This window comes from Ailuropoda melanoleuca, chromosome 13 (assembly GCF_002007445.2).
Source record: "Ailuropoda melanoleuca isolate Jingjing chromosome 13, ASM200744v2, whole genome shotgun sequence".
Lineage (NCBI taxonomy): Eukaryota > Metazoa > Chordata > Mammalia > Carnivora > Ursidae > Ailuropoda > Ailuropoda melanoleuca.
Window position 1 is genome coordinate 28,652,074 of NC_048230.1, and position 72,089 is coordinate 28,724,162.

Sequence of the window (72,089 nt, forward strand, 5' to 3'; positions counted from 1 at the left end):
AACCACCGAATTTTTTTAAATTAGGGGAAAAAATCAAGGCAATAAAAAGGCAAACACAGTAAAACTGGCAATTAAGAATGTCTCTTTAGGGGTGCCTCGGTGGCTCGGTCGGTTAAGCATCTGCCTTCAGCTCGGGTTATGATCTCAGGGTCCTGGGATTGAGCCCCGAATTGGGCTCCCTGCTCAGCAGGGAGCCTGCTTCTCCTTCTCCCTCTATCCCTCCCTACTGCTCGTGCATGCAAGTGCTCTCTCTCTATGTCTCTCTCTCAAAAAAATGAATAAAATCTTAAAAAAAAAAAAAAAAGAGTGTATCTTTAGGGGCACCTGGGTGGTTCAGTCAGTTAAGCATTCAACTCTTGATCTCAGCTCAGGTCAGGATATCAGGGTTGTGAGATAAAGCCACTGTGTGAGGCTCCGCACTGGGCATGGAGCCTACTTAAGATTCTCTCTCTCCTTCTCCCTCTACCCCAACCCCTTTAAGAAAGAAAAGAATGTATCTTTAAGTTCCTTATATAAATACCTAGACATTTTTCTTCCATATGAATCAATACAGTTCCAGGATGATGCTTGCTTTAAATGAATTGATTTTTCTAGGACTTTCAAGAATGGAAGAGAATAAATTAGCATCTGAGTTACCTGAGGTAAGCTGAATGCAATGCTCCCTGGAACCACGGATGGATGGGTCCTCAATGTAAATGTGTACCTGTGGTTGGGAGAGGTCCTCACGATCACATGCCTTAAAGACAGAAACATAGTTAATGCTCCATGTCAAAGGAAATAAAAAACATCAATTCCACTGCATGTGTTCATTTCCAACAACTGATGCTTGATGAGTACCAGGTGGAAACATGGCAGAGAGTTTGACAGTCCTGAAGGAACAGAACCACAAATTTCATTTCTTAAAATGGTCAAGAATGCAAAATGTTTTCCAGGCATAACCTTCGGCCAAGCACACACCAAGGAGACTCAGGATCAAGTTCAAAAGAGTACATACCAGTCAAAATATCAACACTATTATATTTCCAGTTTACATAAAACTGAAGACAATGATTTAGAGTTCTTGATATTAAGTAAAAATTAGATAAATTTCCTCTCCTGGGAATTATTTCATACCCTCAACAGAATAAAGGGAGGAGAACCAAAGACAGAAGGACCAGGATATAACAGTCCAAAAAAAGTTAGTTTTAGGACTAGTCATTAAATCTCTGTAGGCTCTCACAATAGTTGAAACAGTTGCAACCTACAAAATTAAAAAGATGGTAAAAATAAAAAATTGTCACAAAATATATCAGCTTTCATATAGATATCAGTATTTATTATTTCAAAGCATTTTGTGCTAATTCATTCTGCTCAGAAGTTACCCATATATAGATAAAATATAGTCACCTCATGATAACCTCCTACAACGAGAAATTGCCAAGGACTGTGTGTGTGATGAAACCTTCAAACTCTATTTTGCAACAGCACTATCTGTTTTAAAATCATCTTTTAGAGGGGTGCCTGGAGGGCTCAGTCAGTTAAGCATCTTCCTTCAGCTCAGATCATGATCCTGGGGTCCTGGGAGCAAGTGCCAAGTTGGGCTGCCTGCTCAGCGGGCAGGCTTCTCCCTCTCCCTCTGCTCCTCCCCCCCACTAATGCTCTCTCTCTCACTAGCTCACTCTCTCAAATAAATAAAATCTTTTTAAAAATATCATCTTTTAAAATGTTACGACTTTTGAAATATTAACGGTTGATGTTTCTATACACATCATTCTGCCACTAGAACACAAGTTCCTTACATCTGCTATATTTCAAGTAACTCCATCATGAGTACAGTGAATATCTGACAAATACAAGAATTCCATAAACAAATTCTCACACTGATTATCTATACCCCAGTTTATAAACAGAAAGTTCTGTGTTCAACTTAGCATCAAAGAGTTTTTAGGATAAGAAACAATATTACTGCAATCATGTAGTGCAGCCCCTTACTCTGAAGCTGAAAGCTACAGATAGTTGGCGATTCTAACTTTGTAAAACTCCTGGATTTTACAGATAGCTTTTTTTTTTTTAAAGGCTCAGTTAAAATTCTGCCTTATTGTTCCTTATTTCCCTAGTCTGCCTTCTGGAGGGGCTCCTTTATCTCCTTACCTCTACCAGCCTCAGAAGCATATAGGTGGCACTGAACTTGGTAGTGGGGTTTTTAGAAATTTTGGCAGTGGGTGATGTGAATTGGTTAAAATAAATGACAACAAAAGAATACTTATAAATAAATACTTATACTTTGTTGTGCATCTTCCAATTTTCATGTCTCTTAGATTATCATAGTAATAATTATCAAAATAGCTAATATTTATTGAGGGCTTATTAATGTGCAAGGCACTGTTCTAAATGCTTTGTGTAAGTCAATCTGCCCAACTACCCTGAGGAAGATATTATCATCATCCCCATTTCACAGATTAGGACACAGAGGCACAGAGACGGTAGATAAAACTTATCCATGGTCATCCAGTTTGTAACTGGCAGAGCCAGAATCCAAACTCAGACAATCTGACTGCAGAGCCAAAATCCTAATGACTATGCTATATATGATTTATATAACCAGTATGTTTAGTTCTGCTAAGAAAGTTGATAAAAATAAAGATTATATATAAAAAGCTATATATGATTTTTAAAACATATTAATCAAAGTTTAATATAGTAAAAACTAAAATACATAACACTCCCACCTCTTCCATTTTCCAACTCAGCAAGAGTAATTAAAAAATTATTCTCAAGTTTCCTAAAAAATAAGGGCTCTCTAGAAGTTTCTAAAATACCACTTGGCAGGTTAGGAGAAAACAAAGTTAGATACTCACTGGCCAGGCTGGAAATCCTTTTCATTCACAACTGCACAGTTGGTTAAAGATAATTCATCTGTAGGACATCTTGCAGCTTGCATACTCTATAAAAATCAATGATTAAGAAAATAAAATTATGTCATCTCAAATATTTTTTAAAAATTTACTTATTCAAGAGAGAGAGAGCACAAGCAGGGGGAGCAGCAGGCAGAGGGAGAGGGAGAAGCAGGCACCCCACTGAGGAGGGAGCCAGACATGGGGCTCGATCCCAGGACCCTGAGACCATGACCTGAGCTGAAGGCAGACGCCCAACCAACAGAGCCACCCAGACGCCCCTAAGTCATCTTTCATAACCTTAAAGAATAGTTTATGCCTCCTGTTCCTCTATTCCTCATCACCTGTAGTAATTACCTATAGTTTTTGACTCCCTGCATTCCGTCCTCTGTGGTAACAGCAAACCCTTCCTTTGGGAAGCTGTTCCTTCCCCATTCCATATGCTTCCGTGGGCCTGCCAATCACAGCACATGTGCAACCACAGATTCTATTTCATCCGTGGAATTTTATACACGCATGTGCCAGGAGAAGGACACTTTCCCTGGCCTCACCACTGCTCTACAAGAGTGAGACTATCACAGAGAAAGCCAAGGTAACAGAGACACAGACAAACAGACACCTTGAAATATAGTTCTGACCAAGTTAACTAACCAAGTTAAAGCCCTTGAGATGAATACTGAACACTGGTTATGAACCAATAAATTCTTTTTTTCACTCAAGCTTATTTGGTTTTCCATCTTTTCTGAAGAAAAGAATTTTGACTGATTCAAATGCAATGAAGTAAATTCAGTAAGTTTAATAAAGTGTATCATGAACAAATAATTTTATAAGAGATCCCAAGTGGCATGAGCCACATCTCCTAAGGATTAAGAAAGACCACCGTCCAAATACCTCCCAACAAAGATAATTGGAGGGTATATTTTTTTTCAAAGCAGCAATTAATCTTTTTGATCAACAGCTACTAGCAAAACATTCCTTCATATAACATACTTAACCAATAACCCTTCTACCATTCTCTAGGGTTTCCTCATTAGTGAAATATGACCCTTGTAGTCATGACATGTAGTTTATGACTAAAGTACTCATTCTTTACATCTCAAGCCAAAGCTGATTCTTCTTAAATTTGCCTTCCAAATACAAATGTATAAAGCAAAATATATTACTATTTGCTTTGCTTTTAACTAAAAGGTTAGTTTCAATACAGTTATCCCAGTTGTTTAGAGCAATGGTCCCTAAAGTAGGCTATGTGCACCAGAAGGATTTGCAGATAATCCAAGCATCAAAATTAACTGCATTTAGAAAACAGACCTCTAAAAAGGTATAAAATATTAGGCCAAGATTTTAAAGAATAATGAAGTAGCACTTTGCTCATATTTTTTAATAAAACAGAGAATATGTTTTACATCTTTAGTTCCTTTTTAACTTTTTGTATATGTTTTACTATGTATATAAGCTACTAGTATGTCACTTATAAGTACATATGTATACATATTGGAGATACAGGACCAAAACATGTTTTACTTAGGGGATTCATAAAATGTTTGGAAATCACTTATTTAGAACATGAGATGAATAAAGTCTAGATCAAAAGTTTGCTTTATAAATGAGACGGGTTTTTTGCCCATGGTCAGTCTGACTAGCCATCTAACAAAAGTTTATCAAACTTTTTTAGTTTCCTACCCATCCTCAGGTCTCTCTCATCTATAAGCTGCTTCCTTGTACATTCTTCTCTCTCCACTAATGCTGAGCCTCTTGCCTAGCCAACTCCTACTCATTTCAACAATTCTCAGCTCAGACATTTCTTTTTCTAGAAGACATTTCTAGACCTTTCCCTCCCCACTAAACTGATATGATAAAGTTCAAATGAAAGCACCTATTTTTATTGTCTGTTTACATGTGTGCATGGCATAAAAGACAGTAAGCTTCTCAAGAACTCAGACTATATCTTGCTTACATGTGTGGTTCCCCAGGACTAGTACAGAGCTTGGTACACAGTGAATGCTCATCAAACATCTGCTGAATAAATGAACTTATGGATCAATATAAATCTAACTGCAGAATAAACTGTTCAAAGGACATGTACACAAAGGACATTTCAAGGTTACTTAGGAAGTGGTATGAAGTGACATAATTTATCTAATAGTTCAAAATTACACAGAACTGATATAGCCAAAGTAATGAAAAATTTACAAGATGCTAAATTAACCTTTTATTTTTCAAGATTTTATTTATTCATTTGAGACAGAGAGACGCAGAGAGAGAGAGAGAGAGCATGAGCAGGAGGAGAGGCAGAGGGAGAAGGAGAAGCAGACTCTCCTCTGAGCTGGAAGCCCCAACACAAAGTTCGATCTCAAGACCCAGAGATCATGACCTGAGCCAAAGGCAGACGCTTAACCACCTGAGCCACCCAGACACCCCTAAGTTAACCTTTTCATTTATAAACTTGTTTAGCTGTCAAAGAGGCAGTGTCCTCATATTTATTATCTTAGTTTCTGTTGCTCAGGAGCCTAGGCATGGCTCATCTGGGTTGTCTAAAATCTCCTAAGGCCATAATCAAGAAGTCTGCTGGACTGCACTCTCATCTGGAGGCTTGTTTCAATTATCACTGGGATTGTTGGCAGAATTTATTCCATTGCTATTGTGAGATTGAATGTCCAGGCTTCTTGCTGTAAAACATCCTCAGTTTCTGGAGAATATTCTCAATTCTTTGCTACATGGCATTCCTAATATAGTCACTTAGTTCATCAAGCCATCAAGGAGAGTCAGTACATTGAGTCCCCTAGCAAGCTGGAGTGTTATGTAACATGATGTAATTATGGAAATGACATTGCACTGCCTTTGCCATAATCTATTGGGTAGAAGCAAGCTGCTTGTCCCATATACTCAAGTATATGAGGGGATTACACAGAGGCACAAATAACTAGAGGCAGTGATGGGGGGGGTTGGCTTCCAGTCTGTCCGATACAGGATATTATTTATAATACTTTTCTACATCCATCAAAAAAAAAATTGCCAAAGAGGTAGTGTCCTTCAAAAAAAAGTAAAAAACTCTGTAGAAGTCATCTGGCTAGCCAACCAAAACAGATGCTATGAGCAAAAGGCCTTCCTAGTGGAATCTAGAAGCATCTGTGTTTTTATGATAAGCCAAGCAGGGTATCTCATTTTCTCATCAAAATATAAATTCCTATAAATAGTAGCTGTTTACCCACCACAGTAATGCCAAGGGAAAATTCCACAATTTTTCTAACATTGAACTTGCCTCTAGGAAACAATAATAAAAACTCAGCCACTACAGCCATGAAGCTAATATGAAATGAAAATACCACACTGATAGGCAATTTTATAAGTTCAGTTATCTGCGTTACTAGAACATTTAACCATCTAAAGTCTGTAAAATGTTTTCACTAATAACTTGAAATGTAAAAAATTATTAACTCATTGCTACTCAAAAGAACAAAAATCTCAACAAATCTTTAATGGAAACTTTAGTAGAGGCAATTATATCATTACTTGAAAGCCTTTATTAGGGGCACCTGGGTGGCTCAGTTGTTAAGCATCTTCCTGCAGCTCAGGGTGTGATCCCAGAGTCCTGGGATTGAGCCCCACATCAGGTTCCTCTGCTGGGAGCCTGCTTCTTCCTCTCCCACTCCCCCTGCTTATGTTCCCTCTCTTGCTGGCTGTCTCTCTGTCAAATAAATAAATAAAATCTTGGGGGAAAAAAGCCTTTATTAAAGTGCAGAAAGAGAATTTGCTTCTCTTCATCAAAAAAAAATTGGAAGGATTTAACCAGGTCTCCTCTGGGCAACATTATACAGTTTTTGAATTCAAATAGCATAATTCCATCCAAAGGTCCACTTTAAGAACTGGATTAATTAAATATATGCTTTGTCATTTACCAAAGAATTTAGTAGGGAAAAATAAATAGAAAAAAACAGAGTGCAGTACCTAACTAGAAGAGCTCCTTGCCAAATAACTGCCCCTACCCTAGCTAACTGCAACACTCATGAATCCTCTTGCTTTTCCTCTGCAGTGCTTGAGGCTTGGTTACATCTCTCTAGAGACACCCAAATCCCCCACAGGAAAGGGAAGTAGGACGGATAACATGAACTTGCCCAGAGCCAGCTCCGCTGACAAGTCTCACTCCATTATTTCTTGTCAGACGAGCTTTGCTGAAAAATAACATTTTAGAACTGCGTTGTTCAATAAAGTAACCACTAGACAGAGATGGCTATTAAAATTAAAATTAAAAATTCCATTCAGTTGCACTAGCCACCTTTCAAGTGCCACATGTGGCTAGTAGCTATCACTGTGGAAAGTTTCACTGGACAGGGCGAGTCTAGGATTATGTGAGAAAGCCCATCAGTGATATCTGTCTTCAGGCCTATGGGATCACTCCGTGCTATAAACTCCGGTGGTAATTTCTGTTAAAATTTGAAGTCACGTGAGCCTATAAGTGGTGGAGTAGAAATAAGTTAGTCTTAAAGTTATCTCTCAAAGAGCCTGTAGGGATACTTCTACCTTGTTCATTTCAGACCAATAACTATTCACATAAATGAACCTCCTGACGTCCCTTAAGGCCTTAAAATTCCTTTACAGATTTATCCTGAAAAAGAAAAAAAGCAAGTTCCCATTTTGGTCTTTTTTTGTGGGGAGGGACCCCGAAGAAAAATGTAAAAGGCTGACAACATTAAATACTGGCAAAGACATAATACAGTTTCTTATAAAGTTAATGTGACCCAGCAAGTCTGCCTAGCTTTTTATTCAAGAGAAATGAAAACATATAGCCACACTTGTACACAAATGTTCACAGAAGCTTTATTCATAAGAGCCAAAAATTGGAAAGACACACAAGTGCCTACCAACACATGAATGGAAAAACAAATTGTGGTACTGTCATACGATGGAATACTACCCAGCACTTAAAAAGAAACTATGGATACATGCAACAACATGAGTAAACTTCAAAAACATAATAATGAGTAAAAGAAGCCAAATGCAAATCACTGGATATTATGTAAATTTCATCTCATATTCAGATGAAGTTCTAGAAGAGGCAAAAGTAATCTACAGCAACAGCAACAAAAGATCAGGCAGTGCTTGCCTGAGTGAAAAGGACAGTAAAGAAGCATGAAGTAACTTTTTGAGATTACAGAAGTGTTTTATATGGTTCTTTAAGATTTTATTTACTCAGGGGCGCCTGGGTGGCTCAGTTGGTTAAGCATCTTCCTTCCACTCGGGTCATGATCTCAGGGTTCTAGGATCAAGCCCCACATCGGGCTCCCTGCTTGGTGGGGAGCCTGCTTCTCCCTCTTCCACTCCCCTGGCCCTGCTTGTGTGCTCGGTCTCTCGTTCCCTCTATCTCAAATGAATTTATTTATTTGAGAGACAGTGAGCAGGAGCACGGGGAAGGGACAGAGGGAGAAGGAAAAGCAAACTCCCCCACTGAGGAAGGAGCCCAATGCAGGGCTCAATCCCAGGACCCTGGGATCGTGACTCGAGCTAAAGGCAAACACGTAACCAACTCAGCCACCCAGGCGCCTGATAAGTGTTTTGCATCTTGATTGCCTTTTACTATATATAGGTTATACCTCAATAAAGTTGAAAGATTATGCTCTGATTTTTCAATGGCTGTACAGTCTAATAATTTCCATTGCAAAGATAGGATAAATGCTATAACTAGAAAACAGAGTTTCAGTACAAGTTCAAAATGGGGCCCTTATCTCTATATAACAAAGACCTAGACCTTGATACATCCACACTCCTACCTGGTAGACAGAGACAATTTGGTCTGCAGAACAGCCTCTGTTCACTCCCCAACCAGTCCTCATCCCAGATGCAGGAAACATACAGAACTAAAAGAATGGTCAGATCTACCTCTAAAAGGCCAGTCCAAGGGTACTGCCCATACTGGCCAGTCCTGGGCACAGGAAGTCAAAGTGGAAGGATAAAACCTACAACTCCTTCTGGCACAAATATCCCATACTGACAGTCAGATTGGTAATTCTTCCTCCTGAGAAGAATAAGTAAGGATTTTTTTCCCTGTAATAATTCTTCCCTTAAGAGGCAAGGAAGTTTGAGCTAAAGTTCTACCCTCCCTATAGGCAGGGATGGAAAAGTGAGAAAATAGTAGGAAGAAATGCGCACCCACCCACACATACACAACAATGAGAATTAAATGAGATAATCCTCATTTACTGATGCGGAGTAAATACTTAAGGAATCTTAGCTATTATTATAACTATCCTAAAGATACTCAGTAATAGCAAAAAAAAAAAAAAATCACAGACACCTAAACCTAAATAAATGCCATTAATAGGGGTGTGGCTAAAAGAATCCCAACTATGCAGCCATTTCAAGGTCAAGGTACCTCTGTGTGTTGCTGACAAGGGCAAATGTCCACGATAAAGTGCTAAATGTTTCTTAGGTTACAAAACAGTGTGTAGGGTAACCTGTTTTTTTAATAAACAAGATACACACTAAATTAGCAGTATTTACTTCTGAAGAGAAACAAGAAGGCATAAGGGAAACACTTTCACTTTTCACAATTCTAAAATTACTTTCACAATAAATAACCTTTGTCTTACGGAAATAATTTTTCTTTTTAAGTTTATTTATTTATTTTAAGTAATCTTTCCACCCAATATGGGGCTCAGACTCACAACCTCGAGATCAAGAGTCACTCCCTCTTCTGACTAAGCCAGCCAGGCACCCAGGGAAATAATTTTAAATATGGAAAACTTCTATGTATGAAATTGTTCTCTACAGCATTATTTTAACAGTGATGAATTAGAAGCAACCTAAAAATACTATTTCCAAGTAAAGGCTATGTAAACTACAACATATCCACTTAATTAAATATCATAATATATTGAGGGGTTTATATCACAGGAATATGAAAAAATACACGTAAGTTTTACTTTACAGTATGATTTTTTAAAATAGCAAATCAACTAAATGGAAACACACCAAAATGTAAAAAACAATTGTAACTGGATAATGGAACTACAGATGATTTTTTTCATCTTTTTTTGTGCATTTTCCAATTTTACCAAATTAAAATTTTGTTTTAAAGTTAATTGACGGTGGGGTGCCTGGGTGGCTCAGTCAGTTAAATATCCAACTCTTGATTTCGGCTTAGGTCATGGTCCCAGGTTCATGAGATTGAGCCCCATGTCAGGCTCCACTCTCAGCAGTGAGTCTACTTGAGATTCTCTCCCTCTCCCTCTGCCCCACCCCCTGCCCTCTCTCTCAAATAAATAAATAAATCTTTAAAGTTGATTGATGGCATTTCATTTTAGATCTCTGTCTGCTTCTGTATAGATAGTTATGACCACACCCATTAGGAAAGTAACTCAAAGGACATGCTTAATAAAGGTCATTGTCATTACTCATGACATACAAGACACGGACTCATCCTTTGTGTGTGTCTTTTCTTCATAATTAAATCATGTTGGTTAAATCTAATTTTCTTTTGATAATGGTGTGACAAGGATTTTTGTAAATAAAGAAAAAGCACGTCTAGCAAATTCAGTAAGAAGCTATAAAATATGGTCTGAGGGGCACCTGGGGGGCTCAGTCATTAAGCGTCTGCCTTAGGCTCAGGTCATGATCCCAGGGTCCTGGGATCAAGCCCCACGAAGGGCTCCCTGCTCTGCAGGGAGCCTCCTTCTCCCTTTTCCACTCCCCCTGCCTGTGTTCCCTCTCTCAGTCTATAAATAAAATCATTTAAATAAATAAATAAATAAAAATAAAATATGGTCTGAAACACAGAACCATTTGATAATCATACAAAGAGTTAAAGATTTATTTATATTGGGCAGCTTAACCAATGACAGTATAGCACTAAATCACAGTTAACTGAGTCCTTGGCACTGTAAATAATTTCCTCTCCAAGGCTGCATTAATCTGGGGAAGTTCGTCAGTGCCTTAAAATAAATTACTTAAGAATTTGGAGAAGTACCTGGAAGAATATCTAGCACATGATAGGGACTCAATAAGTGTTTGTTGAATTTTAAAATTTTTGGAGAAATATATCTACAAAGTTGAAGAAAATTAATGCCTATCTAAGCAGATAAATACATATAATCAAAAACTGCTAAAAGTAAGAAATAGACAACAGGTTCCAAGTACAACAGAAACAAAAAATGTTTAAAGTACTAGAAAAAAGTTTAGCAAAATGCATAAGACCCTCATAAAGAAAATCAATGGAAATACATAAGAGAATATCCATATAAATGTAGAGAAATATGATATTATTGTATGCAATGACTCAATATTGTAAGGGAATCATGAACTCCAAATTAACCTATAAATGTAATGTAATTATAAGCAGAATCCCAATGGGTCATTCATAAATTCAATCTAAACTGCAACTGCCAAGTAAAATACAGTAGAGGAAATGGGAGGGAATTTTCTTAATTTGTTAAAGTAGACAAGAAAACTTTTAGGAAGAATGAGGGAAACTGGCCCTACTAGACATCAAAACATGCTATATACAATAATTAAAACAAGATGGTACTGGTACAAAAACAAACGGTTCATGGAGTAGAACTACCAACAGAGAGGGGCGCCTGGGTGGCTCAAGTCGTTAAAACGTCTGCCTTCAGCTCATGGCATGATCCCAGAGTCCTGGGATCGAGCCCCGCATCAGGCTCCTCTGCTGGGAGCCTGCTTCTTCCTCTCCTACTCCCCCTGCTTGTGTTCCCTCTCTCGCTGTCAAATAAATAAATAAATAATAAAAAATAAAATCTTAAAAAAAAAAAGAACTACTAACAGAGAAATAGGATTAGATATACATGAGAACTTAATATACAAGATTGAGAATCAGTGGGGGAAACTATTCAATAATGGTGTTGAGACAACAGACTATCCATTTGGTGGTGGTGAGGGAGGAGTGTTAATAATAATAGCTAAGGGGCGCCTGCGTGGCTCAGTCGTTAAGTGTCTGCCTTTGGCTCAGGTCATGATCCCAGTGTACTGGGATCGAGCCCCGCATTGGGCTCCCTGCTCAGCGGGAAGCCTGCTTCTCCCTCTCCCACTCCTCTGCTTGTGTTGCCTCTCCCTCTGTCAAATAAATAAATAAAATCTTTAAAAAAAAAAAAAGCTAATGTGTTTGGGGAGCTTCATTATGAATCAGACACTGTTTTAAGAGCTTCACATACCTGCAAACATCCCAGCCCACAACTCTTTCTGATTACCAAAATCTAACATTACAGTTGACCCCTTGAACTACATGGGTTTGAACTCTACTTCTATGAAGCTTTTTTTTGATAAATACATTATAGTATTATAAATATATTTTCTCTTCTTTATGATTTTCTTTATATATATATAAATTTTTAAATCAAGTAAACTCTCTCTCTCTCTATATATATATATTTTAAATCAAGTAAACTCTATGCCCAACGTGGGGCTCAAACTCACAACCCCAAGATCTAGAGTCACACGTTCTACCAACTGAGCCAGCCAGGTGCCTCCCTTATGACTTTCTTAACATTTTTTTCTCTAGGTTAATTCACTATTAAGAATACAGTATATGACACATACAGCATACAAAATAAGTGTTATTCAACCATTTATCAGTAAGGCTTCTGGTAACAGACTATTAGTAGTTAAGATTTGGGGGAGTCAAAAATTCTAACTGGAATTTCCATTGTCAATGTCCCTAACCCCTGTGTTCTTCAAAGGTCAACTGTATCGCCTCACTCCAGCTCTAGGTGTGTTTCTCACAACACAAGAAAAGTACTTCTCTTTAAATGATTCTTTAATATGATTCATTCTGAATATTCATACTGAGAAAAAATTATTTTAAGGTGAATAACTGAAGATTGCATATTTTCATCCTATAGGCACCTTCAATATGATTTAAGCATATAATATAATTTCATTTCATCACCTTCAAGGATCACAACAGTCCACTGTTAACTTCAACCACCCTCATCTTGGACTTCTAGCCTCCACAACTGTGAGAAATAAATTTCTGCTATTTAAAGTTACCCAGTCTCTGGCATTTTATTATAGCAGCCCAAAAAGACTAAGACAATTTCATGTAACATACAATTCACCATTTTAAAGTGTACATTTCAGTGGTTTTTACAATATTCGCTATGTTGTGCAATCATCACCACTAGCGCTTCCAGAACATTTCCAGCAAACTTCAAAAAGAAACCCTGTACTTATTAGTAGTTAGTCCCAATTTTCCCCTCCCTTCACCCTCTGATAACCACTAGTTTAACTGTCTCTGTGGATTTGCCTAGTCTGGACATTTCATATGAACAGAATCATAAAATCTGTCATCTTTGTAGGACTGTCTTCTTTCACTTAGCATAACGTCTTCAAGATTTTCTATGTTGCAGTGTGTGACCAGATCATTCACACTGTATGAATAGGCCACATTTGTTTATCTAGTCATCAGCTGATAGACATTGGGTTATTTCCACTTTTTGGCTATTATGAATGCTATGAACATCCATCTAACAAGTTTATGTACAAACATGTACTTTCGTCTCACTTAATTATACACCTAGGAGTAGAACTGCTGAGTCATTCTGTTTAACTTTTTGAAGAACTGTCAAACTGTTCTCCACAATGACTACAGCATTTTACATTCTCACCAGCAGAGGATAACAGTTCCAATTTCCCTGCATGAGCACCCACACTTTTTCTTTTTTTAAACTATAACCAACCTAACGGGTGTGAAGTGGTACCTCATTGGTTTGTTTTGTTTTTCTTAAGGCTGGGCGTGGAGCCTAACGCAGGGCTTGAACTCACCATCCTGAGATCAACACCTGAGCTGAGATCAAGAGTTAGATGCTTAACCAACTGAGCCACCCAGGAACCCCTCATTGTGGCTTTAATTTGCATTTCCTTAATGACTATGATGTTGAACATCTCTTCACATGCTTACTGGTCATTTGCACATTTGTTTAGGAGAGATGTCTATTCAAATCCTTTACCGATTTTTATTTTTCCATTGCCTGTTTTTATGTTGAGTTGTCTTTTAATGTTGAGTTGCAAGAGTTCTTTATATATTCTGGATACTAGACCCTTATCAGATATATGACTTACAAATATTCTCTCCCATTCTGTGGGTTGTCATATTTTTGATAGTGGTCTTTGATGCATAAGTTTTAAATTTTGATGAAATTGAACTTACCTATTTTTTTGTGCTTTTGTCATTTCCAAAAGAAAATCACTGTTTAACCCCAAGTCACGCAGATTTTTACCAATGTTTCTTCCTAAGAATTACAGATTTAGATCTTTGATCCATTCTGAGTTAATTTTTTGTATGTGGTGTGAGGTCGGGGTCCAAATTCATTCTTTTGCATGAAGATATCCAGCTGTCCCAACATCATTTGCTAAAAAGACTGTTCTTTCCCCATTGAATGGTCTTGGCATGCTTGTTAAAAATCAATTGACCATGAATTTATGGGTTTACTTTTGGACTTTCAATTCTATTCCATTGGTCTACATGACTATCCTTATGCCACCATCACATCATCTTGATTATTATAGCTTTGTAGTTAAGTTTTGAAATCAGGTGTGTGTCCTGCAACTTTGTTCTACTTTTTTCCAATTATTGTGGATTCAATGGCTTTGCAACTCCATATGAATTTTAGGAGAAGCTTATCCATTTCTGGAAAAAAGGCAGTTGGAATTTTGATGAGGATCACACTGAATTTATAGATCAATTCAGGGAGTATTGCTACATTAATAATATTAAGTCTTCCAATCCATGAACACAAGATGTCTTTCCATTTCTTTAGATCTTTAATTTCTTTCAACATGTTTTGTAGTTTTTAGTGTACAAGCATTGTACTTCCTTGAATTTATTCATAAGTACTTTATTCTTTTTGATGTTATTGTAAATAGAATTGTTTTCTCAATTTCATTTTCAGATTGTTCATTGCTAGTGTATGGAAATGCAACTGATTTTTGTATATTGATCTTGTATCCTGCAACTTTGCTGGATTCATTTTTTGTAAATTCTTTAGGGTTTTCTATATATAAGATCATGTCATCTGCAAATTGAATTTTATTTCTTTCCAAACTTTTTTTTTCTTTACCTTACTTGTGAACTGCCTACCTAGAACCTCCAATATCTCATTGAATATAAGTAGCAAGAGCAGGCATCCTTATCTTGTTCCTGATCTTAAAATGGAAAGCTTTCAGTTTTCTCCAGTAAGTATAATGTTAGCTGTGGATTATTCTGTTGAATTTTGCTTGTTGAACTGAATGTACAGAGTGCCAACTCAAGGTTGCTCCGAGAATCTAACAAGAAAAGATCTGTGAAGGTGTTTTCAAAACTGTAAAATACCATTTAGTTTAAGATATCTTTATTCAGTAACTTAGTACTCTTACTCTAAAAAGTTATCTCTAAATGTTAAAGAAATGAAAACAATGTTTGTGAAGCTCTCTTTTTAATTCCCGACATCCTGATGGAAGTTTAGTACTTATGTTCTTTTGAAGGGTGAAGGGGAAGAGAAGAATCTTAGGAGAAGTAATCAGAACAAAAATAGAAGGCCTAGAGCCTCACCCCAGTTTAAAAAAAAAAGAACTACCATTTCTTTAAATCAACTTTTATTGAAGAAAAACATACCTCCAGAAAAGTACGTACATTAAAGTGTCTGGCTAAATGAATTTCTAAAAAGTGAACACACCGAGTTCAAGAAAGAACAATAGCAGCCTCCCATACTTCCCCCTCCTAGTTACTAGCCCTTTACCCCCAACTACAGATAACCAGTATCTTGTTTCTATCATCAGAAATAATCATAGTTTTGCCTATTTTTGAAACTTTATATAAATAGAATCATACAGTATGTGCAATTTTGTGTCTGACTTCTCTCCCTCAATGTCATCATGATTGTGAAACTCATCCACACTCTTGCATGCAGCACTGGTTCACTCATTTTCATTGCTTTTTATAGTATATAATTATATGAATATGCCACCATTATTTATCCATTTGAGTTGTCTCCAGTTTTTAATTATGAATACTGCTGCTACCAGCATGTTTGTACATGTCTTTTGAATAATATATGTATGCATTTCTATTGGATATACACCCCACACACACACAGCCTCCAGGAGAACTGCTGGGTCATAGCATATACATACATGTTTAGCTTCAGGGAATTTTGCCTAATGTGTACAATGTGGTGTTTTGATATAAGTATACTTTGTGGAATGATAACCACTATCAAGCTAATTAACATATCCAGCACCTCACATAGTTAACCATTTTCTCTGTGTGTGGCAAGAACACTAAGATCTACTCTCAGCAAATTTCAAGTATACAATATATCATTTTTAACTATAGTTACCATGCTATCTAGCATTTTAAATTGTTTCTATGGGAGGATCACTTAAAATACCAAATTCACTATACTGCAGGAAATAACTTTGCTTTCTTAAATGTTTGAAAATTGGATACAGTTCAAGGTATTAAAGGGAAGAAAAGGCAATAATCCTGAAATCTTGAAATAACAGGGTTGAACATACATTTGGAAAGAAATGGGAAAATTATCTTCAGCAATCTGGAGAGCACCATATACCAAGTCAATGGTTCTTAACTTTAGCATACATCAGAATCACTTGGATAATGTGTTAAAGGAGATTGCAGGGGCCCCACCACCAGAGTTTCTAATTTCATCAGCCTGGGGTAGGGCCTGAGAATTTGCATTTCTAACAAGTTCTCGGGTGATACTGATTAGCTGGTCTGCAGATTCCACTATGAGAATCACTGTATTAAGTAAGGAGAAATAATCTTCATAAAAACAGAAATACCTACAGGTTCCTTTCTTTCTACAATAGAAATGTGGGAAACAGGCTTCAATAATGCCCTTAGGGCATTTCATCATTTAACTTGAAAAATACAATTAAGTTTATTTTGATGCTTGGTAAGTAGTAAATTGATTGGGAGGCTTTTTATACAAAAAACAATAATCAGACTCAATATCGGCACATGGAGAAAAAAGACTAGCATGAAATCCAGCAGCTGTTTAAAGTTAGATCTATGCCACATTATTAATGATCTGAATAACAGAATAAACATCAGTACAGAATTCAACACATTGGCAGAGAATGTAGCGTTAAAATTCAAACTACATTGTCCAAAATGATGATTTATTAAGGTATTTAGAAATAAATGTTCATCCATTCACTCAACAATCATTCACTGAGTAATACATCCACACCAGGCTCTGTTCAAACAGTGAGAACCACGTCTTCTATCATCTCACAAAATGCTGTCAATATTATTCTCTAGGAGAAAAGTAACTAGGATAACTAAATTTTTTTAATTCCCCCACCTTGATGTTCTTTGGAAGACCCAGAATTAGCGATAATTGCTATTTTCATTGCTTGTCAACCAAGTAAGAACATGTTTGTTCATATGCACATAACACTAAAAACACTTTACAGTATTTAAAAATCCACTAGCAAAACCCTAAAATATTCTTTTATTATTTAGGGATTTTAAAAATAAGTGAATGTTGGATTTGAAAAATGACTACTTATTTCTTACTTTAATAATTTTCCCATTTTCTACATTACCAAAGATCTATATGGCTAGTGCAAAACACGTGAGAACTTTAGCACTTCATTCTGAATTTAGCAAAGGACCAAAATACCCTGCATTACTCACAAACAGCTGATGCTAATTCATTTGGTTTCAAATCTATAGAGCACAAAGTTGTGATAAATTATTAGTACTTTTTGGCTTAATGTCAAAAAAAAAAAAGAAAAGGAAGTAGGCTTTGTAGAATAAATTCAGCTGAATTTTATTGAAATTATCTTTTATCTGCTCTTGTAAAACATAAGGGGAAAATGTAGGTCAAAATCAATAGCAATAAAGATAATTTTTTTCTAAAGATTTTTTATTTTTAAGTAATGTTTACACTCAATATGGGGCTTGAACTCAGGACCCTGAGATTGAGTTGCACACTCTACTGACTAAGCTAGCCAGGCACCCCAATAAAGATAAATCTAAATTTAAAGATAAAGGCATTTTTGGGGGCGCCTGGGTGGCTCAATCGTTAAGCATCTGCCTTCAGCTCAGGTCATGATCCCAGGGTCCTGGGATCGAGCCCCACATCGGGCTCCCTGCTCAGCGGGAAGCCTGCTTCTCCCACTCCCCCTGCTTGTGTTCCCTCTCCCTGTGTCTCTGTCAAATAAATAAAATCTTAAAAAGAAAAAAAAAGATAAAGACATTTTTTAAAAGAGCAAAGATTACCTTCATATGGAAAAGGGTCAAGAAATGCCAAATAAAGAAAAATAAGGAGGGGGCAAGAATAATTTTAGCATATAACAAGAATAATTTTAAAGCTATCATACAATGTATATAACATCAAATAATACAATTATTATAAAATATATAATATATACATTTAATATAATATTAAAGCTATTTTAATTAAAACAGTGACACTGGTGCACGTATAGGCAAACAGAATATGAACAACAGAGTCCAGACTTAGGGTGGTTATAAAACACAGATAGCATTAAAATCAGTGGGAAAAAAGGATGGACTCAATAAATGATATTGGGACAACTGGCTATACATATGGAAAAGATAAAATTAGCTGCCCAATTCACACTAAACACAAAAATAAATTCCAGACGAATTCTTTCTTTTTTTTTTTCCCTTAAGATGTGTTTATTTATTTATTTGAGAGTGAGAGCTAGAGAGATCACATAGGGCAGAGGAAGAAGCAGACTCGCCACTGAGCATGGAGCCTGATGTGGGGCTTGATCCCAGAACCCTGGGATCATGACCTAAGCCAGAGGCAGACGATTAACCCTCTTAGCCACCCAGGCACCCCAAATTCCAGACGAATTAAACACCAAATTGTAAAACCCAAAATTTTAAACTTTTAAGATGAGTATCTTCCTGACTTGAAAGTAGGTAAAGATTTCTTTTAGGGCACCTGGGTGGCTCGGTTGGCTGGGCAGCCGACTCTTGGTTTTGGCTCAGGTCATGATCTCAGGGTCCTGGGATTGAGCCCCGCGTGGCCTCTGCGCTCAGTGGGAAGTCTGCTTCAGGATTCTCTCTCTCCCTCTCCGTCTGGCCCTCCCCTGCTCTCTCTCTCTCCCTCTAAAATAAATAAATAAATCTTTAAAAAAAAAAAGATTTCTCTGAAAGCACACAAACACAATAATCATAAGGTAACAAATAGGTAATTATAGCTATAATAAAATTTAAACCTAAAACTCTATAAACATGAAAATATCACCACTGTCTGGGAGAAGCTATTTACAACTAAATAAGAATGAGATTCCAAAGAATACCTTATTCCCCACAAAAGGAAAACTCTACAAATCAATTTTTTAAAAAAATACTAATAGCCAAAAGGTAAAAATAGGCAAAGGTTATACAAAGATGATTCAGAGAAGGAGATATTCCAATGACCAATATGAAAACTGCTCAATCTCACTAGTAATTAGGAAAAAAAATGCAAATTTATTTATTTTTAAAGGTTTTATTTATTTGAGAGAAAGTATGAGGTGGGGAGGGTCAGAGAGAGAAGGAGAAGCAGGCTCCCCACTGAGCCAGGAGCCTGATGTGGAGCTCTATCCCAGGACCCTGAGATCATGACCTGAGCCGAAGGCAGACACTTAACCGCCTGAGCCCTCCAGGCGCCCCCCAAAAATGCAAATTTAAACAGTAAGATTGTTTATACCTATCATATTGTAGAAACTATAATGTCGACAATGTTAAGTGCTGGAAAGGACATGAGTAACACACACTCATATACTGCTGGCAAGAGTGCAAACTGGTATAACGAGGTAAAGACAAAGGTTAACTCATCACCCAGCAATTCTATGTAGCAATTCTACATAAGATACATGTCTAAGTTTCTAGACATATATCTTAAAGAAACTCTTACATGTGTATGTAAGGAGACATATAGAAGACTGTATACTCCATAAAAAATAAAATTGGAAGCCACTTAAATTATCCTCAGATAAGAAAAGAGATTAATTGTGGTACAGTCACAAAATAGGATACTACACAGTAGTTAAACAGAATTAACCAGCTCTCCATATATCAACATGACTAAATTTCAAATGTCATTTTAAATTTAAAAAATGCAGTTTGCAGAAGGAAATATACAGTATGACATCATTATATATATTTTTAAAACACACAAAACAATTCATTACTTATGGGCACAAACATACATAAATGTGAACAGAAAGGATCTATACCAACTTTAGAATAGTGGTTAATTTGGGGAAAGGTTAGTGAAATCAAAAGGAGATACAAAAGAGATTCAATTGGATCTGTAATGTTTTATTTCTAAAAATTAAAGTTCTGAAACAAATATCACAATATGTTAACACTTAAATCTGGGTGGTGAGCATATGGATATATGCTATTTGCTGTACTTTTCAGCATGCTTGAAATCTTTTTTAAGATTTTTTTTTTTAAGTAATCTCTGTACCCAATGTGGGGCTCGAACTCACAACCCCAAGATCAAAAGTTGCATGTTCTTCTGAGTGAGCCAGCCAGGCGCCCCGCGCTTGAAATCTCTTAAAGTATATATAAATTATTCTTGTTTAAATGCACAGAACTTCTAGAAATACTTACAGTCAAGCAAGGAATAGTTTCCATCATAAAAAATAAGTCGGAAATTATGAGATTAAATCACCAGGAAACTGAAAGACAACATAGTGTAGGCCCCAGAGCCCACTCAGTGGTATTAATACGGAATTGTGAGAGAGGATCTCATTAAGACGTTCTTACTTAAGATACACAGCCAGAATATGGACCCTTAAGAACTGCACTATAGCAAAGTGTCCAGTATATTGGCAGTGCAGGTGTTTCCAAGGGCTCACTGTTCTGACAATTCAAGAATTTTCAAAAGTACAATAGTATAATTTTTTTTTTAAGATTTTATTTACTTGTCAGAGAGAGAGAGAGGGCACAAGCAGCAGACAGAGGCAGAAGCAGGGGGGGCTGAGAAGTAGCCCGATGCGGAACTCGATCCCAGGACTCTGGGATCATGACCTGAGCCAAAGGCAGATGCTTAACTGACTGAGCCACCCAGGCATTCCCAATAGTATCCTTTCACCTTATAACTCTGCACCTTGTTTTAAGTACTTGAAAAAATAATACATCCACTTTAAGCATAAATTCCTTTTGTTTCAAAAAGAAGCTATTTAATAGTGCTATAAATAGTTCAATTTTATTTTCTAAAACATATTGCATTTGAAGATACTTTTTAAAATCTCCACCAAAGTAACACACACAAACAATAACTACTGCACATAAGAGTGCAGAAAGTTGATGTGCAGCTCTGACTTTACGAAACAAGACTACAAAACATTCTGTATTGTTTGACTGGACGTGTGGTATTGCACATAAGCTATTCCCAATTCAGAACTTGTGTTCCAAAACTACGTGAAGGTCGATTATTTGGTAAAGATGTCATTTACCCACAAAATGTTATAAATGGCTAAGTTTCTTGGGGTGCATGGTGGCTCAGGCATTTGAGCATCAGACTCTTGGTTTCAGCTCAGGTCATGATCTCAGGGACGTGGGATAGAGCCCCACGTCCGGCTCTGCGCAGGAGGAATCTGCTTCAGATTCTCTCTCTCCCTCCCCCTCTTTCTCTCCCTCTGTCCCTCCCCACTCACACTCTCTAAAATAAACAAAATCTTTAAAAATAAATACATAAATACATAAATAAATAAATGGCTAGGTTTCTAGACTAGGCTACAAGTTTCATCAGTATACTGATACTAAATATAATAGCCTGCCCTCGAAAAACGTGAGATTAGGTAAATTTTACGTCTAACATCTTTCTTCTTAAAAAATTTTTAAAAGATTTTATTTATTTATTTGAGAGAGAGAGAGAATAAGCGGTGAGGAAGGGCAGAGGGAGAGAGAGAGAGAAGCAGACTCCCAGCTGAGTAGGAAGACCAATGCGGGGCTCAATCCCAGGACCCTGGGATCACGACGTGAGCTGAAGGCATACGCTTAACCAACTGAGCCACCCAGGTGCCCCTCTAACTTCTTTCTACACCTCATTCAACTCCTTAGATTCCTATTTAACATCATCTTATTCCTATTCCTTCACAACGATTACCTCAACAAGGTGTAAGAACTTATGAAGAAAGGGATCCATTGGCTTTATTGGCATTACTGTATGTGTATTTTCAGAAAGGCACTGCTGAATCTCCAGCAAGTGAAATTTCTGGCAATTTTAAAAGATTACAAAAAAGTTCAGGAAATGTGGAAAGCCTTTCTTCTCTTCAGTAACCAGGTGGTGGTGGTGGTGGTGGTGGTGGTGGTGGTGGTGGTGGTAGAAGGGGTCAAGAAAGCAACACCAAATAGAACAGCTTTACTCAGGAGCCTCTCCATACTTAGAGTCAGCTCTCCTAAACATTTAAGGCTGTATTTCAGATTCTTTCTTTCCTCCACTTCCGATTCTATGATTCCAGAGAAGCTGTAGCATAAGAGTTCTGATGGTGCATAAGAGGCCTGGGGCAGTGGAAGCCATCTGTATGAGGAGTTCATTTATAACTGAGAGTCTGTACTCAATGTAAGCAATAAGAATTAGAACTACAGAATCTGCTTTATTACCAGCAAAAATTTAAGACAGCCAAGAACATTAATTACCTAATTCAATCTTTTTGAAAGGCCAAAGGGAATCAAGTACGTTTAAATCAATTCATCATTTATTATAAAACGTATCCAACTTGGGGCGCCTGGGTGGCACAGCGGTTAAGCGCCTGCCTTCGGCTCAGGGCGTGATCCCCGCATTCTGGGATCGAGCCCCACATCAGGCTCCTCTGCTATGAGCCTGCTTCTTCCTCTCCCACTCCCCCTGCTTGTGTTCCCTCTCGCTGGCTGTCTCTATCTCTGTCAAATAAATAAATAAAATCTTTAAAAAAAAAAAAAAAAAGTATCCAACTTACAATTCCTTGTTTTTTCTCATATAGTAAATACACTAAAGAAGATAATGACAAGAATTATTTCTTTCAGGTTCTTTGCTTTTGAGATTAGGAGCTTCAGGATATTTTAGGGTCATCAGTTCTGATGACCTAAATGCTATTTACTGAATAATATCACACATTTTATTCTTCGGCCAATTTCCCAGATGAACTAAACATGATGCTCTCTTTTGCCCAGAAAAAGCAAAAGACAAGATATGCAGGTTACTAATGCTACCAGTGATATATGTGATATAATGATTCAGTGAAAAAAAAAAGCTTTTAATTATATAGTGAATATAAATACCATTTACAAGATGTCAGAATGAGAAAATTAAACTAACCAAAAGCAAAAATAATTCAAAATAGCTTTTCTCCCACAAAAAGGAAATTCAGAACTCATTTTAAAAGCCTTAACAAGGCTAACTCTATTTGTTAAACAACGATAAGTAGTTACTAGGAAATTATAGTTGTCAGAAGAAACAAGACAATCAGGGATGGGCCAAAGGTGTTCGGATTTTCCAAAAGATAGAAGGTAGTTTTTGAAAATTAAACTTTGGCAGCAACCTCCAAAAGTTCTAGGTAAGGTAAATCTACTCTTCTCTAGACCCTTGCAACAAAGTTGGTGAAGCAGGTAATAGTAGCAAACTGAGATGAATTCATATCCTGACCCTGCTTCTTGTTAGTTATGAACCTGGAAGATTAACGAGCCCCCATCTCTGAGAAAAACAATATTAATACTACCTAGCTTGCGGAGTGGTTTCGTCAGGATTAAATGAGATATTTTGTATTTAAGTAATGGTAGTCAAAGTATACTGATGTTTATCAGTCTAGAGGAAGGTCTCTAAGAGCACGCTCCAGGGCTATTTCTGACCCGTCTTATTCTCCTTTTTATCAATGACTTGAATGTAGACACAGACGTCATGATTTTAAGCCTATAGGTGAAAACAAAATCAGCAGACAGAGCTACTATGTTGCATAACATGAAAGAATCGAGAATCAAGAAGAGCGTGAACAAGTAGTAGATAGGTCCTGATGTAAAAAAAAAAAATTGTAAAGGGGATAAATGTAAGGTTTTATACTTAGATTCAATAAAACAATTGCACAATACATAGAATGGGGTGGGGGAGCCAATTTTAAAAGAATATGAGAGTTAACTGACTACAAGCTCATTATGAGCCAAGAGTGTGATTTACTACAGAAAAAAAGCAAATACAATTTTACCTGTATTAATAATGGTAGTGTCTAGCTCAAGAGAGTAAGCGTTCAGCACATTCTTCACTAATCACTGTGTTCCACTTGGGGCACATTTTAGAAGAAACATTGGCAAAACAGCATTTCCAAAGGAAGGTAATCTAAATGATGAAGGGTTTGGAATACAGAATATTTGAGGAATTGGGGATGTTTAACTTCCAAAAGAGAAAATCTGAGAGAATACGTAACCTGTCTTCAAATATATGAGGACCTATCATATGGAAAAGGAATTGTGTTTAGTTCTATGTAGCTGTAAAGAGCTAAAAATTACATGGAACGCCATATGAAAAAGACCTTTCTGACATGACACTAAAATGGGTTAGCTTTAATGGTGATGCACCCTCCACTGCTAGAGTATTCAAACAGAGATTAGATTAGTTTCATTTTAAACAAAAATGTATTGAGCACCAAGGTCACAGGCAGTGTGCAAAGTACAAGTGATGATAATGAATAAAAAACTAACACGGTCTCTTCTTTCATGGAAGATAAATGGTAAAGGCAAATAACTACACCAATAAATTTAAAATGACAAATAGATAAATCTCTAAGGAAAGGAATACAATTCTACAAGAGCACATAACAAAGGATCATGACTTGTGTGGGATCAGAACAGACTTCCCTTAAGTAGATGAGTGATCTATGAGTAGGAGGTAAATGGTTGGGAACAGAACATCACAAAGAAAGGAAACAGCACATGCAAAGACCTTGTGGTAAGAGACACTACTAAAGTTCAAGGAACTGAATGGTTTATATAACCTGAGCATAGACCGTAAGGCAGTGAGTAGAGAGAAGCAGGAGTAGAACCACAAAGGGCCTTACAGGCCCAATTTGGATTGATCTTCTCCCAAAAGTAACCTGATGCTATTGAGGTAGGGGTTTAAGTAGCAACAGGCATGGGAGGAAACAATCAATGTGGAAAATGCTGTAAAGAGACCTCTAGTGAGCTTCCTGAAGTAGTCCAAACCACAAATGATGGTAGTTTAGGGAAATGAGGTGGAAATAAGAATGCACAGAGGTGGACAGATTGAAGAGACTTTTAGGATATTAAAATGACAAAACCCACATGACCCGTAGTCCAGTGGGTTATTTAGGTATAGTTTAAAGCACCTGTGCCCAAGCCATATTCTTTGGACCTAATAATACCCTTTTAGGGAAGGGATGGGGTTGGGTGGAATAGAACTCAGTGATGAATTTTACTGGGGGGCACTGGTTTCCAGCCTATGGACGTTGATGCCATTCACTGAAACAGAAAACAGGAAAAGTACTAATTAGGTGGGCTAAGACCACGGGTTTAGATGCGAACAGTAGAGTTTGAGGTGCCTTGATTTTAAATAGGCAGTTTGACATACTGATCTGGAATTTAAAGGCTAGATCTGGACTGGGAGTAAAATACTGAGAATCACTGGCATATGGATGGTAGTTGAAGCTGTAGGCTTAGAAGAGATTGCCCGAAGAGAAAATGGAGAAGAGAGCCTTGAGGAATATCTGCATTGAATAACAGGGTAGAGGAGGGTGAGTCTGCAAAAGAGAGGTGTGAGTAAAAACAGGAGCAAGCTGCACAGAAGCCATAGGAAGAGCATTTTCCATGAAGGAGGCAATGGTCAACCATGTCAAATGCTATGGAGACATCAAGCCAGACAAAGAATGAAAAATGTCAATTAAGTTTAGCAACACTTTTTGGTGGACTGATAGGGACAGAAATCAGACCGCAGTGGGCTGAGGGGTGAGTAGGTGGTTAAGCAAATGGAAGACAATAAATGTACACAACTCTATCAAAATATCTGGCTGAAAAATGGGAAGAGAAAGGAGACAGCTGTGGGGGTTGAGGGAGGGCTTGTCTAAAGATGGGAGAAGCTTAAGTATGTTGAGAGGGAATAGGTGAATGCACAGGAGTGGGGTTTTTTGGGTGCAAAAAAAGAGAATCTGAAGCATGGGTAGAGGGAGTAGCCATAGATAAAAGGAGGCTATGGGGAAAAGGAAGAGAAAGAGGTCAAATTAAATGACCTTTAAGGTCTCTTCCCACTCCATAATCTCACCATTTACAATTTCTTTTATATAGGATATTTGCAGGAGAGCATAAATCTACGCAAACTTGTTCAAATAAATCAGTCAAGCACATCCTTATCCCCTAGTGACGCAGTTAATGTCCCCAGGTTTATGACCAGTGTAATCTCTGGGCAAGATCCATCCCTCAGAGAGCTTTAAGCTCAACGCACACTGCAGTACAGCACAGAACCAGCCCTATCTCCCCTTGCCAAACCCATACTACACCGCGATCTTAAGAGGCTAAAGGAGGAAGTAAAATTTAAAACCCTGAAACTACAACATATCCTACTGCATTCAGAGAGACTGTCATTCATAAAAACAAAACGCGACACCCCCAAATGCATCCCCACTCCAAGCTGGAGATATTCCTGCCTGTTCCGACAGTGACAGGTCCCCCAGATGGCTGGGGTTTAACACTCAAAGTCATTTGCACCTCCTCCTCCTTTCCCAAGACCTTTCACTCTAAAGAAACAGAAATGGGTTCCTAATGATCCTTCCCACAGCACTCGCCCCAACGCAGCAAACGGATTCCCCCGCAGTTATTCCAGCGGCTGCACCTAATAAGCACTAGCAAGAGGGTGCAGAGAAACCCCCAAAGCCCGTCCGACGGGGCTGGGACCGCCACAATCCTGCGGCTGGCTTGGGGGACGCGGGTAACAAGCCCCAAGGCATGGAAAGGGAGAATTAAAGGAGACCCAGGGTAGTGAGGGGGTCACCTCCCCTCGAGCTTCCTTAGGGGAATGGAGTTTCTGAGGAAGGGTAATCCCCTGCCACAGCTCCCCCTTCTCACCCTCAAGCCCTTCTCTGGCTTGCCGCCCCCTCCAACCCCCCATCTGGNCGCAGGCTCAGCGGCTGCCGAGGGGCGGGCGGGGCGGCGGCGCCATTTTGAGCGGGAGCTGCGGGTGTTATGACTCTGATTTCTGCAGAGTGCCTGTCCGCCAGCGACTTTCCCAAGGGTTTCTTTTGCGAGTCTTGTCACAGCTGACCGTTTGCGCCGGACTTTGTAGCAAGGCCTATGATGTTTTAATCCCTTAGCTCAGCTTCTCTTTGCCCGCTGCTGCTTGCCCAGTAATGGCCTCTCATCCTTTTAACTTTCTGCTTCCAGACCCACTGAAATGTGAAAATGTGCCTAAGAGCACTCTGCGCGGGTACGGGCCTGCCCGAAGTTGATTCTGAATTCAAGTTCTGCGTGAATTCAAGCGTTTTTCTGTAGGCGAGCTTGTTTACCTAGCTCCTGGAAATTAATCAACTTTGGCGTTTGTATTTAGCTTATGTGTAGCCTGGAAAACAGTATTTTCTAAAAATTTAAAAGTGAATTGTGATTTTTGCTATACCTTTATTTTCTATATTTTTTATTTCATTATTAGGTATATCCATTTATAAAGGTAATGTTTTTAACAATCTTTAAAATTCCCCAGTATTGTTTCATTTTACACAATACGGTGGAATTTGAATGAACTATGCCCAAAATTCGTCCTTTTTTTTTTTTTTTTTTTTTACCTTGATGTTTCTACTATACCATTTCCTCACTGGAGTCTCAGAATAGGGGATAATAATTATTAGAATAAATAATTATAACAACAGCAGCAGCAGCACCCTGCAAGAAGAGAGATTCTGCCTAGCAGATTCCCTGATGCTTTTATTGCCCCTGCCCCTGATAGCTTATATTCTATAAGCTATCAGCTCTTAAGACAAGGAGAAACAACAGGATTTGTTATCTTTCATTACTCACAGTTGATTAGGAAAAAATAGTTTTTCCAACATGAGCAAAGGAAAAAATTAGAAGAGCTGGGCATACTTAGCGGTTTAAAATTGGGAATAAAAATCAATAAGTGGCCTGAAGGCGGACCAGACGCAAGAAACAAAATCACGCCAGTTTTATGAACTCTCACGCAGTGCCTGAGAACCACATTGCTTTATTGGACAAATCAGATGTTAACTAAATCAGTGATCGGAGTTTGTCAGGAAAGACAGAACTAGTTGAACTCTGATCTATTAACTTGCAAAAGCTACAAAAACAATGAGAATGGTTTGGTGAGCTTGGAGGTGTAGGTTCTTGTCGCTTTCCTTGCTTTGCCAACTCACTTGCCATATCTCTTAACCTCTCTGAGCCTGTTTCCTTATCTGCAAAGTGAGATATAATTAGATGAGCTTAATGGTTGTGTCTTACATTTGTTGATGCTTTGAATTTGAATCTGTAAATCAAAGAGAGTTACCAAACAGATCCAGAATATGATATTGGTTCTCAGGCCAATGACCTTGACATTATTTTCAAGGCCAGAGAATAATGCAAATATATTTACACCACTGGTTTGGTACTAGGTAAAATAGATTGCAAGGAAAAATGTCTTTAATCTCTCCAACAGGGAGGAATACTTACCACCTAGGAAAGATAGGCTCGCTGGAGAGGTTCCAATGTGTCTGTTTAGAGCGAGTATTCCCCTGATAAGCCACCCTTTGTAGCATCTCCAAAGTGGTATAAATTCAATAGCATCGTGTACACTGTCCTACAGGTCCACCTATCAAAGAAACTAGGTAGACATGAGCTCTTGCCTTTTAGGTGCTTAGTATCCAGCTGGAGCAGAAGGAATCTGAGATACTGGTCCAGGCTGTCACAGTGCCTGTACTTCCCATCTGTGCCTTGCTCTGATCTTCAAGGTTATCTTAGAAATAGTGGAGCTGATTCTGCATCACCTTTGAGCAATTCTTACAGTGATAGTCGATAACGAATAAATATTTTGCTGCCCCACATCCACGACCCCTTTTTCTGGCCACAGTTCCTCCAGCTCATGCAGCTTGGAAACTGTCAGACAAGGTGCCCTGCCATCCCCTGGCCCAGGAGGGAGCACAGAACCTAAGCTCAATCAATCAGATGCTTCTCTCCCAAGCAACTGCAACCTTTTCTATCCTGAGGAAGATAGAAAACAGTGAGAGCTGATTATTGCAGTGGTGACACCTTGAAAAGACCATTCATGAATTATCTAGACCCCTGGAGTTTATCTGGTTTCTGTCTTCTGCAAAATCTGACTGTCCCTCTTTGTCTTCATTTGTTTGTCACTTTCTTTTTCCTTCTCTTCCTCAAAAAAATACCTCCCTCAGCTCTTCATTGATCCTGAAATCCTTTTAATATGTTTTTCATTTACAATGAGAAAGTAGGTAAGACAGCTAACAATGATTTAGATTTATCCTTTTTTTTTTTTTAAGTAATCTAATGCCCAGCATGGAGCTCCAACTCAAAACCCCAAGATCAGGAGTCATGTGCCCTACTGAATGAGCCAGCCAGATGTCCCTAAATTTATCCTGAAGTGTAAATGATCAGCATAATTTTCTAAGGGCTGCAGGGCTTTTTTAGAGAGGCAGGAAGTGGATGAGGTGAGACTAGGGATAGAGTCAGAGAGGAAAGGTGTGCTAGGTACCTCGAATGAAAGGACAAAAGATAATGACATAATAATGAATTAGATATAGCAGTGTCTAAAATAAGTAACAGTGAGGAATGGGGGGGGTGGTAAGGGTTTGATCAAGATCAGTTCTTGTTGGACTGTGTGACCCAGTGTGATGATTAATTTTATGTGTCAGTTTGGCTGGGTCACAGTGCCCAGATCCTTGGTCAAACATTATGCTGGATGTTCCCATGAGGATATTTTTAGATGAGATTTACATTTAAATCCATGGATTTTGAGTACAGTAGGTGCTCTCCATAACGTGGGTAGGCCTCATCTAATCAGTTGAAGGCCTGCATTGAATAAAAGGCTAATCTCCTGGGAGCAACAGGAAATTTTCCAGCAGACTGCCTTCTGACTTCATCTGCAACATTACATCTTCCTGCTTTCCTAGCACACTGTCTTTGGACTGGAACTGCAAATCTTCCCTGAATCTTCAGTTTGCCAGCCTGCCTCATCAAATTTTTGGACTCCCCAAGCCTCCACAATTTCATGAGCCAGTTTCTTAAATAAAATTTTCATTTTATACAAATATTCATACAATACACCCTATTGATTCTGTTTCTCTGGAGAACCCTGACTTACCTGACTTATACACTGAATTTCCTGTCAGTGACAACAAAGTGATCCCAGGCTTCTACATAATGAAACTTAATATCATCTGTTCCTCCCTGATGGGTAACCAACATTTATAGGTGGAGGCCTGATTCGAAGACTAAAGACTGCATGGATATAATTCTGTGTTCAAATTATGGCCCATTCAGCATCACTTAGTAAGAGCTCCACTGGAATGGGGTTGAGTGACTTTCCGGTTACAGAGGCATTTTGGTTCTAACAGTTGTGGTAGGAATTTAACTGGGGGAAAATTTCTTCTGTGTTTTGAAGAGTGAAGGTAATAGTAACCTACATAGGAGTAAACTGAATCAGTGTCGTCTAGTTTATTTAACAAAGCAATGCAGCTTTTTGGTGCTTGCCGTGTTACCCAGAGGAAAACTACCTTTCGTCCGTAGAAACTCTAAGGTTAAACAAATGGTGCTGGGAACAGAGAGGTGTTTTAGTCACTTCACCGTGTGGGTTTCAAACATCTTCCAGCAAGACTGCATGCAGGTGTTTCAGGGAACAGTGCTATGCAGTGAATTCACCACTGCATTGTAAATGTCGGAGAACATCATCCAGTGGCCTTGAGTATGAGTGACAAGGACCTGTACCGCCCCTCTAGTAGAAGATGTCATTGTGAAGCAGATAAAAGTGGTCCCCAGGGCCCCTTTTACACCCTTCCCCCTGCACCGCCTCCTCTCTTTCCCAAGTTCTTTGAGCATTAGCAACCTCATATATTACTTTTCCCAGAAGTATATGCAATTTAAGAGACTATTGCTGGGGAGAGCAATGCCTAACTTAAAGAAACAAATTGCTACTGGTGGAATTTCAGAGATTGTGACATCTCTTTAGGGAGCTTTATGTCGATAATGATCCATACTCTTGCCCCTCCAATCATAACTCACAGGTCAGCCACCCATGACCTAAGCCCAGGCTTAAGGGAGCCTCGTTGAAAACTTCATTTACAGCCCCGTGGTAGCCAGTTTTAGGAAAATAGAGTCGCCATCTGTTTGTTTTCTGTTGGAGAAATCTATTTCCCAAAACGATGGCTAAGGCTAGGGAAGGGAGCAAAATGGAGAAAGGGTATGGAATTTTTAAAGAAAGTAAGATGGGCTGATGCAATGCAGCATTTTAGCTGCAGTCAGGTTTTTTATTGTTGGTGTTTTTTGTTTTGATGAATAGGTCTTTTCTCTTTGGAAGATCAAGGACAAACACCTATAGTCACAAAAAACAATTCATTCTGGAAAGTCTGAGTGGGCAGGAGAGATGATAGAATCCTCCGTGGAAAGGAATGAATGTTGCTATGGAAACCAGATGATCCTTTAGTGTGAGCCCCAAAGCTTGCTTGCCAGGCTGCCTAACCCTGCATATTAACATTGTGGGTCCAGAGAGCTGCTTGCAGTTCTTTGGAAAGGGATTATTCAGATATTGGTCTGATGAGCTTTTATGCATTTTGTAAAAAGGCAGTCTCCCGGGAAGGACTGAGTTGCCTGAAATCTTAAGACACTAGAGGCCCACAAACCACAGCTCACTGGTCATTACAATACTGGCTATCTGTGATGGCTCTCAGGAGGGCTTCTGAGAAAAAGTGAAGATGTGTCTATGGTTTCTGGAGGGCTGTTTCTAGGGCAAGGAACGTGTAAAGCAGGGCTTTCCAAGAGAAGGAGGAGACATCTCTTGAGCAGAAGTGTGACCAGAATAGAGGTATAAAGGGGTGTCTGGCTGGCTCAGTCAGTAGGGCATGCAATTCTTGATCTTGGGGTCATGAGTCCGAGCCCTATGTTGGGCACAGAGATTACTTAAGTTAAAAGAAAAAAAGAATAAAGGAATATGTTTAGTGATACTTGGGGGAGGGTGGTGTGGGTATACTGTGTGACATTTAGACACTCTAAACTGAAATGTTTTCATGGAGAATTAAATGAGATCATTATCATACAGTACCTAACACATTCGTACCTGATGCTGTACTTACACAGATACTAACTACCACGACCAAGAGTACTATCCACTCGTACGCTATCAGCTGATTTTAAAATCTAACTCAGAGAAGGAACGCTATCTCCAGTTGAGGTGTTTCTCAGGGTGAAATGATCTGTTTCTCCCCAGAGCACTTTCTACTTGCCATGCTGTACAAATAACATTACATTGACAAGAGATGTTTTCTTTGTTTTCTTTTTTTAAAGATTTATTTATTTGAGAGAGAGAGCACGTAAGTGTTAGGGGGGAGGGAGAGGGAGAGAGAGAATCCCCGAAAGACTCCCTGCTGAGTGAGGAACCTGAGACACAGGGTTCCATCCCATGACCCTGAGATCATGACCTGAGCTGAAACCAAGAGTTGAACCCCTAACCAACAGCCACTCAGGGGCCCCAAGAGATGTTTTCTATTAAGGAAAAAACCCCACTCAATCAGCATCACTGTAAGCAATTCATTTATTGAGTCACCACAATTGAGCTTAATAAACTTTCCCTGAACAGTTACCATGATTTCAATTATAAAGTCTTAATTGTGGGTTTTGTATTAAAAAAAAAAAGTTGTTTCGCATTATGAAATTAGTTTTTTCTCTCAATCACTTAAAGAAAAAAATCACAACCCTGTCTCCTGAATGCAATCTTTAGTAAGTTAGACCTGTTTTCTTCTAGCCCCTCTCCCATACATTCCCCATGCATATTATTATAAAAATATATGATGGGTGCCTGGCTGGCTCAGTTGGAAGAGCATGTGACTCTTGATCTTGGGGTTGTGAGTTCGAGCCCTGTGTGGGGTGTAGAGATTACTTAAAAAAATAACATCTTAAAAAACATATACACATAAAACATATGTATGTGTAAAACATACATAAACATAAAACATAAATGTGTGCATGAGTATATATGTATATAAACATGTCTCTGTGTGAATATGTGTACCTATATGTGGTTGTAATCCTGTAACAATTGAGTGCCTTGTGGGCAGGGACTTTGTTTTATTCATAGGCATCATGATGCAGATCTTGGGAAAATAATGCATATTCTCAGGTCATTGAGGTGGAGGAATAAAGCCCCATTATTATCAGCTCCAACATTCCTTCTGTAAGGTACAAACAATGGTAGGAAAGATCTTTTCTTTGCTATTTCAACTTTTTTTCAGGTTATGATGAATCCATTTAAGCAGTCTTCATAATTGCTGGCAAAACAGCTTTGCATCCTTGACTTGGAAGTCAGCAGAAGGACATGAATAGTTCGTTTTCAGTAGATGAAATAAAAATGCTTGTAAACATTTGGAGAAAAACAAGTAATCAGAGAAATGAAAATGAAACCAACATGAGATACTTTTTTTTCTTTTGGTTATCAAATTAGGGAACAAAACACATTAAAAAGAGCTTACGAAATGATGAAGTAAGCACTGTTTTCACCTGGCAATGGGAAATGTACAAATGTACATTGTCAAGTGAATAGGAAAATGTACGTTTTGGTTTGGGAATGTACATTTGCATAGTCTACTCAGAACACAATTCGGCAGTGTAATATGTTATCAAGAGCCTAAACATCTTCATGTTTTAACCCAGTGATACCACTTCTGGGGTTTTTCCTGAGGAAAAACAATAGCCAGGAATTCTGGGGGGAAAAAGATCAACATTATTCATATAGAAAAACTTAAAAACAATCTAAATGTTGAACTCCATGAAAATTATTAAATAAATCAGAGTATATCCTTATGATGGAATATCACACATTTCAGAAATGTTTAAATGTTAAGTAATGTGGAAAATGCTCAAATTAAAATGTTAACTGGAAAAAACCCAAAATTTTATGTATTCTAATCTGAACTATGTAAAAAAAAAATTGCATAGAAAAATGACTGGAAAGAAATAATCCAAAATGTAACAGTGATTGCCTCTAGACGATAGAGGGTTATTTTTTTTTTCTTCCCTCTCCTCCTTTTCGTCCACTTTCTGGTGAGGAATGTCATTTTTCATGTATTTTAAAAAGTGACTTTGTAGGGGCGTCTGAGTGACTCAGTCCGTTGGGTGTCTGCCTTCAGCTCAGGTCATGATTGTGGGGTCCTGGGATAGAGTCCCACATCTGGCTCCCTGCTTACTGGAGAGCCAGTGCTTCTCCCTCTCCCTCTGCAGTTCCCCCTGCTTGTTCTCTTTCTATCTCTCTCAAATAAATAAATAAATAAATAAATAAATAAATAAAATCTTTTTAAAAAGTTACTTTATAATTTTTTTCGTCAGAAATTTTTTTTTAAGGAGCCATATAGAAAAACCTCTTATATATTTACTGTCATATATACAGTCACTGCGACCGGGACAGAAAGTATGTAGTAAAGAGATTAAGACCTAAGCTTTTATCTCTGTTCAGCTACTTAATTTTCCTCTTTGTAAAGTGGAAATAGGTAGTTTCTAACTCAGAAGGCGCTATGATTATACAGGTAAAGTCCTTGACATAGTTCATGCCACGTGGTATGTGTTCAATAGGTGTTCATTTTTCTGATTATCTCAGGAACCATTTACAGGAGTTGGTTACCTTTTTGGGTAACCAAATTGACGTTTAAGGGGTCTGAGTTATCGAGAGGCCTGCGATACTGTGACATCTGAGCGGTGCAGGTGGCTAGTATTTTACTCAATTGTTGAAAATCTGTTCAGAGGCAGGGCTGCAGTCTAGCTTTAGACTGAGTAGGAAACTTTTCTTAAGCCTAACTTCTGTGTCAATGTCTGGGCATTTCCCAGACAGGACACCGCCCCAAACTAGTTTCTACTTTTAGCTCAACCGCGGCAAATTTCCTTAAATATCACTAGGAACTCGGCTCCGCCCACATGCCCCCACACGGTTGGTTCGAATGCTCCCGGGGTTAGTTCAATCCTAGGGATTTTTCCGAGTCTATTGGCGGAGCAAATCGGAAATCCTTTTGCTTTTCTGATTGGCCGCGCGAGGCATTGGGGCGGGGCGTGTGGGAGTGTCTCGCCGGGACGCCGGGAGCTGTCATTGGAAGATGAACCCGGCATTTTCAGAGCTTCGTGCCGTCGCCTAGGTGGCGAGGGGCGGGCCTCCTCGCGACTAGGCGCTTATTGTCCTTTACATTGGCCAGACATGTCGTCACTCACGGGACTTCGAGCTCATTGGTACCAAAGCTCCAAGAAGCGGTGGATGATTGGTTGGTTGCGGTTCCCTCCCCCGCGCCGGTCGCCATTTTGCAGAAGGAGCCGAAATCTGAAAGGCAGTGGTGTGGGTAACCGTGCTGAGTGTGGCGACAGGTGAGTCGCGGGCTGGGGAGAAGGGGCGGCAGGAGTTAAATCCAGGCCTGGCTGGATTTCCGCACCATCAGCGGGCGGGAAACCAGAAAGCAGCAGTTGGCCTGCGGAAAGGGGTTGGGATCCCTGCCTCTTCTCCACCCTCTGTAGGGCCGGCGCTGCGGGGACCCGAGGGAAGCTTGGCGCGTCCACCCGTGGTCCTCCGCTCTCCCGAGGGCCGGCACCTCGAGAGGGAGCTCCCGAGAGCCGTCGGGGGCCTCACCGCCGTACATCCCTGATGGATAGTTGGTGCTCGTGGCAGGGAAGGGTGAGCGGGCCAAAGAGGCCCTGGGGTCGGGGACGTTTTTCCCCAGAGGTCTCCAGAGACTCGGCGGGATTTGGGCGCCTCTGGCAAATGAGTGGGAAGAAGAGGAATAGAGAAGCGGGAGGGAAAACCTAGGTAGTGTACTGTGTGTAGTTAGGAGGGGGAATCGAGTACGAGTATTTGCCTCAGAGGACATCTAAGTGGGAAGAACCTTCCTCCTCCACCCCTAGCACGTTCCTTACAGTTTTTCTCATTTATGCGATTTGTCTTTTTTCGGAAACAAAGACAAGGCATCTTTAGTTTTGTCGCTCAACAAGATTTTGACCGCTGCAGTGCTCTGGACGTTTATATACTTTACATACAGACCTACTATGAATGATTAAAGCATTCATCATTCTTCGGTTGTAGCAGTTCACTTTTACTTCATTTATGTATGGGATAAATGCTCTTCTTTTCTCTGGTTGTAGAATGGAATGGTGTATGCTTGGACATCATCCATGTTAAGCTACTGTGGGAAACCGTTGAATTTCAGACGTGGGGCCTCCGGAATCTGGACCTCCCCTCTGAGGTCACTAGGGTCCAGATGAATGGGAGGTTGGCTGTTCTTGTTGCATTTTCCCTCTGCTCTGCCCTGGAGCAAAGTTTTTATTTGGTTAGCAGTTTATTTTATTTATTTAGTTTAGTTTGTTTTTTTGAGGAGGGGGAGAGGGAGAGAGAAAATCTTAAGCAGGCTCCACGCCCAGCAGAATCCAATGACAGGCTGGATCTCACCACCCTGAGATCATACCTGAGCGGAAATTAAGAGTCTCGTGCATAACCCACTGAGCCACCCAGGCACCGCTGGTTAGCAGTTTAAAAGGAAAATCATAGTGTTTGAAGCAAGGACTTTTTTTTTTTTTTTAAAGATTTTATTTATTTATTCGACAGAGATAGAGACAGCCAGCGAGAGAGGGAACACAAGCAGGGGGAGTGGGAGAGGAAGAAGCAGGCTCATAGCAGAGGAGCCTGATGTGGGGCTCGATCCCACAACGCCGGGATCACGCCCTGAGCCGAAGGCAGACGCTTAACCGCTGTGCCACCCAGGCGCCCCTTTTTTTTATTTTTGAAGAATCTTTGTAGACTTTCAGGAGCTTGGTTAGAGGTGCAGACACAGGACTACTTTTAAGTCTTCAGAATGTCAGGCTTACACTTCAAATAGGCTGATGTGTTGAAAGACCGTAAAATAAAGTTCTGCAAAGCTAGTCTGTCTTTACTATTGCCTTTCTTTATAGAATCTATCATGCATGCTTCTAAAAAATAAAATATTGAAGACTTATGCTGTTCGAAGTCAATATAGTGATTACATTTTGGGAGGTAATGATTGGGATGGTAGACAAAGAGATCTGGGTCGCTGGTAATCATATTTTGACATTTCATTGAACTGGTTATTGTGTGTGTTTTTATCTGTATGTAAATTACATTTCAATAAAAAGTTAAAAGAAATTGGTTGAGAGGTAGGTGATGGTCAACACTGGATGCTATGGGATCTGCTCAGCTCTTTTCGTAGTCAGTTTCTCTGTTAGCAGTGTGGTGTCTTAATGCTGTATTTCCTCCCCTCTGAAATTGTTTTAGGTTCTTTTCTGGGTGTTGATACTGTTTGCTAGCCAAAGGACACTACTAAATTTCTAAGAGATACTGATATTTAATCTGCCTTAAGGACTTTGCTTCACATCCGGTAAAATAAACTGGTTCCCTGCTTCATTAGTTCTCATTTCAAGAGAGTTTAGATGTATTTGTTTTGGTATTGCTTCCATACATAGGCTGACCAAAGCCTGCTGCCATAGTGGTTGGGCCATTGAGACTATGTTTCCACTTACCCCACTTGGATGCTGCAGGGGAAAAGAGAGTTTTCTGACAAGGCATCAAAAGGCTTAGTTGAATTTCCCTTTGAAAACAAGACACACTACTCCTTCTTGGCCAAATTATACTTAAGATTGTTTCATTTTTTTTACTAGGAGTCACCTTTAATAGAGCCCTGTGTTTTATGTATGGTGTTTATCTCTGCAAAGAACAGTTGCTTGACTTGCCTTTCTTTTCATTCAGGTAACGGAATTCAGTCACAATGGGGAACGTTTTTGAAAAACTGTTTAAAAGTCTATTTGGGAAAAAAGAGATGCGGATTCTTATGGTGGGTTTGGATGCAGCTGGAAAAACCACCATCTTGTATAAATTGAAACTGGGAGAGATTGTGACTACCATCCCTACGATAGGTATGTTTACGACCTGTGACAAGACCGGTTTACAAGTTAGTATGTTACACATTTACATGCCTTTTATATTATTGAATACTTCTTTTTGAAAATCTTGTCTGCCCCAAGAGCATAAACTTTTTGAGGCCCAAAGTAGGTAATATAGAATTTCCTAATTGCTCCCTGGCATCTCTAGGACCCTTGCTAGGTTTATGGGACAATCAAAGGGACACATTTAGGATAAGCACAATTAACCTTATCTGCTTGGCAAAAAAGAAAAAGATAATGATTAAAACAGGGAGGACAGGGGTCCCTGGCTGGCCTAGTCGGTACAGCTTGTGACTTTTTTTTTTTTTTTTAAGATTAATTTTAGAGAGACAGAGAGCAAGCTTTGTGGGGGAGGAGCAGAGGGAAAGGGAGAGAAACCCAAGCAGACTTCACACTGAGCGCGGAGCCCAACGCGGGGCCTCTCAGGACCCCAAGATCACGACCTGAGCTGAAACCAAGATTCCGATGCTTAACTGACTGAGCCACCCAGGTGCCCCAGAGCCTGTGACTCTTGATCTGGGGGTTTTGAGTTCGAGCCCCACGTTGGGGGTAGAGATTACTTTAAAATAAAATCTTAAATAGACAAACAGGGAGGGCAGTTATGCCTAGGCCTGAGATGGGAGCTAGGAATCTGCTATTGCCTCTTCAGCCCGTCTTCCTTCCAGCTGGCCTTTCTAAGTGGAAGCATGTCCACAGGAAGTATGTTCCTAGGGTTTAAACATGCGGTGTGATTTCCTTCACTTTGGCTCAAGCCAATTCCTTGAGCTGGTGTCCAGCTGAGGAATCTGATTTGTTCCAGTGCTGGAGAACCTGGCAGTGTAGTTATTTTGGCAAACCAGCACTGTGTTCGGGGCCATTTAAGGATTTCGCAAAGGCGGTTTCGATAGGACTTAATCTTGGCCTTCTGAACTGCCTCTAGATTCAAACTCCTGAGTGAGAATAGGCCCCCCCAGGATGGCATGTGAGGTCAGTAGTGTTCTGAATGTTGGATTAGTCACAGGAACCAAATGATCAACTTCCAACTTGGGCAGTAGTTTCAGAGATTGCAACATTTGGAGAAGGAGGAAACCAGATGGAGAAAACGTTCACATCCACAATTTAGAAGAATGTTATTAGTCCAAAATGAGAATAGCATAATTGCTTGGTTTTCTCCAATTATAAAAATAATTCATGCTTCCATAATTCTAGACATATAGCAAAACATAAACAAGTGTTAAAAAAACACTCTACTGTTAAGATTTTGGTCAGCATCTTTGTAAAATCATATGCATGCTATTTTCAAACTTACTTTGCATTAAACAGTATGTTTGGATCTCTTTCTATATTATTTCTTCCCTGTGGAATGCTTTCCTGTCTTTTTCCTTAGCCTCCTCCCCCTTTCTGTAGCTAATGCCAGCTCATTCTTTTGGTCTTAGTTTAACCATTATTTCTCAGGGACACCCTTCCTGATAGCCTAGACTGGTTTTCCCCTGTTAAAAGTTACCATAGTAACCAAAACTTCTTAGTAATTCTCAACGCATTGGCCGTTGCTTGCACACTTCTCTTCCTTCCAGCAGCATGTAGATAAGGGCAGGAACCAAGTCTGTCGTTTTCACCATTGTTCCCAAGCCCCTGGCAAAATGCCTGGCACACAGTAGCTGTCCAGTAAATATTTGGTGAATGAATGGGATACCAGTCTTGTAGATTGTGAAATTAATGGTCCCCAGTGAATCATCCCTCTCAGTGTCCACCGCCATGTGCAGTCCCCTTCTATAGTGATGCTGAGGTTGGCCACATGGCTTGCTTTGGCCAAGGAAACATCAGCAAGTGTCATTCAAACAAAGATTGAATAAGTGTTTGTACCTTGAGGCTTGTACTTTTGGAACACTGCCACCACCATAACAGGATGCTCAGTGTCCCTTGAGAATGAAAAGACAACCTGGAGAGAGAGTAGCCCAGTCCACCCCTCAAGGGGCTCCATAGCTGAAGCCCAGGCAACTCACAGAATTATTGGGGGTGGAGGCAGAATCATTATTCTAAGTCACTAAGTTTTGGGGCTTAAATAACAACTGATACAGATTGACATCAAATTTTAGGAACTGGATAATATTCCATTATGTGGCTATATTTTTAATGAATTTCCATTGATGGTTGATTCAGTTATTTGCAGTGGTTCTTTGTAAATGATGCTGAAGTAAGCATCTTTAACATTTTTGCAAACATGTACTTTACTTCTTGCAGTAATTTCTGGAGAAGGATTGCTATGTTAAAACTAATGTACATTTAGGGGCACCTGGCTGGCCCAGTCCATAGAGCATATGACTCGATCTCGGGGTTGTGAGTTTAAGCTGCACATTGGCATAGAGTTTACTTAAAAAAAAAAAAAACAAACTAAAAAAACCCCCCAAACCTGCAAACTTATGTACATTTAAAATGTGGGTACACATTGCCAAACTTCTCTCCAAAAAGGTTGTGTCATCAGCTGTTAAAAAGTGTTCATTTCTCCAGGGAATTTGCCAATCTGTTGGAAAAAAAAACACTGATTTTTATTTGGATCTCTTTTATTGTAAGTGAATATAGTCAAATATTCATTGGCTGTTTGTGTTTGTTGTATGACTCAATTTTATTTAGTTAGTTTTTTTAAGCTTTTATTTATTTGAGAGAGTGAGAGAGAGCATGTGTGCGTGTGCCAGGGGAGGGGCAGCGAGAGGGGGCGAGAGAATCTCAAGTAGACTCCCAGCTGAGCACAGAGCCCGTTGTGAGACTCAGTCCCACAACCCTGAGATCACGACCTGAGCCAAAATCAAGAGTTGGACGCTTAACTGACTGAGCCACCTGGGTGCCCCTTATTTATTTATTTTTTAAGTAGTCTCCATGTCCAACTTGGGGCTTGAACTCAGCCAGGCACTCCAATCCATGTCTTGATTTTAATTTGGTTCTATTGTTTTTTCTTTTTGTTGGCATGTTTCTAGGTCTCTTAACAATTTGAAGAAATACATCATGGGTCAGGAACAACTCTTGTCATCTGTTAGCTTTCTAGTCAGTTGTATTTCAACCTCATTTTTTCTGTGTTTTGCCATATAGAATTTTAGGCAGTCAAATTTACCAAAAATTTTTTTTTAAGATTTTATTTATTTATTTATCTATTTATTTGAGAGAAAGAGAGAGAGAGAGTGTGTATGAGTGGGAGGAGGAGGAGTAGAGGGACAAGCAGTCTCCCTGATGAGTGTGGAGCCTCATGTGGGGCTCAGTCCCACAACCCTGAGATCACAACCTGAGCCAAAGGCAGACACTTAGCTGACTGAGGCACTCAGGCACCCACCAATTTTTTTCTTTTTTTTAGCTTTGATATCATTTTTAGAAAGGTCTTCCTTACTCCAAGGTCATAAAAGTATTCACCGGTATTTTCTGCTGCTAATTTTCTGTGGTTTTTTTTTTTTTTAAAGATTTTATTTATTTATTTGACAGAGATAGAGACAGCCAGCGAGAGAGGGAACACAAGCAGGGGGAGTGGGAGAGGAAGAAGCAGGCTCACAGCGGAGGAGCCTCATGTGGGGCTCGATCCCATAACACCGGGATCACGCCTTGAGCCAAAGGCAGATACTTAACCGCTGTGCCACCCAGGCGCCCCTTTCTGTGTTATTTTTATTTTATTTTAAAAAACATTGAAATATTTTATTTATTTGAAGTTTATTTTTCTGTTATGAGTAAGGTAGGGATTTAGTTATATTTTTCAAATGGTAGGCCAGTGTTGTCCAATAGAACATTCTGCAGTGATGGAAGTGTTCTGTGTCCATGCTGTCCAGGGTGGTAGCTGTAGCCACCAGTGGCTCTTGAACACTTGAAATGTGGCTGGTGTGATTGAGGACCTCACTTTTTAATTTTACTTAATTTAATTTTATTAAAAAAAATTTTTTTTCTGTTTTCTGTTTTTTGTTTTTGTTTTGTTTTGTTTTTTTGGTGCTGAAACCCAGGAGTGAATAAAAAATTTTTAGGGGCGCCTGGGTGGCACAGCGGTTAAGCGTCTGCCTTCGGCTCAGGGCGTGATCCTGGTGTTGTGGGATTGAGCCCCACATCAGGCTCCTCTGCTGGAAGCCTGCTTCTTCCTCTCCCACGCCCCCTGCTTGTGTTCCCTCTCTCACTGGCTGTCTCTATCTCTGTCGAATAAAGAAATAAAATCTTTAAAAAAAAATTTTTTTTAAAGTTTTGTATTTAAGTAATCTTTGCACCCAACATGGGGCTCGAACTCACGACCCTGTGGTAGAGAGTCACGTGCTCTTCCGACTGAGTCAGCCAGGCCCCCCCAATTGTACTTAATTTTAATTAAATCCAAATAGCCACGTATGTATTGGACCTGTGCAGGGGTAGACAGTTGTCCACACCCATTTATTGGATAGTTTTTCCATGTTGACTTTGTTTATTATTTTATTTTAATTTCGTTTTAGATTTTATTTATTTACTTATTAGAGAGAGAGAGAGAGAGCCAGGGGAGGAGAAGAGGGAAAGCAGACTCTGTGCTAAGCATGGAGCCCGACACGGGGCGTGATCTCATGACCCTGATCTCATGACCCAAGCCGAAATCAAGAGTCAGACGCTTAACTGACTGAGCCACCCGGGTGCCCCATCCTTGCTGATTTTAAATGCCTTCTTTATAATATACTAAGTTTTCATAAGTATGTGTGTCTTTTTCTAGACAACTCCCTGTTGTAGTCATTTGAACTTAATCATTTCATGTATTACTAAGGTTTGGTAATATCTTTACAAATTTGTTATCTGTTTTCAGAGAGTTCCTGGTTACGTTTACTTGCTTATTTTTCCAGATTACATTTAAGATCATTTTCCTAAGTTTCCTGCCCCACCTCCCTTCCCTCATCACTTGAGGATTAGAATGGCACTAAATTTATACATTTATAGCAAGAATTGAGATTGTTGCAATGTAGTAAGTGCCCCTTGCTAAAACAAGACAGGACTCAAAGGAAGCCGAGGAGAGATTATTTTCCCCCCTTATTTTAAGTATTTTAGTGAAGCATAAATGTGTAGGTAAGTGATATAACCACATTATGTGTTTTGAGAGTTTTGATTGGAAAATGGTGAATGGATGGAGAGAGGAAGATTAGCTGCAGATAGATTAGTTAGATCGCTTCAATAATTGAGGCTAGAAATGACTATCTCTTGGGTTAGGGTGACTTTTAGATATTTAGGAGGTTGAATTGGTAAGATTTGATAATGAGATTTTTAGGGGTGAGAGAGTTCCTCCCAAATTTCCAGCTTGTGGGATGAAGTCAGTGCAGGGGTAACTAGGAGAGGAACAACTTAGAGGGCCAGGGTTCTTTTTTTTTTTAAGTAGGCTCCATGCCCTGCATGGAGTGAAATGTGGGCTCGAACTCATGACCCTGAGATCAAGACCTAAGCTGAGATTGAGTCGGATGCTCAACCAGTGGAGCCACCCAGGCACCTCTAGAGAGGTGGGGATCTTATTTTCAGTTTTGACATAATGCCTTATTGCAGCCTTTGAGATATCTAATCAAAGACGTTGGATAGAAGGTTGGATTATGAGCCTGAAGCTCAGGAGATCTGGGATGGGATAATGTAAATTCGAGAGTTGTTAGCACAGAGGTGGTAATGAACCCCACGAGTGAATGAGATTACTTCCTGGGGCTGTGGAAAGAGGAGCTTGGATGGGGTAGGACAGAATCACAGGAACTCCATCATTTAAGGATCGATTAAATGTGGTTGAGCTCACTAAGTAGACCAGGGTTCAGCCATGGAAATATAAGGAAACGGGAAACCAGGGAAGAGTTTCAAGGAGGGAGTGAGCAGTAGTGTCAGAAAATCAAATTGCGCAAGACCTGAAGAGCATCTGTTGGATATACTGCCATGGTGATCATTGCTCACCTTGACCAGGCCAGCTGTGTAATACGGTGAAGCAGAAGGTGCTCGTGGGTGAGAAGTGACACAGTGGGTGCAGTGAATGTAACTAAGCTGCTTAGAGAAGTTTGGCTTTGATAGGGAAAATAGAGGGTGATAGCAGGTGAAGATGTGGAGTCAAGGAAGGGCTTTTTTGAAAGATGTAAAGACTTAAGCATGCTGAGAAGAACAGAATGGAGACTTCGGAGAGGTCCAGACTGTATGGGTGGATGGAATCGGCATTGGATAGTTGCCCCCTTCTCTTCTAAGAGGGAGAGAAAAAAGTATGGGTACAGATGGTAGTTAGGTTTCTATGCTGTGTGGTGGGAGGTGGAAGTCAGTCTCATTAATGGCTTCTGTTTGCTCTGAAGTATGCTGGAAGATGTGCTGAGAGAAAGAGGGCACGTGTGAGGTTGGAGAGAGTAGAGGAGTTTTGAGATACCCGTCATGATGAATGGAAGAGCAAAGCTGACTAACATACTGTGTTCGTAAGCAAGAGAGATTTTCTTTTTAAATTAAGCTCAACGTAGGGCTTGAACTCAAGACCCCGAGATCAAGAGTTGCATGCTGTACTGGCTGAGCCAGCCAGGCACCCCCTGTAAGCTAAAGATCTTTGACTAGCAAGTTGCTTTGTAAATTAAAAGTACTGTCCAAATGTTAGCTGAAATTCATTTGAATTGTTCAACAGAAGTCTTCATTAAAAATTTTCTCTATCTTCCCAATTTAGGTTTCAATGTGGAAACGGTAGAATATAAAAATATCAGCTTCACGGTCTGGGATGTTGGTGGCCAGGACAAAATCAGACCTTTGTGGCGACATTATTTCCAGAACACCCAAGGTAAAGATTGTCCAGTCTGTGGCCTTGGATGCATTTGTATTAAATGTGTCTAAAGATGGATGCGTGAAGCAAAACCTTGTACTCTGCTGTCCTTGGACTGTCCGTCATTCCTTCTCTTCCGATGACCCACTACACTTACCAGGGAGTTTTCTTTTTGGAAAATGGTCCCTGCCTTAGGAAAAGTACTCGGGCATTAATGCGCTACACAGAAAACTGCTCTTAATGCAGACTAGTTAAAAATGGCTATCCTGATGAATTTTGTCTTTTGGTTAATTGAAAGCTGTATGTGCCTCAGATGAGGTACCAGTTTGGGAGAATTTGAGTTCATAAACTCTTTTAAACTTGTTGAGAATATCTAAAAATCATGCCACTGGTGAGAAAGAGAGGAACAGGCATGGCTGGAACCTCAAATGCCAGCATCTTGTGTGGCCATGGTCCCTCCCTGCTGCCCTGCTATTCTAGAAGTGCATGAATCGACACGTGTATCCCAGATCATTACCTTATTTCCTTATCACTGGTTTCTGGGGGGTTTTTTTTGGCTTTTCTTTTTTTTTCTTTTTTTTTTTTTTTTTTAAGATTTTATTTATTTGTCAGAGAGAGAGAGCGAGCACAAGCAGGGCGAGCAGCCGGCAGAGGGAGAAGCAGGGTCCCCACGGAGCAAGGAGCCCGATGCAGGACTCGATCCCAGGACCCTGAGCTAAAGGCAGACGTTTAATCGACTGAGCCACCCAGGCATCCCCTTATCACTGGTTTCTTAAAAGTTGGCGTTTTAATGGGTCAGCTCCCCTATCAATCCACTTGAGGTTTTTGTCCATGGATTTTGTGTTGGATCAATGCTACCTTACAGAATATTGCCTCTCAAAATATCCATAAACTCTTCTCCTAGTTTTTACACCCTGATTCTCCGGTAGAATCATAACCAGATGGCATCTCCACGCTTACTTTAGAACTTATTTGGAGTCTTAATTTTGAACATTCTGCAACGGGTGGTGTTAGCATCGCATGCATTTCATGGTAAAGACTTGTGTTTGTCGGTCTCGTCAGACCCAGGGCTCACACCAGCTGGCCCTTTAGATTTTAGATCATTGGTGCAGCACTTTGCGGTTTTTGTCTCTGGATTGGATTATTTTTCCTCAAAGTAGTGCATTTATCTTTTTTTTTTTTTTAACTTTTCGTTACTAGAAAAATCAAAACAAATACAAGGAGGGAGAGGCTACATAATGAACCCCCTTGTGCTCGTTGCCCAGCTTCCACAGTTACCAGTGTTTTGCCCAGAGCATGTTCTAGCAAATCCCAGACAGGCTATATGAGACCTTCTGCTCATATATCCTTCAGTTTTCATTTCAAACTGATAAAGCCTTTTTTTCCCCCAAAATTAATATTAATTCTTTCATGCCAAATACCCAGTCCTTAATCGAGTTTCTCCAGTTGCATCAAATATGTCCTTTCCGTATTAGATTTGCCTGCGTCAGAAACCAAAGTTCACACATTGCATTTCATTGTTCTGTCCTTTAGTCTCTTATTCTACAACAGTTCCTCTCCAGAAACACTTTGCCTCTGTGCCATTGTTTTTGTTAGAGGTTTATCCCATATTCTGGATTTGGCTGATTATTGTGATGTTACTTGTTTGTCTTTGGATATCTTGTAAAGTGGGAGTTCTAGAGGCTTGATTAGGTTCTGGTTCATTTTGGCGACAAGAATACCTCACAAGTGGTGCTGTGGATTCCTCTTGTGTCACATCCTAACACAGAAGTTTGGCCGTCACACTTTTAGGGATGCTGAGTGAGTTCAGATGGTATCAGCTTAATTCTCCCAAAATAAAGTTCCCTTTCACCTACTGATTTGAGCATTCATGGAAGACTATTACCTAGGTCTGTTATTTCATTAGAGTTACAGAACGGTGGGTTTTCTAGATCTTGTCATTTCATCTGTATTTTTTAGCTGAAATCCTACTAAACAAAGAATTCCTTCATCAGATACTTGTTTCTCTGAAATATAGTGTATATAACAAAGGCAGAAAAAGTGCTTAATTCTTTCCCTTTATTGATCTTCAGACAGACAGCTTGATACCCTAGCAACTTCCATGATGACTCTTAGATTTTTGTGTCTTTGTGTTTCAGTCCACTGCAGACCGTACTTTTGATACCTGGAATGTTTGTCTGTCTTGGCTTGGCACCTGCCATTTTGGCCAGACTATTGCAGTTCCTTGTTAGTTAATAAAACGAGAAAGCATGGGTTTGAACCACAGCTCTGCTATGAAACCTTGGGAAAGTTATTCTTTTCTGTCTCCGTTTCCTTATCTATAAAACAGAGGCAATACCTGCTGTGTTGGATGATTTGGCTTAAATGAGATGGCTTTTGTAAAATGTTTAGTTCTGTGGTTGGAAGATAGTAGGCACTCAGGTGGGAGCCTCTATTAGTCTGGTTTCTCCAGAGAAAACAGAACCAACGATGGATGGAGATCTAGACACATATATGTATCAGATTTATTGTAAGGAATTGGCTCACATGGTTACGGAGGCTGAGCAGTCCCAGGATCTCCATTTGGCAGGCAGGGGAGCCGGCAGAGCCGAAGGTGGACGGTCCAGTCCGAGGGCAGAGACGTTTCTCCGCTCGTCTTGTGCTCTCTTCAGGCCTTCCGTGGATTGGAGAGGCCCCTGGCACGCTGGGAAGGGCAGTCAGCTTTACTCAGTCTACTGATGCAAACGTTCTTAACCTCAGCCGGAAGCACCCTCACAGACACACCCAGAGTAACGTTTTACGGAATGTCTGGGCAACCCGTGGCCCAGTCAAGCAGATGCATAAAATTAACCATCATCGAGCCCAAATTGTGAGAGGTTTTACTTCCTCATTCTCTGGCAGGAGTCCTTTTGCCTGCTCGATGTAATGTCACCTTCAGTCACCAAGTTGAAATGCCTTTTTGTTTTCAATCTTCTATTCATAACAAGCCCAGTTTTATGGGACTTCAGTAATTTGCTGTGATGGTGGCCGCCTGGCTATGATCTAGGACCCTGTGGAGGGAGGGGGGAGGCAGTTAACTCTTCGTGAAACTAGCAAATGGGGACTGTTGGAAAAGTGGATTTGCTGTCTGTGGTGGGTCCAGACAGCTCAGCCAGGAGTAGCCTTGGATGCTGCCCTATTTCTCTTGCCAGCTTCTCAAAGGTCAAGCTGTCTTTTTTAGTTTAAAATTTTTTCATCAGTACGTTGAGTACGACAGACTTAATGATAGCTTTTAGCTCTCCATGAAGACGCTTAACTGTGTGTTCACTTAGGCTTTACTTGTATAGATTGAAATTTGAACTTGTTTATATGTGATTTCTTAGTTGATTATATTATATAGAGTGCATAAAATGGTCCATTAGTTCTCATGTGAAAAGATTTTTCTTCTTGATTGTAGGTTCAGTTATTTTAATTCATTAAATGGGAGTGCATTTATATGGTTCAAAATTCCAAAAGATAGAAAAGTATATAAAGAAAAGTCATTGTCTCATTCCTGTCTCCTCACCACCCACTTGCCCTCCCGTAGACGAGCACTTTTATTTCTTGTATATTGGTCCAAAGATATTTTATGCATGTGCAAGCAGCTGTAAATATATGTCCCCCCCCTTTTAAAACAAATTGTAGTATACTATTTATGTGTAAATTGACCTTTCCTAGGTGTTTCCAGTTCAAAAGTGAAGTCAGTCTTTTGTTTCTCAGATACGGATTTACATAAAAACAGTATAAAATGGGCCCTAATATTTATAAACCCTTATTAGGAACGGCAAAGGGATTATATGTCTGCCACCACCCTGTCAGTTTTGCAAGGATCTCCTCGAATTTCTGGATACCCTGGTTTGCTTAGTTATGGTCGGAGTCCTGGTTATACTGCTGGTAGCACAGCACATCTTTGGGGGACGCTCTGAATGTTCTGCAGTTTTTAAATCTGATGTGATACAACAGACGTGACTTTGACGCGCATGCAGTCCCCAAACACTCAGAACCCGTGTGAGCTCGTGTCTGCTGCAGTTGGCTGCCGCAGAGCTGGTCGGGCAGCTGGTGGGCGGGCTGAGGAGGCCGGAGGGAAGGCAGGTAGGGCCGGCACCGATGTTTCCCTCCCAGGCATAGCTGTGAAATCCCAGTGTCCGAAGGAGCCAGGAGGACATCTTGTCTACATCTTGGCTACTACATTTCTCCTACCAGGACGGTCCCTTTGGCAGTGTCCCCACAAGTGGTGGCTGAAGCTGGGCACACGTGTCTCCAGTGATGGGGTCGTGTCCTGAGGCAGCCCATTGCATCTTCAGTTCTGTTGACTCTGTCGACTTCCTGTAGTTTGTACCCATTGATTTCCAGCGTACAACCAGAGCTATCTAAGACAAGTGCAACCTCTCTTTATGGCATAGCTCTTCAGATACGTAAGGACAGCTGTCAATCCCTCCAATGAGTCTTTTGTCTCGATAAAATACCCCCAGCATATCAGTTCTTTTTCGTCTGGCATGGTATCTCATTCCTTTACCATCCTAGTCATTTTTCGAATCCTTCCAGGTTGCCTGTGTTTCAGAGTGTGGGGCCCAGCAGCGACCACGTAATATTCGCAGGATGTTCTGACTGCCGGGCGACGGAGAAGGCTTTTTCTCGCCCATGTCCTAGAAACTGAGCTGCCATCACTGCTCTTGATACAGCCTAGGAGTTCTGGCAGCCGCTTCACATTTTTGTCACACAGAGGGCTTACTGTCAGCTAACCACCAAGTTCTTACTATCATTATTGCCGCAGGGACTACTGCTGAGAGGGTCTTCCCCAGTCTGTATTTGGGTGTACGTTGGATTTCCCCCTGGGGAGTCCTCTGGTGATCGTCCTGGCCCAGCCAGTGTAGCAGCAACCCCGTCTGTGCAGGGTTCAACAAGCTTGGCTTAGACTCAGTGTGGTGGTATGTTTTTTCGACCTGTCTCTTGCTTCCTGAGGATTCTCTGATGTCTAGTATGGGATCCTGCAAAGATTTCCCGACAGCAACGTCCTGGAGTTGGGCCAGACATCACAGGTGAGGGGCACAAGACTCCCTCCCTTCAGACACCTGCTGTAAATGTGAGGGTCCCCAGAACATTGTCCTTTCCGTGTGGCGTCGGGATGCACCACCTCCAGCACCCTGATGCGTGACGACTACAGAGTATTGCCAACCAGGGATGCTTACCTGAACTTTGATGTCCCTGGTTTTTATTGGGACTTTGTTATGTAAACAGGATGTAGAAGTGAAGTGATTAAGCAGGAGCCTAACCTTTTCTCTATATTCTTTCTTCTGTTAAGCTGGGGAAGGCCTGGATGCTTCCGAAAAGGTAGGCTAGTGCAGTGTGAGTGGCAGGCTCCCTAATTCTGGAGAGCAGACGTTCTTCCTTAACTGATTGCTTTCAGTGAAACCATACACAGAGGTAGGGAGAAGCTGTAAGGACATATAAACACTTGCCCTTTCCAGGTTCAGATCACCAACATACTTGTGATTTCTTTTCAGGTCTGATTTTTGTGGTCGACAGTAATGACAGAGAGCGAGTCAATGAGGCCCGAGAAGAACTAACCAGAATGTTAGCAGAAGATGAGCTCAGAGATGCAGTCTTACTGGTCTTTGTAAATAAACAGGTATATTGTTGGCTTTCTGAATACTGGGACCGAAATTGCTGCCAGATGTTCACTTAAAAATATAGATATTTAAATCAGATGTCTGCCTCCCTCTCTCCAGTCCCTACCATAACCTTTCCCTCCACCTCCCTTTTTTTTTTTAAAGTAAGCTCTAGGCCCAACATGGGGCTTGAACTCACAACCCCGAGATCAAGAGCCACATGTTCTACCTACTAAGCCAGCCAAGCGCCCCCCCCCACCTCCTTTTTAGCTTATGTCTTCTGTTCATTCACTCAACAAATAGAATTGAGCATCTGCTAAGATCCAGGCATTGTTTTAGGTATTGGTGGTATAGCAGTGAGCAGCAAGACAGACAAAAAATCCCTGTGTTCATGGAGTTTACATTCTAGTGGCAGGAGAGTCAGTCAGTACATAGTATGTAATGTGTCTGCTGGACGTCGGTAGAGGAAGGTGAAGCAGACAAAGGGGGCAGGCCGCATTCAGGGGGGGCCAGAATGCCTCCATGACAAGATGACATCTGAGCAGACCTGAAGGCCAGCAGAAAGGGAGCCGAGTGGGGCTAGAAATAGCAGGCAGCCAGTGCAGCTGGAACAGAGGGGGCGGGGGTGGTGAGGGAGGCGATGGTTGCATCATATGGGGTCTTCTGTCAAGGAGGAGAAGGGGCTTCTACATAAATGTAGTGGACAGCAGTAAAGGAAGAGGGGGGGAGTGTAGAGCTGTCCCGCCTTGGGATTCAAAACGGAATGAAGCTTGGAATAGAAGGGAGTGTCGTGGAATGTACCAGCCTGAGATGACCTCAGTCGGGTTGTGATGTGTTTGCTTCAGCTTTCTCCTTCATCCATTGTGTGACTGAGCTCCTGCTCTTCTGACAGGCCTGCATCCTGTTTGTCACTTCAGATTTAGCGAAGGCATTTTCTCTTGCCCTCCAGCTCTTTGTAAACATGATTTTATTTTGTTTTATGTTATTTTATATTTTATTTTATTATGATATTTTTTAAGTAGGCTCCACACCCAGCACGGAGACCCAACGCAGGGCTTGAACTCATGACCCTGAGATCCAGACTTGAGCTGAGATTGAGTCGGCTGCTTAACCGACTGAGCCGCCCCGGTGCCCCTGTAAACATGATTTTAAATGGAGGCTGGACCATCATTCGCTCAGTCTTTACCCTACTGTTAGGTTCGATGTCAGTCCAGAATTTCACTTGTGAACATAATGGGCTTTCAAAAAGAAAATGACACTTGGTCTTTTAATGATAAAAGCAGAACATGCCCATGGTGTAAATGTGCCAGCAGTTCAGAATACCAAGTGAAATACTCAGCCTCACTCTTCAGGGTAAAATAATATTGTTAAATTTCTTCCACCTGTTTTAAGAGCTACAACTTTCTACACCTGTGTAAGCAGTTATAGGATTGTATTCCTATTTACGTTCTGGAGATCCACCTGCCTTTTCACTTAGCATATTTTGATGTCATTCCCTATCAGTATCTCTGGATCTACCTTACTACGTGCCAGGCACAGTTCTAGGAACTTGGAATGTATCAGAGGACAAGATAGAAATTCTGTCCTTGTAAAGCTTGCGTTCTAATTAGAGACAGATAATAAGTTATCAACATACCAAATAAGTCCATTTTATAATAGTCACATGTGGTGAGTGCTGCATTTGAAAAGATGAAGCAGGACAATTAGGGAGGGGTCCTGGGGCTCGGGGCCGACGGCTTTGCAGACCACCATGAGGACGCCAGCTCTTCCCTTGAGAGAGAGGGATCTGCTGCAGGGCTTTGAAAGAATGACTTGCTCTGACTTTCACTGACCACTGGGTTGGGAATAGACTCGAGGGGCACGAGCACAGGAGCAAGGAGATCAGCTCGGAAGTTACGTCAGTTCCCCAAGTTAGAAATGGTGGTGGTGGGATCGGGTGGGTGGCTGTGGAGATGGTGAGAAGTGGTCAGATCCTGCATTGCTTTGATGGCAGAGCAGTGGGTTTCCTGATGTGAAGTAGAGAGGTCAGAGAGAGAGATTGAGGATCCGCTAAGACTATGACTTAGGTTTTAGAAGAACATAATATTTCATTACATAAATGCATCATAAATGGACTTTTGACTTTTCTTTTCCAAGGATCTTCCCAATGCGATGAATGCAGCAGAAATAACAGACAAGCTTGGCTTACATTCCCTCCGCCAGAGAAACTGGTACATTCAGGCCACTTGTGCCACCAGCGGAGATGGGCTTTACGAAGGCCTGGACTGGCTCTCCAACCAGCTCAAAACGCAGAAGTGATAGGAAGCGCTCCGTTCCCCGTGCATTGTGGCAGAGTCAGCTGGCCTCTTCTGTGTGCGTGTGTGCGTGTGCGGAGCCGAGGATGGGTGTGCGGCTGGGAGTGGGAGCAGCTTTCTCACGCTGTGCCTTAGACGTGCTACAAGAAAACCAGGCTTACATTTGAAGAAGAACCAGTGTTACATTGTCAGTGCCACCTTCCATTTCAGGAGTTCCGAGGGTCAGCTTAGCAGGTGATGGAGGGGTCCATAGGGCTTTCCTGTGCACAAGACCCCGAGAGGCCCAGTGGGCGGGAGGAGGAGAGCTGGCATGGGGCCCAAGTGCAGTCCTACCGTCTTGTGTCTGGCAGCTCTGCCTGCCTGAGTCCTGTTAGATTTCAGTGGCCTTTTGTCAAAGAGGAAGGACCCGTCATTCTTCCCCATCACTGCTGGAGCTAGCAACTCACTTTCCAGTGCTTTAAAGCAAAAGATCCTCAAGAAAAAAGACACCTGCTTGCCGCAGGGCTGAAGTTCAGATTTGAACTTTTCCCTTATGTTCTTCCTGGTTTAATGTGCTTTATTTAAAGGAACTCAAGATCTTTTTCATTAGACTGTCAAGACTCCGTAACACTAGAAAATCATCCAGTCCTTCCCTCATGCTAGTTCCTTTCCCTGTTTGCCTCTTATTTGCCAAATGGAGACCGTTTGGGGTAAGTAACCCTGAGTGAGGCTAAGGCTCTTCACTGGGGCCACGTAGTCAAGCGCAGGGCCAGGTTACGGAAGCGAGGCGAGGGTCGTGTGTGTGTCCTTGTATCACCATCTCGGGTTTCAGGCTCCTGAGACTGCTGCTCCCACTTCTCTGCTCTGTGCTGAATGTTCTGTGCTCGAGGCAGGGGGTTCACTCCTGGGATGGAATCGTCACCAAGTTCAGTTGTCTCCGTTCAACTTGGGGTTTCGATTAGTTTGTGTTCCCAGAGCCACACACCTGTGAGTTCTGAGAGAGAGAGGATCGGGAGGTTCATTTTGGAGACGAAATTCCCAGCAACCCCTGTTACTGCCCCTGAGTTGGTGCTAAATTTTGCTATGAAAAGTATCTAATCCTGACCGCTCTCCACGGTGCTGACTCCCTCTTCTGGATGGCAGTAATGTCCTACGTGGAGACGTGCTTTATGTTGTCTTCAAAATATTCATAGAAACGCCTGGGGATGAGCTTGGTTTCACACGGTAGTCAGTCTAGAGCTCGTTTGTGCCGACAGCTGTTGGCCAGATGTGTACCTACGTGCTTCCCTACTTCACCTTTGAAAATTCCTTTTTCAAGAAAAATGCTTATTCAAATTACAGAGGAGGGGAATGTAAGGTGAATTTTAACAAAAGTAAACCTTGTTTATTGATAATGATGAAGTTGATATTACTAGGAAGAAGTTTCATACCATGTTAAATGTGGGGTGTAATGTTTTTCTTTAAAATATTGACTTGAAAGAATGCTCATTGCAATACTGACATCCAAGTCCAGATTCGATTTTTAACCATGGAGTAATTCCTGAGAAATATTTACGTTGTACGCCTCAAACTGGCAGGGACTGTGTCTTACCCTTTTGTATTTATGCTTAGTACAATGTACCTAGTACAGTGCTAGGCCTCATTAAGCAATTGTTGATTGGTTGGACAATAAAGAACTTGCTTTGGAAGGAGGAGAGGACAGCCATGTGCTTCTGAATGTCTTGAACGACTTTAGAATCCCTTTTCCCCTCCATCTTGGCAGACTGACTTTATGCCTTTAGCAGTACTCCTCACAGACAGTTTTCCTGGAGCTTTCAACTGTGGTCTTCTGTGATTTGGAGCTGCTGAGTTGGGGGTAAGTGGGGCCACCTCAGTATAGTAACTTTGAACGAAGACTTGGGTCCCTGAATGCCATGTTGGCTTCCCAGCTATGTCCCTTACTAGCTGCTGGCCTCAGACCATTTATCCTTAGCTTTTGTGTCTCTGAGCCTCAGTTTACTTCACTGTTAAATGGGGATAATACCTGCCTTATAGGGTTGTGTGGATTCAGTGTCTCAGACCTTTGCACACCTTGCTCTGGGGTTTCCCTGGGAATATCTTGATGTCTAAGTGTGAACAGCAGTGCTGGCTGCAAACTGGTGAACATTATTTATAGGAGAAGGGAAGTGGGGTGGTTGGGGGGGGCTATAATTAATCTCTCTCTTGCTCTATTCACCTTCTAATCCTGCTGAGTGCTCTGTCCTTTTCTGACCAGGGAGAATGCTAATGAGACCAGCCGGGATGCTTGTTCGACAAGCACACTGCTGTGTCCTACCCTCACCTGTCTGTCTTCCTTTTTTAAATTTTTATTTACTTTTTGTTCTGTGGTTTTTAATATATGCAACCACAACTACTAATTTTCAACAACCCCAAAAGAATCTCTGGATCCGTCCGTTCCCCATTCCTCCTTTCCCCCAGGCCCCCGGCAACCGCTAATCTACTTTCTGGCTTTTTCGGATTTGCCTATTCTGGGCTGGTGAGGGGCCTGGGGAGCTAGTGGGAACTCTAGAAGTGCTGAGGTGCTGTTGGCCTGACCACAGCTGGGGCCCGAGGCATCAGTCTGAGGTACAGGTGAAGCAGAATCCCCGGGGAAAGACTGCCCCCTAGGGACCACGGCATTTATTATCCTGAGAGGGAATGGGGTGCCACCAATAATTACGTGGGACACGGCAGAAAGTGGGTTGTGTGGTCACCCTATAGAATGGCAAGAGTTCTGAACCTGGAGTCCCAAAGTCCGAAACTGAAATTTAAGCTCTGCCCATTCATTAGTTGGATTCGGTTGGGCTACTCAACCTCTGACCCTCCATTTCCTCTCCTGGAAATGGAAGCTCCCAGGCTGACCTGGGCTACAACAGCTCTGTGTAATACCAACAAGATGGGGTAACGGGGGGGGAGGGTTCCGTGAGTTAGTTCTATATACTGTGGGTCCTGTAGTTAGATCTATTTTAAATAATGTCTTCCAGAGCTGGGAATATTCCCGTGTGAGTTGCCAGGCATAGGAGGGCTGAAGTAGTTTGAAGTGAAGTGAGGTAGGACACCTAGAAGTGACCCGAGACCTTCGCCCACAGGTCTGTTGGAGGCTGTCACACAGTACACAGGAAATCTGATGATGCGTTGCAGAGATGAAATTTTTTTCCCTTTGAGGATTTTGATGTTCACCTCATCTTTTTTGGTAGCAGCTTTACTGAGCTATAATTCACGTACTGTACAGTGCACCCATTTAAAAGGTTACAGCCAGTGGTTTTAGTATACTCAGATCTGTGCGACCGTTACCGCAATTTTAGAACATCTTTGTTATCCTGAAAAGAAACCCTGTACCATTCAGCATTCACGCGCCATCTCTCTCAGACCTCCCCGGTCCTAGGCAGCCACTCATCACCGGTCTGTCTCGAGACTCGGCAGAAATGCTTTTAAAACTGCTTTGTCACACCCTGTGGTCTCTAGAAGCATCACGCGAAGAACTTCTGTTTTGATTTTCATTTTTTTCATCTTTCTGTTCTAACGCATGGCATGGGAAGCAGGGTGCCGTGCACACACAAGCCTCACGCGAGCGCTGGATGGACCACTGAACTTCAAGGCTCGGAAGTGTGCAGTCAGATCAGCTACTAATTTGGGCAATAAATTACTTGCTGCTGCTCATCGCCACTAGGTGGTGCTGCTGCTTCGTCCCACTGACCTACCAGCAGCCCTGGCAGGGGTGGGCCGTGGGGATGCCGAGTGCCGCAGAATCCATCTTATTGCCTGGACACCAGGAGTAACCTAGAAGACAGGGACTGCAGCCAGGGATATGCCTGGAAGAGAAAGGCAAATGGGGACCCAGAGCAGAGGACTCGTGAGTGCCAATAATAATAAAGGTGGCAGGAGTATCACAGTGGTGATCGAAATTGTAAAGCAGTGGTCACTGCTATCTACTGAGCATATTGGATACAGTTCTAGGCATTTTACATACCTCACCGCCCCACCCCCACCCCGCACCCAAGCAAGGCACATGTATTGCAACTACTTTGCAAAGGGAAAAACCAAGTTTCCAGAAGATAAAGTGACATTCTGGAGGCCACATGGTCATGATTCAAACGTCGATCTGGGGCACCGGGGCCCATATCCTTCCAGAACACACTGCCACCTCAACCTCTGTGCTGAAGACCACACACTGGCCTCCAGAGCTTGGCACACGGGGAGAGAAGGAAGCAAAAGTGCACCTCGGAGACAACTGGGGAGGTCCCAGAGCCGGGAAACGCAGCAGCAGGTGCAGAACTGTGTCGGCTGGCGGGAAAGGGAAGGAGTGCTGGATGGTGGGGAAGAGCCGGGGCATGCGGATATGAGATGCATTATTAGCCCAGTGGAAACTGCAGCCAGGGAGACTTGGACCTGCCTTGGATGCTTGTAATACTTGGGAAGCAAAAACTACAATTAATGTTCTAAAACTGGATTGTGTTGATGGCTGCACAACTGTATGCATTTACTAAGAACCTTCAAATCGCTTTCTTATAATGGATGAATTGTACGGTAGGTAAATTACACCTCAAGAAAGCGATGTGAAATTTATAATCATGAAACCAATATCAACGAGTGTGCCGAGTTAGTAGGTCTCAGCAGTGCTGTAGGCACTTTGAGAAGAGGGGGAGAGTATCATCTCGNATATCAACGAGTGTGCCGAGTTAGTAGGTCTCAGCAGTGCTGTAGGCACTTTGAGAAGAGGGGGAGAGTATCGGAGAGTATCATCTCTGAGTAGAAAACCTGGCTCATGGCTGTCCAGCCTCTGCTGGAATGCTTTCAGTGCCAGGGAGCTCAGTACTTCATAAAGCAGCCCATTCTAGTTTGGGATGACTCTCTAATCCTCAGAAAGTTGAAATCTATCACTTGCCCTTATCCTTTTTTAAAAAAAAGATTTTATTTATTCGAGAGAGAGCACAAGCAAGGGAGTGGGAGGGGCAGAGGAAGAGGGAGAAGCAGGCTCCCCACTGATCAGGGAACCCAGGGCTTGATCCCAGGACTCTGGCATCATGACCTGAGCCAAAGACAGACACTTAACCCACTGAGCCACCCAGGCACCCCTCTTGCCCTTATCCTTCTGTGTGGAATAAACCTCTTTGCTTTGTCATGTAACATTTCTTTGAGTGCTTGAGGGCAGTCATGGCATTTCCCCCAAGTCATTTTTTTTTAAAGATTTTATTTATTTATTTGACAGAGATAGAGACAGCCAGAGAGAGAGGGAACACAAGCAGGGGGAGTGGGAGAGGAAGAAGCAGGCTCATAGTGGAGGAGCCTGATGTGGGGCTCGATTCCACAACGCTAGGATCACGCCCTGAGCCGAAGGCAGACGCTTAACCGCTGTGCCACCCAGGCGCCCCCCCAAGTCATTTTTATCCCATACAGAGACCCCCAGGATTTTTCATATGTAAGATTTCTAGCATCTCCCACTCTTCTGGTAGCTCTCTGCCACACTTGCTTTGATCTGTCAGCATCCTTAAAGTGTGGCGACCAGTGGTGAGCCCGACAATCTGTAGATGCCAGCCCAGTGGTGTGGCTAACAGTTTGAGTCCTGGAGTTAAGCTCTCTTGAGTTCAAATCCTCGCTTCACTAAAGGTCAGCTATGTGACAATGGATTAAAAATACCAACCTCTCTGAGCCTTGTATTTTAAATCTAGACTTATTTCTTCATCTTGCTTACCAGGAATCCTCAAAGATTGTGTCAGGTGCTTTGCCAAAAAAGTAAGTACACAGTATGCATATAGTGTCTCCATGTACCAATCTAACAACACGGGAAATGAGGTTAATTTGACCAGTGAGTTGCTTTGGCCATTAGTAACACCTGCCATCTTGTATAAGGGCTCAAAACTTAGCTGACTACAGGTCAGCATCAGACGTGCCAATCTGTAGTTTCTGGAATCCACTTTCTTTCTCAAATGTGGGCAATATTTCCCTAGCTCCAATTGCCCCCCACCTCCTCGTAGCTTCCTGATTTCTCCATATTTACCAGTAGGGGTTCTGCGGTCACACCAGAAAGTTCTCGCATATATTTAGTTGGACTCAGGAGAGCCGAGCCCATGGACAGCAGCAGGGCTCTCCTTGAGCACTGCATCATCTATCTTGGGTCCCAATTGCCCCATAATCATGTTTGTTCACCTTTCCAGCTTGAAGATTATTCTCTTTAACACAGGAAATGGAAGGAAATAGGGAGAAAGGAGGTTTTAGCTTTTTCCCAGTCTTTTATAATATCTTTTATTAATATCATGTCATCTGCCTTGAACATCTCTTCCCTGTTATTTTTGCTGGGGAAAAAAATTAGCTTTTAAAGGCTGCCTTTGTTACATGTACATTTTTATCACAAGCCCTCATCATTCTGGTATTCAATAATAATAACACAACCTAATGTTTCTTAGGTACTTAACCATGGTCTAGTCGCCGTGCTCTCTTACACATATTTGTTTCATTAGTAGACATTTCCAAAACCATCCATCCTTATCATTTGTCCTTCAGTTTTTCTCATTCATGTCCTCTTAAAATCTGAGTTTAGCCCTGAGCTCCCAGGGAAGCCCCTCGGATTTCTTTAAAAGGGGCTGCTCTTCCTTTCCTCCTGATTGGGTGGGTCCTGCCTCTGAGGAGTCCCACCTTCCAAGACCGCAGGAGGGGCGGGGTCCCTGGGGCTGAATGGATGATGCAAGGTCGTGACTCAGTGGTAACTGATGGATACTCAACAAAAGGGAGACGCTCACATTTAACTAGGGAAGGATGCAGAAGGTGGAGAGGTGGGCTTGGCCCTAGGAGGGCAGTGGGAAGGATTCCAAAGGTTAAAATCTAGGCAGCTTGGGCATGGCAGGAAGTGGAGAGAAGAAAGTCAATCCAGAGGGAGGCTTCAGTGTGACCCCATCTGTGAGGGCTCATTGTATGTGTTGACTTAACTGGGCGAAGGGATGCCCAGATAGCTGCGAAAACAGTCTTTCTGGGTCTGTGAGGGTATTTCCCTAAGAGGTTAGCATTTGACTCAGTAGACTGAGTAAAAGTTCTTCCTTACCAATGTGGGGGGCATCATCCAATCCATCGAGGGCCAGAATAGAACAAAAAAGTGGAGGAAGGGCAAATTCTCTCTTTTCCTTGTTTGTTTTTCTTCCTCTAATTATTATTATTATTTTTTTAAGATTTCATTTATTTATTTGTCAGAGAGAGAGGGAGGGAGAGAGAGCACAAGCAGGGGGAGCAGCAGGGAGCCCGATGCAGGGCTCGATCCCAGGACCCCAGGACCACGACCTTAGCCGAAGGCAGATGCTTAACCAACTGAGCCACCCAGGCGCCCCTCTCTTCTCCTTGTTGAGCTTCAACACCCATCAATCCTGTCCTTGGATCCCGGAATCAGGGCTCCCGATTCTTGGTCCTTGGACACTGGGACTTACATAGGGCTGACCTTCTTTGGCCTCAGACTGAATGATGCCTCCAGCTTTCCTGTTCTCCATCTTACAACAGCATCTAATAGCATATCTCAGCCTCCCTGTAAGCCGATCCCCATAATAAATCTCCCCTTAATGCATCACTATCTGTCCTGTTGATAGGTTCTATTTCTCCAGAGAACCCCAATACACTATTATTTCTCCCTCTCTTTTTTAAAGATTTTATTTATTTTTGAGAGAGAGAGAGCACGTGCACATGCATGAGCAGGGGTTAGGAGCAGAGGGAGAGGGACAAGCAGACTCCATGCTGAGAGAGGAGCCTGACACAGGGCTCCATCCCACGACCCTGAGATCAATGACCTGAGCCAAAACCAAGAGTTGGATGCTGAACCGACTGAGCCGCCCAGGTTCACCCATCATGTCTCTTTTTAACCATGAGGGTCAGAAATGAGTCCAAAGGAGTGGCTGTCTCCCCCACTTCCTTGACTTGCAGAGGACGAAGGCTGGCAACAAGCAGGGAGATCACCTCTCCTGGATTTTGCCTCTGTTCCGTTCTGTGATTTGCATTAAAAAAGAAAAAAAGAAAGAAACAAGATATAGCCTTCCCACCGTGCTGTCAACTTTGAGATAAAGGACTGAATTTTTGCAAAATCCTCCTAGGGCCAAGCCCTGGGTGGGTGCTCCACAGCTGGTGAATTAATGAATGAAATCAAAGTGCTGTCCTTATGCTCTTCCGGCTGGGCAGCGTAGAGAAGAATCTCAGGACACCGTCATTTGCATTTCTTTTTCTCTTAACTGCCCCTAGACATTCTCCATCACGCATCCATTCTCAGATGCGTGGATTTTCACGCAAGCGTTTTGCACACAAAGATTGTAAAATATATATTACTTGTTCGTCTGACTAAAGACCCCAGAAGAGACTAGCACCCCAAAGGAGTAAATATTTCTCTTTTAAGGCCCCCCAACCCAAAGCAAACATCTTAGGGATAAGCATGTAGTAGGTAGTTAATAAACACTTGGTTACTAATTGGGGAGCACCGATATGCAAAAGTGGTCAATTGAAAAGAGCTGTGTTACAGGTAATCAAATAACAAGTTACCTAGAATAGCCGAATCGACTGTGCTTGGCGTATAGGGAGAGGAAGACTCCCCACTAGAAAGATCTCCCTTCTAATTAGGCTTCCATCAGGATAATATTGCATGTGGCACTTATCTGCTACTCTCGGAACAAACTTGTGGGAGATTTAAGTTGGGCGGCAGAAGAAGGCTGTCCCAGGAATAAATAAACACACTGTGAACCACTCCTGAGTGAATCCTCCACATGCAGCTAATGAAACGTTCACCATCAATGAAAACCTTGCTGCGTTTTGCTTCAATGACACTTAAACACAAGCTCAAGAATTTAGATGGCCAGGCGTGTCTCTGCTTGCTAGATGGGGTGTTTCCCAATTTGCAAATAATTAAATAAAGCTAATTAGATTTAAAAAAAAAGAATTTAGGTGGCCAATTAACAAGACAGGGCTCAGGAAATTATAGGTTTCAAATTTCAGAGAAAGTGGTGAATTTAGACAACTTGAGTATCTTCTCCTCCTTAGGGCAGACCCCAACCTCCAAGCCCTGGCTGACAAGGCTTGCTGTCGAGATGGGCACTGAAAGGAGTAAAAGAGAATGTACTCCGTTATCTTGCCAGTTACTGAGACGTGTAACAAATCCACTTCACCCCCTCGACAATCCCCTTTGATGAAACAGCTCAGTTCTCTGTGTCTTAATCCGCTGACAGGCCGGGAGGATGAGCTGTCTGGGGTGCTTGCTCTCCCCCCCACCCCGGCTGGGTTGGGTAAGGGTTGGTTGGCAGAGGGTCCTCTCCAAGGGCTGGTGAGGCAGAACCAAGTCACAAATCCGGCATCTCTGACCCCTCCAGTCAGCAGATTTTGTTTTATCTTCCACCACCACCCCCGCCCCGTGCTGCTTCTCTTCTGAGACAGAAGGGACAGCTGCGGAGCCCAGAGATTTTTGTCAAAGGGCCTGAGCTGGAATCCTGCCTGGCTCCACTGCCAACGGGTTAGGTGATGCTAGCTTTCCGAGGCTCAGCTTCTCCATCTATAAAATGGGTACGATAGTATCCGCCAGAATCATTCAGAAGGTTGCTGGAAGGGGGTAGTGCCTCTGTGGCTCCCCTAAGCTTTAAAGAACGGTATGTACGGGCGCTGGCTTTGTCCCCCGCCATCATTACTGGAACGCGGATGATCAGCAGCTCTCGGGACCAGCCCCCGCAGCCTCCGCATTGACGCAGGGCTGCCCTGCAGATGGCGCTGTGGCCCGGAGAATGCTCCTGCAAGGACCCTGGCGGCAGGGAGGATGGGGGCGGGGCTACACCTGAGAGGGTGGGGTGTGGGGGAGAGGGTTCCAGCCTGGGTTTCTACATCACGTAAGTCCTGGGTGTGAACCCCAACAACGGGTACCCCAGGGTCTCGTTTGGCTTCTCGTAGGGTCAGTTCCCTGGTTAACCAATGATCCTCTATTTCTCCTTTTCTGCCCTCCCCCGTGGATGGAGAGGTGAGTCTTCCCTGCTTGGTCGTGCCCTTTGACTCCTGCGAACCTCTGCAGCAGGTGGTTTGTCTGCAGCCCCTTCAATCTCTTCGGGGCGTCTTAACACTCAGGATGACTCCCCCAGGCTCCATCTACCTTGTGACGGCGGCCACCAGCTCTGCTTTTGCAAACAGCCTTGTTCTGACTTTGTTTCCCATCGGAGCTGAAGAGAGGCAATCTGACAAAGGATCTAAGCCAGTGAAAGAGAGAAGGTGCTCGGAAGACGAAGGGCCAGGCTAAAGGGCAGGCTTGGCTCCTGCTAGATGGGATTCTACTCTCACCACCCAGTGTTTCTGTGACCAGGGGCTCATTATGGGGGGAATGCCCAGAGCCTTCTTCCCTGCCTGCACAGAGATGATAACTGCCCTCTAGGACTCAATAGCGAACACTAAGTGAGATGAGTCATGCCATAGGCTTGGCACAGTGCCTGGCACGCGGTGAGATTCAAATGATGGTGATTAGTATTCAGTGAGGAGCAGAGGTGATGAGGTGGGGGGTATCAGACCAGAGAGAGGACACAGACAGCTAGTGAGGGAGGCCCGACTATGGGAGGAAAGTGACAGTGGAGAGGAAGGTTTCTTGGTGACCCTGAAAAGCTATGGTGGGGACCCAACCTCACTCAGCTGACTCCTGGGGCAGCCATGCCCACAGGGAGCTGGGCACTGGCAAAGAGAACCAACCATCTGGACAGCTGTTTTTGCAACAAAAATAGATGGTGGCTGGGGCTTGGAGAGCCGGACTCCTTTGACCACAACTGGCTGTGGATGGAGGCCAAGGCCTCCTGGAGAGCGCCCAGCCCTGATTGGCAATGTTCAGGCCCACATATTGCAGTGGCCGGTGAGTGTGGGATCTTCCCTCCATGAAGCCAGCACAGAGGCCAGAGGGCCAGAGCGTGCACTGAGCCAATCGCACATCACGAAAGGACTGAGATGGTCCCTCTCTCCTCTGTGTCCCATGAAGACGCCTCCCTACCATGACTGCGATATTTATTACACTGCAGTTAGAAGTGCGGGATCTGAGGCCAGACTGTCTGGGTCCACACCCTGCTCCCACATGTGTGAGCTGTGTGACCTCAGCAAGTTGCTTAGCCCTGCTGTGCCTCAGTTTCCTCAACTGCAAAATGGGTCGAGAGGGTTCATCGAGTTAACGCATGTCAGGTTGCAGCAGGGCCCGGGAATGGGACATGCGCCCACAGGTGTGAGCTGCATGGCTGTGTCTGGAGCCCTAGGCACCCCGACACCTCATCCCTTTCTCTCCTTTTACACCCCTCTATCTCCCCGCCTCTCCGCCTCTCTCTCTCCCTTTGCTCTTCCCTTGTTCGACCCCTGAGCAGACATGGCAGGCTGTGGGGAGGGCAGGTGTGGGGCGCACACTGATGGAATACGGAGTGAGCCCCGCACAGGACTCTCCCAGCCCCCACTTTGTCACGGCCGCTACCTGCCCACGCTGTGATGTCTTTACCATCTGGTCTCCCAGGCCCCGAAGACTGAGCCAGCCCAGCCCCCACAGACAACAGGGCTGCCACTGCCCTCAGCCTCCAAGGAGAGCTGGCGACCCTGGGGGAGGGCATCTTCCTTCCTGAGGCCGGGGGGGGGGGGGGTTGCAGCGGGCAGCAGAGCTAAGAGTCGGGCTGGGAGTGAGTGGGGCTGCTGGGTGACAGCACGGCTGTCAAATCCAGGAGTCCCTCATCTGGGGACAGTGTGCTTCTGCCCTGCTAATGACAGAGCCATCACTCACAGGACACCACGGCGTCGTGCAGGACCAGACACTGCTGTCTCTCCCCAGACAGGGCGACAGGTGTCATGGGGGCCTGGGGGGTTCTGAGGGAAGAGTTGGGATCTCCCCTCCCTCCCCAGTCACGTCACGTCTCCCAGAGTCACCCAGAAATGTTCTTACACACCTCAGTGCCTTTGCAAGGGCCATCCTTTCTGCCCAACCTGTGCTCCCCTACCTCAGGCCTCCTCCATTGGACAATGTCACACATATTCTCCAAAGCTCAGCTCCTGGGGCATGTCCTCTGGGACCACTCCTTCAGTACGCTGGGACAGAGGAACCCCGTCCTTCTCCGCGCTGCCCTCATGTCTTGCCTCATACTTTTCCTACCACGGCGGTCACGGCAAATGATGGCAATTTGTTCAGGGGCTCCTGCCCCCTGCCACAGACAGTAAGCTCTTGAGACGGGAGGCCAGGCTGCAGCTCTCTCTGCATCCTGGGGCTGAGCACATAGTTGGCACCTAATGAATGTGTGCTGAGGAGTGGATCGTCATTGCTGTCACCGTCCACCTCCACACACAAGTCTCCGTGCCGAGTAGGATCCAATCCCTGCTTGCTGTCTGGCCTGCAGCAACGTTCGGCTTTAGTGAGAGGTTTAGAAAGCCAGCTGGATAGAAGGATCTAGAATGAGGAGGTCTTTTCCTGCTGAGGACCAAACCTAAACTCTTTTTTCCTAATGAACAAGGAGATACCAGCTTGGAATTGTCTTTAAATGTACATGAGGAGTTTGAGCTCAGAGCAGTTGAGCCTCTTAGTCCCGGCTGAGGTGACCCACAAACCGGGAACGGCACCCACTGGAGGCAGAAGTGAGGCAGGACTCCCCGGGCAGGCATCCAGGCAGATGCCTCACGGACCACAGGGGGGGAAAAAAGAGCAGTTTCATTTCGATTTTGTAATGTAGAAACATAAAGTGTTCCGCATGTTTGCTTTTAAAACAGAGAAGAGAGAAGGTAAAATGACTTTAACAAATAAGGGAAGTAATTAGAAAACGAACTTCCCTCCATCCTGTGTGATGGCCGGTTGAGGAAGAGAGACAGCAGGGCGGAGAGAAGAGGAAGGGGAAGAGAAAGGAAGGTGGGGGGATGTGGAAGCAGTAACCTGGGAGCGAAGAGCCGAGAGAGAGGAACAGAGAGAGAGAGGGGAAGGTTGAGAAAGACCGGAGAGATGGTGGAAACACACACACACACACACACACACACACACACACACGCTCCTCCAAGGCTTGCTTTTTAATTGTTTTTGTGGTTTTTTTTAATTGTTTTTACCAGTTTAGGGGGCAATTTTGAACACATTTCTCTTGTGACTTCTAGAATGCTTGTTTCTTTGATGTTTTCAAGCTCCTCCCTTTGGTCGTTGCAGCTGGTCTCAGTTTCTGCCTTTCATGTTGGAGATTTTCTTCAAGTCCTTGGTTACCCTTTGCCGTCCACCAATAATCAAGAGTAAGACACGCCGCCGCCATCCGGACGCTCTGTGCTTAGGTGTCATCTGTCCACTGATGAGCTTCATGCTACGGGTTACGCGAGGGCCATTTCTTTGAGATTCCCCAAATGTCAGTAGCGGTGAGTCTTTTTTACGGGTCATTCAATGTCTCCAGAAAAGAACCTACCAACCTCTCTGGGGTTGAGGCGGATGAGTGGGGTGGGTTAGTGTTGATCTGGTTGCCAATATCCTTGAAGACGCATGGCGCAGGGGGCTGGGGGTACAGCCATTTGCAGATCGGCTTTCACGTTATCCTTTTGTTTTCCCTCTGGCACCTCTCTCTTCTGTTACTGCTGATCAATCATCCATCGGGGCTTAGACCCTCGATTTCTCCTCCTGCTGGGGGAGGGGGAAGGTGGTCACTTGGCTGTACTGAGTGGGGGCAGGAAGTTGGGGTGTCTTTCTACCGACCCCTCAATCTCCAGTTGGGCAGAACCTGCCAAGTCTCCAGTTCTGCAACTCCTCCTTGTCTTTCGCAGTCCCTGGTGCCTGCCATACCTGTGTCTTGCCAAGAATCCGCAGCTTGAATTGGCTCTGTTTTCGTTAGCCTCCCCCTGTGTAGACACACGGTATTCGGATTTCTCAGCTCTGATCATTCTTCCACCTGCTTTCCATCTTCCAAAAATCTGTTGACATCTTTTGTCTTCTGCTGGGTTGTTTTTTTTTTTTTCCCCTCTCTCATTCTTTTCCTTCTTGTGGGCGCAAACATTTTTTTAATTCCTTAACTCACATTTTAGTGGCGTTTCAGAAAGAAACAATGATAAATCCATGTGCTTAATTTGTCAGGCTTTACCTAAGATGGGGGATTAAAGGCCTTTCAAGCTTTGTTTTTTTAGATGTTTTTGCAACCGTAGACATAAGGAGAAACAAGAGGAGGTCTCCTGGATTCTATACTAAATATGTTATGGAGTCTCTTCTTATCAGAGCAATCTTTCTAATCTGGGTCACTGGTTCTTTGAAAAAAAAAAAAGATGGAAAACTGAAGGAAATCTTGAGAAAGGATGACCAAAGGGATGGACCTTGGATCTAGGGAAAGTTTGAAGGTGTTGGTGTTGTTTAACTGGGCAGAGAGGCTGAAGGATGGTTTAGTTATTCAATAGAATTCATTTTCCTTAAAAGTGATTTTTACCCTGATACCTCTTGCTGCACTGTGCTAGTTTGCGTTGGTATGAACTTCCATGTCGCCGTAGAAGGATCATCCTAAAACTTGAGAGGGAGGAGGAGTGAGGGAGAGACGAAGCCTGTATTAATCAGGGTAGGCTAGGCAATCGCTGCCATGAGAGATAAACAGTGAAATGTCCTAGCACAGTAAAGATTCATTCCTCTCTCACTTTGCCATCTTATTGCTGTTTGATAGCTCCCTCCAAGGGGTGGCCGAAGGACCCACACCACATCTGTCTGTTTGCTCTACTCTCTGGAACACATGGCCCTCCAAGGTTCTGTAGAAGGGGACAGAGAATTGGAAGATCATGCTTTTAAGGGCCAAGACCAGAAGTGATTTCTATCTTCTGCCCACATCCCATTGGCCAGAACTCTATCCCGTGGTCCCCAATTACCCACAAGGGAGTATGGGAAACATGGTCTTCCTGTGCGCTCTCAAAGTAATGGTGTTGCATTGTCTCTGCCTTCTGAGGTGGGTGGCCACTATTCTTAGAGGAAGGGGAGATATGGTCTCCATGTCCAGAATGCCTGACCCAGAGATAATAATGTGTAATTAAAGTGAGACAGCCGTCAGACATAAAGAGTCATTTCTTGACTTTAAGGTGGGCTAGCGAGAGATGGCATCTGCCCTTACAGATCCTCAAGAAAATGTTCCTGGGAATTGATGGGTCTGCCTGCTTAAGAGATGAACTGGATAATCTTTTTTTTTTTTTTTAAAGATTTTATTTATTTATTTGACAGAGAGAGACAGCCAGCGAGAGAGGGAACACAAGCAGGGGGAGTGGGAGAGGAAGAAGCAGGCTCATAGGAGGAGCCTGATGTGGGGCTCGATCCCATAACGCCGGGATCACGCCCTGAGCTGAAGGCAGACGCTTAACGACTGAGTCACCCAGGCGCCCCTGGATAATCTTTTGAGATCCCACCTAAATCTGGGATTCTGTTCTCAAATGTGCAGGCCTGAGTGTTTGCAAAGCAGAACCGCCAGGACCAGGGGTGGGTCTGGGTTTTGTGAAGCCTAAAGCTTACACTCATTTGAATACCGTCTATAAGAAAAATAGATACCTTCTGTAATTCAAAATTAGGTACAGAGGTTGGAAGGGGACCTCACAGGTGGAAGGCCTCAAGCGGCAACTTATTAGTTTCCCAATAAACCCCCCTTCAGCCAGGACAAACCCACTGCTCCTTTGGAACTAACAGATCCCAAAGCATCTTCCCCAACAGGCTTACTCTTCTAGATTCTGGATCGCCCTCATGATTTTCTCCAATTTTTTAACTCAGCAAAAATTGTTGTATGCCCACCACGTGCCAGGCACTGGGCTGGGCCCTTCATCACCCACCTCTGTTGTAGGGCTGAGCTGGGGACTAGCCCAGGGGACATCGGTCCTGACCCCAGGAGCTCTTGAGTCCAGGCAGGCAGCGTCAGGGCAAAGGAGGAGAAGGAGAACGGCCACAGAAAGCCAGATGGGAGAGCAGGGCCACGTGTGACCTGAGGACACAGGGAGTCGTCTGTGGACGTCAGGAGAAATCCATGCTGCTCTCTGTCTTGCTTTGAAAAGGAAATGTTCCTACAGAAACTGCAGAGACCTCAGACCTGCTGTGGAACAGAAGGCTCAGCTGTGTCCCTTGGCCCCTTCAGCAGACACATCACTCTTCTCGAGGGGCTGGAGCCTGGAGTCCAGTGTCACCGTGAAGAGTCAGCAGTCTGGGCTACGATACTTGGTCCGGAGCCCAGCTGTCAGCCCTGTCCCCACAATTGTCCCTGGCACCGTCTGATCGAACTGCAGTGTCTGGAAAACTCCAGACCAGCGCTAGTTTCCTGCATACAACCTCTCTCATCTTAAGAATTTGCAAACAGCACAAAATCAAACTAACAGTGAGTTCTGAAGCCCTCTCAGGAGACAAGGCCACAGATGCTCTGGGTGACCCTTGCAGGACACGTTCCTCTCCCTGGGCCTCTTTTTCCTCTTCTGTAAACTGAGAAAATAACCTCTGGGAAGGACAGTTTTTGTCACCGTGGTCAAGGTCAGCAAGGATCTGAGTGGGGGGGCGGGTTAGAGGCACACTGACATCTCAGAGTCTGTCCCTCTGGTCCAGCTGCACAGGGGCTAGACAGGGGTCCCAGCCAGTCAGGTGGCACGGAGATAATCTCGCAGGTCCAGGCGCTTGGAAACCCCAAATCTGCTTTATGATGTTCTTGTATGGTTTGCATGGAGATCTGGTGAGCCTAGAGGGAAGGAATAAAATCAACCAACCTGCTTAAAGTGCTTACAGTGATTTGTCTGAAAATTTTTACATCAAGACGCACTGTACCGAAAACAGCATTTTAAAAGGCTTTCTAATGAAACAGATGCAAAACAACTCACGTTAGAGAAAGCTCCATCCCAGCGCGCCGTTGGGAGAACACAGGGTTTCTCAGCCAGAGAAACTGGGCGCAAGAAGAGGTGGGGAGGCAGCAGGGTGAAGAAGGTCTGGGAGGACTGGCTGGGGCTCCCCACCGGGGTTCCCTGTGATCCTGATTTGTACCTGGGAACTCAGGGGCCATGTTCTCTGCTGCGAATGCTCTTTCCTTCCCAAACTCGGGCGGTCTTCTAACTTGGGGTCTAAATGTCTACAGGGGCTTTCTAGGTGGACTGCGGGAGGTGCCAAACCCACAGATCTGGAAAATTTCATGTGGGTGGAAGAATTTCATGTGGCTGGCCTTGGAATTTTTTTCTGGGAAGAGGGACCTGAGCTGTCATCCAACGTCCAGTGGGTTTAGGACCCAGAATAGAAACCTTCACTCTAGACTATGCTGGTGGCAGGAGAAGGTAAAGGAAGGATCGATGGCAGAGTGGGGAATGTAGGCCACTCCCAACTTTAGAGTTGAGAGCTAGCGACCCACAGGGTGACGGAGCCTGGAACCTCAGGATGCATTTTCCCTGAGGAGGTCTGCCCTGTGGAAGTCATGCCCCCTGCAAGTAGCCAGAGTTTACTTTGAATGGAGCCATTCAAAGGCCCTGTTTTGTCCCCAAGGTGAGTGCCGGGTGCTGGGGACGTGTGGAAGATTAGACATGGTTTGGTTTTGTTTTTTTTAAATATTTATTTATTTATTTATTTGAGAGAGAGAGCAGGGAGAGGGGCAGAAGGAGAGGGAGAGAAAGAATCTCAAGCAGACTCCCCACTGAGCAGGGAGCCCTACTCGGGGCTCGATCCCAGGACCCTGAGATCGTGACCTGAGCCGAAATCAAGAGTCAGACACTTAAGCGACTGAGCCACCCAGGTGCCCCTAGACACAGTTCTTGTCTGTCTGTGTCAGATTCCCAGGCCAGGGGACGAGGTGCCCAGAGAAATGACAATATGAGGGGCGCTCGGCAGGCTTAGCCAGTGGAAGATGTGACTCTTGATCTTGGGGTTGTGAGTCTGAGCCCCACGTTGGGTGTAGAGATTACTTAAAAACAAAATCTTAAAGAGAGAAAGAAAGAAAGGAAGAAAGAAATGACTGTACCAGGCAGTCTGTGCTATAGGAAAGGTAGAGGGAAGGTCTGGGCCGCACTGAGGGAGGAAAGGTGAGCTTAGTCTGGAAGCTGGAAGGCCACCCAGAAGGTGTGTGGCGTGAGCCAGAGGGTCAGATACACGGGGGTGTGGGTCCAGGCCGTGCGACCTCCAAGAACCTCCGTTTCCCTTTTAAAATACAATGAGACGAATTCACAGAATTGTTGAGAGCCCGATGAAATCGTGTTCACACAGCACGTCCATGGGTTGGACCTTAAAGTGGGATTTGGCTTCTGGAAAGATCCAGGGGCAGCAAGAGCAGCAGGGGTGGAGGCGCGGCTCAGGAGGGTACTTTGTGCGGACTCAGAGGTGCTTCCGTGCTAAGACTTGGAGACACTCACTTTGATGGTCCAGCAGCGTGGGGTCAATGACTCAGCAGTTTTGATTCAATGATACCAAGTGAGAGGACTGTTTATAAATTGGGGCTGTGGACATCACGGTAACAATTGTTGCCAATAACGACCCAGAGCTTCTGATGGGCCGGGCCCCCCTGGTGTTTGTGGATTAACTTGCTGGATCATTTGACCTTGCTAATGGAGGAGACCTCACAACCCCCTCCCCGTGGGGCAGCTGTCACCTTCAGTCCCAGTTCATTCCTGCCCTACCCCCCCTCTCACTCAAGCCTTCCCACCCTTACCCCCCATAAGCCATGACTCTGTCCTTAACAGCCTAGGTCAGAGCCAGGAGGGACCTTGGAGACCCCCCTCCCCAGTTCAGCTCCTCATTTTACAGAGGAGGAAAGAAACCCTTAAAACAAGGGACTTGCTTTTCTAGACTATAGAAAAGTCTCCCATGTTCCCTCATAGGGGCCGGATGAACCCAGTCAGGAGGCCTGGCTTAGCCACCATGTATTGCACTCATGATCTCGGATGGGGGTCCTCTGGGTAAGGGTCAGACAGGTGATAAGCTGGGTATGTCCACATGCTCCCCAGGATTCACACCCAGGCCATTCTCCTCTGGACGGTCATTTTCCTCAGTGACCCAGGCCGCCTGGTTTTCCCTCAGGTCAAACTCCTGAGGTGGGAGGCCCAGGCCGCTCCAGGGCTCTAGTTCAGGGCCTGGGAGGTGCGGGAGACCCGGTCAGGGTGCCATATTGACTTAGAAGTGTCACGGCAACACGGTGAAGAACCAGGCTCTCAACCAGCTGCGGCCCGCCTCGCTTCCTTTGGGGGGACCCCTGGTTGTGGAGCTGCTAGGTCAAAGGGTAACTCTACATTCAGCTTCCTGACTGGTTGCCAAACTGTTTTCCACAGAGGCTGCACCATTTTACACCCCTTCCCCCAAAACACAAGGGTTCTGTTTTCTCCACATCCCGGCCAACATTTGTTCTTTGGAAACCAGATTCTTTTTCCTCTCTGACAGCAGTTCCCCCCGGGGGCCGCCCCCAGCTGTTCTCTTTAGATTCTGATCTCAAACGCCTCATTCATGCTCCCCTCTCCCTCGCCTGGGCCCAAGGGCTGCTGCAGGAACCTGGGCACAGGTGCTCGGACAGGGGTTCTCCAGCCGGAGTGCAAGGCCAGGAGCACCCGGGGGGCAGGTAAAACAAAGCTCGTTGGGCCCCACCCCCAGAGTTTCTGACTCACTGG

At 42.9% G+C, this 72,089-nt stretch overlaps 2 protein-coding genes across 2 annotated transcripts in view; one reads left to right on the plus strand and one right to left on the minus strand.

Moving 5' to 3' along the window:
* The window catches only part of NSF (N-ethylmaleimide sensitive factor, vesicle fusing ATPase), a 117,403-nt gene extending 114,483 nt beyond the window's left edge, over nt 1–2,920 (minus strand). Inside the window, exons 1-2 of the mRNA XM_019809479.2 lie at nt 2,838–2,920; nt 637–736 (exon numbers count right to left, since the gene is read on the minus strand). Coding sequence (XP_019665038.1) covers nt 637–736; nt 2,838–2,920 — 183 coding nt within the window. The remainder of the gene's footprint in view (nt 1–636; nt 737–2,837) is intronic.
* A 32,312-nt stretch (nt 2,921–35,232) lies between these two features.
* Nucleotides 35,233–54,244, plus strand: LOC100471307 (ADP-ribosylation factor 2). Its single transcript, XM_002928776.4, has 5 exons — nt 35,233–35,385; nt 37,769–37,935; nt 44,576–44,686; nt 50,170–50,294; nt 52,411–54,244. Exons 2-5 carry the CDS (start codon nt 37,788–37,790, stop codon nt 52,570–52,572), a joined length of 546 nt encoding a protein of 181 aa, XP_002928822.1. The 5' UTR covers nt 35,233–35,385; nt 37,769–37,787; the 3' UTR covers nt 52,573–54,244.
* The last annotated feature ends 17,845 nt before the right edge of the window (nt 54,245–72,089 follow it).

Excerpts from the sequence above, each read along its gene's own strand:
- LOC100471307 (XM_002928776.4), top strand. The coding sequence starts at position 37,788 with ATGGGGAACGTTTTTGAAAAACTGTTTAAAAGTCTATTTGGGAAAAAA. Across the intron at positions 37,936-44,575 it reads GACTACCATCCCTACGATAG|GTTTCAATGTGGAAACGGTA; the intron begins GTATGTTTACGA and ends TTCCCAATTTAG. Across the intron at positions 50,295-52,410 it reads TGGTCTTTGTAAATAAACAG|GATCTTCCCAATGCGATGAA; the intron begins GTATATTGTTGG and ends TTCTTTTCCAAG.